Source organism: Fukomys damarensis, unplaced genomic scaffold, assembly GCF_012274545.1.
Source record: "Fukomys damarensis isolate Sample0158 unplaced genomic scaffold, DMR_v1.0_HiC HiC_scaffold_24, whole genome shotgun sequence".
Taxonomy (NCBI): Eukaryota; Metazoa; Chordata; class Mammalia; order Rodentia; family Bathyergidae; genus Fukomys; species Fukomys damarensis.
Window position 1 is genome coordinate 40,934,021 of NW_022900936.1, and position 72,089 is coordinate 41,006,109.

A 72,089-nucleotide genomic window follows, 5' to 3' on the forward strand; every position below is an offset into this window, starting at 1 on the left:
CACGTGATATGGCTTGATTCCTCTTTTTCTCCCATTCCTTTTTCTTCACCCTCAAACACCCTCCCCCTTATTTAGAAAAGCTTAGTTTCCAGTTTTTTCTTCTTTTGTGGATTTTTTCCCTTTTACTCCCTCCCCATTTCAGTTTCCCTTTCCTTTTGAATTGATTCTTCCTATTTAATATTGTCAATTACATATTTTGGTCCTTATTTACCCTTTCAGCTTCTCACACTAGAGAGACTACACAATATTTACACATATGTGCCTGATTGGCTTCACTTAAGGATACAGTCTCAAGTTGCATCCACTTAACTATGAATCTTTCAAGTTTAACTTTCTTTATGGCTAAATAGCACTCAACTGTATAAAATAACACATCTTTTTTTTATCCATTCAATGGTTAATAGGCATTCTGGTTGTTTCCAAGATTTAGCTATTACAAACTGTGCCACTAAACATGGGTAAACACACACACACACACACACACAATTGTAGTATAATGCTTTAATATTGGTAAGTCAATATCATTCAGCAGGAAGTTGTTTTAAAAAATGAAAGACTTAACCCTTCTGTGAGGCCAAAGGCCACCTCCACAGAGCAGTCTCAAGTAGCATTGTCCTTGGTGAACCATAAAGGAAGAATATTTTTACACTACATACAAAACACACTTTTAGGAGACAGAAATACATAATAACAAATGCTCTAGCAAACATTTGCTTTGAATACAGTAAAATTTGGTGACAAGTTCATCCTAAATGATTCTAAGCCACAGTGCCTTTGGATGACTTCATAATAGACACAGCCACCCAAAAGGAGGAGGAACAGAAAGCGTGTAGCAGTCCTGAGCTAATAAAGTCCTAGTATTCAACTGAAGCTTTAAGTACTGGTTATTCCCAGTATTTATTCCAGGTACACAGTTGTGCTCAGTTCCTGGCTCTTCCATCAGTGTTCTTGACATTTTTTTGAGAGATATTTTCTGGAAAAGAAGTATGCTAAGCCTACAGTAAGTAAGTCTTTCAGCCCCCTTCCTAAATAAAGAAATTCAAGCACCAGAACCTTCTTTAAATTTAAATTTTTTAAAAAACTTTTATTCCATGAGAGCAGTGTTTTCACTAGAATGCATCATAAAATACCCTCTCATTTCATAAAACAGCATTTATTTTATACTAAAATAGTCATATCACTAGATCTTTTCAAGATGGCACTCTGATTTCTTTGGGTTTGCTTGAGAATGCTGTGATATTTAAACCATTAATATTCTTAGAAGCCCTTTTTTATAGGACTCCATAATTTCTGTGAAGTTTTGACAAAGATCCAAATAGCCATATTACATTTTCTTCCTGACTGAATCTATTTTTGTTCAAATCTGCCATGTGAAGAAGCAGAAAATATGAAATAATTTAATTATCTCACTTGGTATATCTTTGGATTTTCATAAAACTCTGTACTTCTGCTAACCAACTAAGTCTTCTATTTGAGCTATATCACTAGAAAACTCTTGATCCAGACCCACAAGTTGATTGAATATTTATTTTTATTTGCCATATTATCACAGATGCCATAATTCTGTTATTGTAATAATTTTGTCCCTCTTTCCAAGGTTATATCCCTGCCTGTGCTCTTTTTCTTGGCTTCATTAATAATATTCCTATCATCTTTTTAGCTACAACCAGCTATCTAGTATTAAAGTCAATCATATTTTCAGGCCTTTTAACATAGCAAAATTTTACTTCTAAGTAACAATTTGTATATTGCATGTTTACTATAATGTAATAAACTAATACCAAATGTAAGTCTTTAAAATTACAGTGATTTAAAAATTCCTGTAGATAAATGGATTGGCTGGTCAGTTTTTCAATTACTTTTGGAGCATTAATCTGGAAGTCAACTGTGCTGAAACCTTGGCTGAGAAAGAAGGTTTGCAATGGCCTCACTCATGGATGGCAATTAGGAATGGTTTCAAATTAGACTTTATTGTCCATGGTAATGATTCAGTTTCAATGATGATCTTAAGATTGTATTTCAAAAGAGTAGCAGTTAATTCTGTAACTAAGAAAAAATTTATTCTAACACAAAGAGTTACAATAAGGCAGAAGACTAGGTCAATTTTAAGGAATGGTAACATCACCTCTACAATTGAATTTAGGATTTACAATGAATATGTGAACATATTCAACTTAGACACTATTCTTGTGACATAAAAATTATTTATTAAAAAATTAAATCAATAATTTATACATAGCTTATTTTTGCCAACAAATGCTAATTGAATTTCTTTTACATTTGAGATATGAGATAATAGACTCAAAATTAGAAAAGACAACAAAGTTACTTTCAAGAAACATTAATTATGGAGAGTATTGACCAAATAAAAATGCAAAATAAAGCTAAATATGATAATTTAATAAGTATTGCAAAGAGTATCCTCTTCTAGGATCTAGCATGATTAATCAGTGTTAAGAAAAATAATTTCTTTCAGTCTAGTGCAGGGTTTATGAGACATGGCTGATGGGACAAATTCATCTTGTTACCAAATTTTTTCATGTGGGCTGAGAGTTTAGAATAATATTTACTCTATGATGGAGACCCCTGCAGTTAGGTTCCATTTTACTGCCCAGTATATGGTGCAGGCCTGAAGAAAAACCTAAAAGACAGAACTAACAGGGAAAACAGGAAGCCAGGATGACCAATGCCGGTGCAGCTGACAAAGGCACTGACCAGTCCAAGCCACTGATTTTTATTAGTAATCAATTAGGGTAAAGGCAAGCCATACGCAAGGGCAAAACTACTTGAAGTTGCTATAGAAATTAATGTAAGCAAAGCTCATAAAGGACAAAACAAAGCATTCTTGAATCAGGAAAAGAATAGATGAAGTATATGGTTGTAATAATAACATTATCTTTTTAGTAAGAAGGTATCGGTTTTGGGAATAGAATTTAGGTACAAGTTAGTCTCATCTTGGCAGATAGGTTTTGGCTGTACTCACTTCTATAAACAAGCCAATTGTGGGTTTCACTCTTTACAGTCTGCTTTGGGCATTATCAATATTACGGTCTACTGCAGATGTATTTTTTGAAGATGGTGGTAAAGATTGATGCACAAGAATTAATATAATTTTATATGGATTTTTTACAGGGAAAACTGCTTGAATTCTAATTAAGGATATTGGTCTAAGGCCAAAATCTGTACAAGCTTTATATACTTGCATGAGGAGGTAAAAACTCTGAGTCCAAGGTTCATCATCATCTGCAAAATAGTAGTAGTAACACATTAGTAATAAATTCCATTTTATAGAGTCACTACAGAAATATTTGAATTTATTTGTAAATTTCTTTCAAATGCAGGAGAGATTGATAAATATTCACTCATGATAAATATTTGGCAATGATATAGGCTATTAAGCAGAACATTTGAGCATCAATGAAGCAATCAAAAATATAATTTTACACCTTTTTTTTTTTTTGGTACCGGGGATCGAACTCAGGTCCTTGCACTTACAAGGCAGGCAGCAGAACCACTGAGCTAATCCCTGGCCCAAAAATATAATTTTATAGAAATAATGACTTTTCAGATATCAATATAATTTCTTAAAAATGTTTAGTAAAAATATAAATGAAGTGTAACAAAAATTAAGTTTGTATACATATGAGTGTCTGCATATATGTATTTATATATATAAACATATTGCTATAGAACATTTTTGTGGGTCCTCATATTAACAATCATCTCTTACATTGCCCTATATGCTAGAAAATGTGTTAACTGTGATATCTCTACAAAACTCTTCAAAATAATTGTGAAAAGATTATGTCAGGTCTCATTTTTAAATTCAAATTGTGCATGGAGAAAGATTGCCATAAAATGTTCCTAGGAGTAATAACTGAGGGAATATAGGCAACAGAATTGGGTAGGAAAAGTGGTCGAATTATCCAATGATTGTAACAAAGATCTCCCTCCATAAATGATTGTAAGCAGGAACCAAAATTAAGCTGTGCTCAAAACTGAGGGAAGAGAGCCAGGCTTTTTGATCTTTAGATGAATCAGACATTAAATGGAGCTCATCTTTAAAGGGAGAGATTATTTTGAGCAGGCAACTCCTTTTGGCTGGGACTAATTCCTGGGGGCAGTCACAAATGTCAAATTTTAGCTGGAAAACTCTTAGCACTTTGCTTTCCTCTTGATCATGAAGGGAGAAATATCTGGTATTCCACAACAGCTACTAAACATACAGAATATATAGATCTATTTCAATAATTTCAGGTTGAGAAGATATTCTATAATGTTCTGCTTTGCCTTCTATCTTTCAATAAATGGTACTAAAATAATTGGATAGTTTTATTTAAAAAAAAAAAAACTCTAAGTAACCATATACCATGTATAAGAATTAACTCAAAATTGACCCTAAACTTGAACTGAATTCTTCTGGGTATCTTTCCAAAATAATTAAAAGAATCATATCACAGAGATATATGCACACCTATGTTTATAGCAGCACAGTTTGCAATAGCTAAAATTTGGAAACAGCCCATTTGCCCATCAATTAGAAACTCGATAAAGAAAATGTGGTTTTTCTATAAAATGGAATATTACTCAGCCATAAAGAATGAGAAAGTATGAAGAATGAGAAATTAGATTCATTTATAGGAAAATTGATACATATTGAGTGAAATAAATAAATAAGTGAAATAAATCACACGTGTAACTACTGAATAGTTTCTCTGGTGTGAATAAACTATAATAGTACATAAGATTCTAATGATATAATGGACGATGTGAAATATGAAGAAAGAGGCTAAAGGTGTAGGGAAAGTGGGAAGGGTAGAGGAAAGTAATAAGGGAAAAGGAAAAAATGGAAATTAAGTGTTTGCAAAGGGGGAGGGAGGAGGGGTGAAGGGAGGGCAGGGATAAAGGGAAAAAATGAGAGCCAAGACCTGTCATGTAAAGGTACAAGATCCTAATAAAAAATGTAACTGTACTGTATACCTAGAATGTACCAATAAACTGAATGAGGACAAAAAAAATCTTTTACAAAAGAAATAGAAAGAAATTTTATTCTCCAGAGTTAAGCAAATATTTGTTTTAGAAAACTCATCTTAAAAACATGATTTATAAGCTGGATGTGGTGGCACCATCCTATAATCTCAGCACTCCAGAAGCTGAGGCAGGGAGTGTTTTATGCTACCCTAAGGTATATAGTGAGTATAAGGCCAACCTGGGCTACAAAGCAGAATCCTGTCTCAAAAAAGAAAAAGAAAAAAAAAACCCTAAATCAAAAAAACAAAAACACAACAAAAAATTATATATTCAACCTCATAAAAATATTTCTAAAATATCTGATCAATAGACACTGTTAACAAAAACTGAAAGTTAAAAAACAGAGCACAATTCATGATAGCTAAACCTTGGAAATGGCCTGTATGTCTACTAACATATGAATGAATAAAGAAAATGTGGCATTTACACAGAATAGAGCACCAGTATGCCATAAAGAAAGATAAAATGAGTTATTTGTAAGAAAACTGGTCCACCTTAAGTCCATAAAATTTAATGACAAAAAATCAATGCACAAGCTTAACTATTGCATGGTTTCAGTTATCTTTAGTCACAGTCTCTTTCCTTCATCTTTAAAGCATTAAACCTACTATAAATTGAAAATATTTTAAAAATTCTAGAAAATCTCAAAAACCAGAACTTGAATTCTTTATATGTTGAGTACTACACTGAATCCTCATATGAAACTTTAGTACTCAACTATCCCCTAGATCATTATTTTGAAAAATAAGACCCATTCTTGTCTCAGAGACACCATAATTCCAACCAGCATGAGATCACCAGAGTTGTAGGAGTCTTGAGCCCCCAAAGAGAAGAAAATGTCCTCCAAGTAGGGAAACAGTGCTGCAAAATCATTTGGTGTTTGGAATGATAAAAGGACTTCCCAACGATTCAGTTATGAAGAAATTGGTGGAGATTCTGGCTTGTTTGCTCAGTGAACTTTGCTCTAGCTTGGATGATTCTAAATCATGCTCAGACACACCAAAGAAGTATCATTGTTCCATTGAGTCATCAAAGTTTGTAGCGGGGACAGCAGGAGTAAGCAGGTGGTGGCGAAGGTTTAAAGGTGATGGCAGACACTGTTAACTGGCCCTGTATTGAGCTGTCAGGCCCACTACTACTTATCCCCAAAACCAAGCACTGTGGTGAAGTCATTAACTCAGAATGACATGGTGCAAGGAAGCGGGGGCCGAGTGGCAGATGCTCAGAAATAATCTAGTGAAGCATTCAAAGGGAAGCCCTGTCATGCTGCTGCTGCTGCCAGTTCTAGAAGATGGGAACAGGGACAGTGCAGCACCAATCTTGAAGATAATGCTAGTGTTACATCCACCTGCCATTCCTGGTCGCTCGCTGATGTGCATATTTGTAAAGTTGTTTGCATGGCTGCCAGGTTGCAAGAGAAGCAGCACAGTGAAGCAGATATGCAGGACACTCGTTACCAACTTGTCTGAATGTGATATGATACAACACACTAATAAGCACCAAGTTTCCTGAAGTGTATTTTCTACTTACAAAAGAAAATAGTGATGGCAGAAGGCTAGGATTCACCTGGCTCCGGTTCCCCAATACTTGTAAATGTTTCGTAGGGCTCAGTTGTGAGTGTCCCAGGTGCACCAGAGCTAAGGGATACTCAGCAACACTTTCTAGATTTTATACTCAAGGGTCATGTGAATTGCTGGCTAAACCATGAAAGGACATTGTGTTTCTGTCCGGACTGTTCCTACTAGCTCTTCCTTCTCTGAAGAAGCTGTATTCCTAGGATATTCTGCTGCTAATCACTTAATGTAGACAACCACAAATGGGAAGAGAGGAAACTTGGTTGAAGGCTGCCTGGAACATCTTCCTACGTGCACCAAAAGAGTCACCTTCCTACTCTTGTTTGGGTATTATTTGAGTCTAGAATGGGACTTGGAAACTGGATGAATGATTTCAAGTGCAAAAGAAATGTTGCTGCTGGCAAAGTCTTCAAAGTAAAAATGCTCAGGGGACAGTATCTGCCCTCACAGTCCAAGAATATAGCAAGTCAGTGCCACATGAAGAGAAGCAAAGAATCCTCCATTAACGTTGGCAAGCAATTTAACACTGGATTTTTAAATTTTCTTTTACGTTTTAAAAAACAGGTTCTTGGTATGTAGTTTAGATTGACTTTGAACTCAGTATGTAGCCCAGGCTGGCCTCAAACTTGCTGTGATGGTCCTGCCTCACTCTCCTCATTGGTGGGATATGTAATCCCATGGGCCATTACCCCAGTGCTACACCCCTTTTGTTGCTTTTGAGATAGTTTCACTGACTTTCTTGACAAAAGAGTGAAGAGGTGACTGAATGTCAAGGCTGGGAGTCTGCGCTTAAAACTGACCCATAGACTGGCTATACCTGGAAGCAGCAGCTGAAAAAATGGAATAGAACTACCCAGAAATATCTACTGTATTTGGATAGTGAAGATATCTGAGTATCAAAAAGACACAGGTAAACTTTCCTGTATACCTTATTTCCTGAAGGTTGCAGAAATATTACTTCAGACCCGGTGAAACCTTCATTGGGAAGCACTTCTAATGATGAGAGGATTCAGGCTGTTCAGGAAGCTGGTTGGAATCGATACAGATAAAGTTCCCTGTGGTCATATCAGGTAAGGGCCTTCCTGCTGTACACACTGGTATGTTTCCCATTTGACTGCAAGTGCCCATTTACTGCCCTCAGCAATACTACACCTCTGAGACTGTCTCTGTCTGTCTTCCTGTGTGGATTTCATCATCAGGGCATCACCTTTCTTTGCTGATGACACCACTGTACCCTACTTTCTCAGACTTGCTCTTTCAAGAACATCTGACTGTTTACCTCCTCAGCCACTTCTACCGGGCAGCACCCCTGATAGAAGCTCAAGCTGAGGATTATTTTTATTTTTTCAAAAACAAAATATTGGAAAAGATATTTTTCTCATGCAAACCATTGATTCAAAACTATGAGTACATCTGAAAAAGTGTCATTCGGGCATTTTTCTAATATATATAAATCTGGAATCTATGCTCAGAGATTCTGGCACTGCATTTGGACAAGCCAGAAAAAAGATGAATGTAAATCAATCAATCATCAATCAATCTAAGTAAATATGATGAGTGTTCAGCTGTTAGGACTCCAGCCTAAGTATTTCTTATGAGATCTACCTGCCTGAAATGAACATACTCACAAAACCTGCCATTAGTAACTGTTATATAAAGCTGTAGACTTCACTTTCAAAGAAAATTCAAATAGTTTTGCATTGATGCATAGGACAAGTAAAACGGATTGCAAGTTCATAATCATTTCAGTAATCACTCAGAATATATCTCAAATGACTTCCTTTTGAACTGGCATGAATATTTTAGCTGTTTATCTTAACTACTTTTGAAATTCATTCATGTGAGCTCTAGGAAACCTTTTATTTGAGTTTCCTTACATGTTTCTTACATGATGTATTTTTTAGTTTCCCTCTCCCTGAGATACAATACCTGAAACCCACAACTTAAGGTAAGCTTAATTTCACCAATAATTTCAGGGGGTTTAGTTCGTGGTCAGCTTGCTCCAAGATAGACGCGTCCTGGCAGAAGGGCACAATGGAGGAAACCTGCTGAGTTCATGAAGAACAGGAAGCAGCATGGGGGACTAGTGCTGGAGAGGAAGGGGCCAGGAGTTGTATGCAATACTCAAGGTAACATTGCCATAATCCACAGAGACACACTTAAAACAGTGCTTAAATAATGCCTTAGGCTTTTCATAATCTAGCCAGGTTGACATCATAATTAACAGTAACAGTATGATATTCATACCATTGGATTTAATTGGTGGTGATGAATATATTTATCTTTCCTACAGTTCCATTGTTATTAATCTTCCACAGTTTAGTACTATTAAAATGTGAATTATATATAGATGTATAAATGTCTTTTTAGATGTATTCATTATGTAATTATTTTTGCAAATAATTTTTAACCCATCAATAAATCAATGGACAATATTACTAGTTAGCTAAAATATATTGTGAAAATTCTGTGGATTTAAAATCATGTCTGAGATAAGAAGATATTATAATTCAGCATAAATTTCAAAAATTGCTTGATTTTCCTAGATCCTCATAAAAATTGACTAGCAATCATATAACATTTACAATGGACATTTCTCACTGCTATTAACATTTTTAAATAAACTTATGGGAGATTAAGTTGGAAATACACACTTACATTCAAATAGTATATAATTTGAATCCATTATTCTTCAAAGATTTTCAACTACAATCTGCAATTTCCAGAATTTTTGTGTATTTCTTTACTGTGTGATTTATTATTAGACAGCATCTCAATGACAGAGTTATGATATTATATACTATTAAAGAATTTCAGGAAGCATGGGAAACTGTATGAATGACAGCACATAAAATATGGAGAGGTGAAGCACATCTTTTAAATTATGCATCGAAATGTTGATATCAGCCATTTTTCAATTGTGTAATTATGAATAATGCTTGTATATTTATTTTATTTTATTATTTTTTGTACTGGGGATCAAACTCAGGACAGGCAGTGGCACCACTGAGTTAAATCCCTGGCCCATTTCTGAAGAGTTTTTTAAGTGAGCCTTTTTTGCACTTTAAAAATAAAAAGGGAAGTTTATTTGTGTTTTTATATTAAACATCCAAACATATTATCTAGAGTTGTACAGAAAAAAATTTCTTACACATAGTAACTGCCTCATATCAAGGAAATTTGATCACAGGAAATGTTTCATTGTTACAGTTTAGATCTAAAATGTGCCACAAAGGTCTTATCTGTTCAGGGGGATTAGAAGAGATTTGGTCATACACTTATCAGTGGGGTAATCCACTGATGAGTTCATAAGATAATTTGCTATTAGGAGAGGAGGCCAAGTGAGAAAATTTGGGGCATTAGGCGGTGTGGGGGTGTGACCTGTACTGGGGAGGGTTGTTTTCTTGTCACTGGTTCCTTTCTTTGCTTTTTCGCTGTCCTAGATTGAGGGCTTGGAACCACTGACCACCAAGGACTGAACGCTCTGAAAACATGAGCCCAAATAAATCTCTCTTATTTTAAATTATGGGGAGTAGGTATTTTGTCCAAGTAACAGGAATGTATATAATACATACATAAATCAAAACGCAGTCGTTGCATATTGCATATTTTAAATTTTCCCTTATGGCAAGGGTTGTATTATATTCACATGCCCTATTTATTGTAGACAATGCTATGGATGTTTTTCCTTGATAAAAATGAATGTAATCCATGACATGTGATGCTTTCTGATGAAAATTTTTTGATAGGGACATAAATTGTCATGCTCTTTAATTGCTGTGCAAAACCTTAGAATGATATGATGGATTTGCTTTACTATTTATATTATGAATTATTTAATTTAACAAATAATTTAATTTATTATAATTCATTTATATAATTAATATGATTTCATATGACCCTATAAGTATATAATAATGATTCTATGTGATTCTTTAATTATATATTTTAAAAGCTTGATATTTTTCTTTTGTTTCTGTTGATCTTTTCACCAGCTTGTGGCTGTTCCTTTAACTGGAACACAGAGAAATGTGCCACAGAGTAAGTTTCCTAGCTAAATTTTAAGTATATAAAGAAAAAGCAAGAAATTACTCTTTGTGTTTTATCGTATCATCTTATTCCTGCTATTTATGATAGAAACTCCCATTTACAATCACAGCAAAGTCACCTTTATATTCAGTATCTGTCAATCAATGCATCATTTTAGTACAGATTTTAGTGGTTTATATAGTACCAATAAATCATCATAGGTTGTTTTGAAACTTGTAATACTTAGATGTCAAAAGTGGTTGAATTAAAGTGGAATATATATTGTTTTAGACTAAAGATTATGTATACTGAACATGTTTTACGGTGTTTTCCATTTTGTGGTCCAGTTAAATAACTATATTTGCTTTTATTACTTTTGTCATGCAGAATGCAAAAGGAATCAGAGAAATAGATATTTTAAATAGGTGGGGTGGGAAAGTTATTTGTAGCAATAACGGAGGACTTAAACAGCATATAACAACAGAAAAAAGGAAATATCCCCGGAATTTAAATTAGTAATACATAGTATTACACATGAAAAAGTTATAGAAAACAGCTGCTATTCTAATACATTTGAAGTATAGTTTCTTTCTAAAAAGTAGCTGAGAAAAAATTGTTTTTAGAAATAATATTTGAAAGTATATTTTATTTGAAACAAAGTGAAATAAGCAAGTAATATTTAATTTAAAGAAAATAAATGGGCAAAACAATTTATTTGGTGTGATCAAACCATAAATGAAAATATAATTTTCATCTCTATCTTGTTGCAAAACTTCTGTTCCACTTTTCTTTCCAAAATAATCAGACAAATGGTGATTTTTTTGTTCCTTACTGTTCAAAATCCAGAAATTTTATCATAAATGTTCTGTTTTAATGGCAATTTTATTTCTTTGTTTTTTAGTACCAGGGATCGAACTCAGGACCTTGTGCTTACGAGGCAGGTGGTGGAAGCACTGAGCTAAATCCCCAGTCCCTGGCAATTTTATTTCTTAATTGAAAGTATTATGTATATAAATCAACTTGGAGATTTTTCGTTTCTTTGGTCATGAACGGTTTGCAAATTTGAAAAAAGATAATACATTATATAATTAGTTTTCTTTATAGAAGCCTTACTAATTAATTTCTAAATTTTAGTGAAGTAAAATGCTTTGTGATTCTCCGTTTTCCTTTTTCCTGCACTTTATCCTCTTCTTCCTCCTGTCAAATTTTACTAGAATTTTCAAAAATTTGAAGGAGTAAAAAAAAAAAAATGTGATCCAATGCTATAAGAAGCACATTATGAAATTGATATGTGATGGAAAAATATCTTGAACATTTTGAGTACTCTGGATAAGCAAATTATTCATTAAATTCTCAGACCAAATAATTCCCTAAGCAATCATGAGAACATAGGAAAACATATCATAAATATTTTGACACTGTTTTGTTTTGTATTCATTTCACTCCACAGAGAAACAGTTATTTTTCCTGCTGAAAATTATGAGACATTGGTGAGTTTTTATAAAATTGGAAGACAATAAGGTATACAATTTAAACTCTGCTGAACAATACTTTCTTGGACATGCCAGGCTGCTGAAAACTACACATACATTCAATTAAAGCATTGGATAATAGATCTTTTGTGCTCAGGTAACTAAATAAGCCATTCATTTAAAATATTTATTAGACCTCTTTGTTTTCCTTCTAATGCAGGGTTTTCAAAGAAAATGACAATGTTAATGCTTTCTCTAAATGATATTCTGTTATGACTTATTGTAGAGCTCTGCTTTACTCATCTGCTTATGATAATGATGATGCTGGTAGTCTGAAGGTAATAAAAAGAAATAATAGGAGGCTTACACACATTCCCTTGTGATAATTCTTTTCTCTAGTCTGCAGCATTCATACTTGAGAAAATTCAACCCAGTGCTTATTTTTATGTGGTGACTACTAGCATATTCATTTTAATGTAATCACATTATTTACCATCTGTTCTTTGTTTAGCCAAAATTAATTTTCTATATAGTTCATTTGGACACTTGTGGCAAATAAGCTATTTATTTGTGTCAACTTAATGACTTAACTGCTAGAATTTTAAAAAGAAAATATTTTTCACAGGACAATATATTTTCAGAGAGCCTCTATAGCAATATATTTTTTTAAATTATCCTGCTTTGTTTCATATTTTCTTAAAAGAGGGATTATGTGTATTTTTTTATTTTTCAGGGGACCATCTCAGTTAAGGAGGCTATTCATTGTTCTCAAACAACCAATTTTATGTATACATATACACACACACATATATATATATATATATATCATATCACATATAAATATATATATATATATATCAAGTCAAATTGCATATAACAAAATGTAATTATAATATATTATTTGCTTGTCACTGCTGATGACCTTTAGTTAAAGGCTGCCAGGGTACATTTAGCCAAACATAGTTGGGTTTTGCACTTTCTGCAATAAGGATTTCTTGTCATCTGGGGATGTGTGGGCTTCAGAAGGATTCCCAGTGAGATAGCCCCCAGGGCTTCCTTAAAGGCATGGTGCCTATAGTGAGTTATTGTAGAAGTGGTTCAAACCACTAAGTTTTTTGTTTGTTTGTTTGTTTGTGTTAATGTGTTAGTCGTTATTTGTGTTAATGGCTGAGGAATTTTGCTTTCCTTCTGGTGGAGGAGAGATGGGGCTGGGTTAGGCTACAGTTGGTATATGGTAGCAGGCAATCTAGCAAGCTGGGAAGATAAGTTGTTTTTTCCATTATGGTATTGAATGGGATACTCATAAATCTGGTAAAATATTATTTTGGCTTGTATCTGTGATGGTGTTTCAGAAAGAGATTTACCTCTGAATATATACATGAATAGTGGTGGAAGGATATGAAGGTGTATTGGGCCAAGTTTATTGATATGGACTCATAAAACAGAATGTCTTCATTTAATGATGCAGCTCCTGGAATTAGAAAGCTTAAAATTTATTTGTTAGGTTGACTGAAATATGGACCAAAAGGTGGCCTACTGTGAGCAATCTGATTTTATGTAGAGGAAGGTGACTGAAAGGGTTAGGGTGACTAAAATGTTAGATGGATTTATCATTGAACATATTAACTACAGTAGATGGGTCCAAAATATATCTTTTCCTGCAACGTTTGAAAACATGAATTTAAGAATGGAGTCTTTGCACTTTAGAGCATTGTAGATTGCTGTTCTTTGTACAGCGTACAGCAGACTTCACGGTAGGAATTGCAAGCTCTCAAATGAAAAATCCAAATGAAAAAGGAAGAATTTGATCTCAGAGTGGCAAGAGTCAAGTGCTTACACTCTTCCACCATAAGCACAGTGGGTGTGATAATTACAATATCACAGTGAATAGCAGAATCAAAACAGAAATAAAATTTTGGGGCTGATGGAAATTTATGACTACTGGTTTTTTAAGTATGTTGCTCTGGAAATAAATTAGATAGAAAAGTGGTTAAGATCAGTTGAGGAAAAGTTTAGCTCAAATCATAAAAACAAGGAGTAACAACCCTCTGAGAGGAAAAAAAAGATATTATTCTTAGATGAGCAAGATCATGGGATTTAAGATCCTATAATATGGTAAAGAGAAAGAGAAATAAAATTACATCCTTAGTGTCCAGTGGGGTATAAGAAAAAGGTCAAACAGACTTCTACAAACCAGTGAGAAAGCCCCACAAGATACTAAATCCACCCCTGCTTTCATCTTTGATTTCAGCCTTCAGAAATGTGAAAGAGGAGGATCTGGTGTTTGAGCCATCCAGTGGTTAGTACTTTGTTATCAAAGCCCAAACTATGAAAATAGTCAAATATTTCATCATTTTATTATAAAATCTACAGTCAGCGTATAACATTAAGATTTATGTGACTATTTACATGCTATAGATTAAGTAATTAAGAACATCATTAGTTTCCTTTCGAGGATAATTTATACCACATTATGGACATTAACGTGGTGTTCCAAATGAAGGATCAAATTTCACACAGATTCTTATATAAGTTTTCCAGCCAAAGGATATTTTAAAAATCATCCCAACAGTACACAGGCAAATGTAGGTAGGTGACTTACAAAGGAAAGAGAAAAAGACACATAGGAATAAATAGGAATAAAGTCTACAGAGAACAGAACTACAGATTCATTGTAATCAGTGGATTAAATTTAAAAGAGGTAAAATATAAAAAGAAAGCATTATGTACAAATATGTGGATAAGTATTCATTAATTTAATGTGAACTCTGAGGAAGTGTTTAACCGAATATACAAGATAGTTTCTATTAAGAGTCCTGAACAGTGAGTGGATATCTTACTTCTGTTATGATGGTAAATCAGAAGCAGAGTGCTGAGGATTGTCACTAGGCCTCTACTTAAGTGAAACACAAATGTACACCAAATGTCAATATAAATAGTTTATTATTCACTAGAGATAAAATGCAATTGCTCATTCCATTAGTGTGTTCAGTGTTTTCAACGTTGTCTGCATATGCAAAATTCCCAAGACTAAACTTTAAGTTATAACTTTTAACTTATTTAAGTTATAACTCACTATGGAAACTGCCCAAGAGATCCGCACATTCTAGTAAAGATGTCAATAATCAGAATGGAGAAAAGTGAAAGCAACAGTCTTTTATATTTTGTCAGTTCATCTTATTTCTGATTGTGTTCTGACTGCATTCTGATTGCATATATAAAAGTGCCACCCAAATAACTATTTAATGATAAATATATAATATGCATATATGTAGTCACATGAAAATAATTAGCATTCCATAAAATTAATACAATATTAACCTAGCTAATTCACAAAGTGTCAGTGTAAATATCTACTGGATAATATTTAAGTTCTAAAGCTCATAAATAATTTTATTTGCTCATTTACCAATATGACTTGAAGATGTGTTGTGCCTATTTCATTTAGCATACTCATTAGTGCACCAATTTCTGCTCACATATATATGTAATTTTAATAATTTTTGCCTAAATACAGGAACAGACAACTACAATAGAACATAACAATTAAACATTTTTAAAAAGATATAGATAGACAGATAAATAGATAGATAGATAGATAGATAGATAGATAGATAGATAGATAGATAGATAGATAGATAGATAGATAGATAGATAGATAGATAAAACCAAAACTTTATCTCATATGAGGGAGAAAGAAAAAAAAGTATGGACAGAGAGTTAAACTGGGAAAATAGTATGGTAATGCCACTGCCATACTTGGAAAAGATAAGAAGGTATTTAGATTGTAATGAGTGAAAAACACAGAGAGAGCCCAGAAATTAATGTTTAAAGTGGAAGGGGAATAAGGGAGAGAGGGGAGTAAGGAAATAAGTGAAAGAAAAAATAAGGAGAAAAGAAGGAAAAAATAGAAACAAAGCTTTGAAAACAGAGAGAGATGGAGGGGTTGAAGGAAGGGAAGGGGAATGGGGGAAAATAAGAACCAAGATACAAGTCCAAGTTTCTAATGGTGAATGTTATCATAAAGTATACCTAAAATGTTCCAATAAACTTAATGGGAAATTGAAAAGATCAGGACATCAGAAACCAGACAGCCTAGATGTAGATTTCTGCTATTTAATCAATAATGAATTGAAATCCAATACATTTATCATGTGTCCATTTGCTCCTCTGTAAGAAGTGGACAGTTCTGTGTGATCAGTAGAATCGTAAGACAGACATCGAAGCTCCTGCCCTGGAGTACATATGTTAGGGTGTACTGAATTGTTAATAAGGTCAGATAACACCCATGAATTTATACTGTTGTACAGAAAGGGGTTATTTGCTCATTTCTGAAGTAAACATTTATCTCTACATCATATCATATACTAGAATTGTTATGATCTGTATAGAATATAATACAACAAAAGTAAAGACAAATCAAACAAAACATATTTATGTGGATAAATAGCAAATTAAAGTAATAATATATTTATGCCAAATGAATTAAAATGCAATAATTTAAATTTCTTCTTTTAAAAAATACTAATTTCAAGTGCTGAAAATGGCATAGAAATTTTAATCAATTTCATCTAATGTCATTTTTGCATTATATGTAGATAAATATTTTATAAATTTACTTTCAGAAAAAGCCTACATTAAATAATTATAAAATGAAATAAGACACTGTTATTCACTTAGGAAAGCTGCTCCAAATCTACCATAGTAGTGATTAAATATTGATGTGTTTTTATATTTTCTCATTTAGCCAAAAAAGTCACAGAGCACGAAATGTCAATTAAAAGCATTTTTTCTTTATAAAAAGTTCTTTGTTTAAAAAGTGATCATCATAGAATCTTCTCTTTTTTGTTTTATTCACTTTACTGGTACATTTAATGTATTCAATATAATTACATTCATTGTTGGAAATTTGCACCTTTGCATAATCCATCTTGGCTCTTATTTTCCCCCATTCCCCTGCCTCCCCTTTAACCCCTCTCCCCCTCCTTCCAAATCTACAAACACTTTGTTTCCAGTATTTTCTCACATTGATTCCATCCCCCCTTTCCTTTCTCCTACCCCTCCTGCATCCCTTCTCTTTGTCTCTTTCCTTCCCGTTTCACATTATCTATTATACCTTTTTTTTAAGTGTTGGAAAAATTTACTGAGAGAAAGAAAGCTGCTGTCTAAGAGAAACAGGAGGGAGACTGGAAAGTGGGTTGCCCACTCACCCCACTTCTCCAAGATGTTTTATACATTAAAGCCATGTGGTGAGGTGGGTACAAAGTGGGACAAAACTGTTAAGACCCAATGGAAAATTACAAGGTGGGCATGGCGGGGGCAAAACCATGACCAACCAATAAGATTACAAGTAGTCACCCAGGTAATATTGTTTAAATGGGGGTCAAATGGGGGAACGAGTCACATAGCAAGCATACAAGGATTTTCAGTAAGGGTGAAGGTCAGGGACATTTCCTAGAAAGGCTGGACTAAGACCGTGGCTAACCAGGTTATACTTATTTAAAATATCAATTACTGCTATTTATCCCCAGGGGAAGCACAAGAGTTTAGTAGTTTTTCTAGTTTTACAATTCTGGCCACAGTAAATGTGTCTTTATTGTCCTCCATGTTGGGCCCTTGCTGTGTTGGCTCCTTGAGGGCTGGCTTCTTGAGGGAGGCCCCGTCTAACTAAGATATCTAATTAATTACATATCTGAAATATTCCCCCCTCGGAAAAGTACCCCTAACTGCTGTGAGGGGGCAAAGGGCGAAGAGGTCTCTGGCTGCTTCCAGCTGAAGAGGGTCATAGTGGTGATCAGCAGTTAGAATTATTCTACTTAGGGTCTATCTAAAGGCCTTCAGCAGGTGCTCGGATCTATTATACCTTTTAGTCCTGATTTACACTTTCAGTTTCTCATAATAAACTATTCAGTCTTTACACATGTGTGTCCTATTTTTATCATTTAGGAGTATCACCTCAATGTGCATCCATTTAGCTAAAAATGTCTCTATCATTTTTATGGCTGAGTAATATTCTATTTTATTAAAAAAAACACACATTTATTCTATGTAGTCGCCAGTTGGTGGGCAATTGGGCTGCTCCCAAGTTTTAGCTATTACAAACTGTGTGGCTGTGAACATGGTTTGATTCTTTTAATTCTTTTGGGAAGATGATCAGGAGGGGAATAGCTGGGTCAAATGGGACATCCAGTCTTAGTTCTTTGAGGTATTTCCATACTGCTTTCCAGTGGCTGAACCAGTTTACACTCCCACCAGCAGTGGAGCAGTGCTTCTTTTCTCGTACAGCACCACCAGCATTTGTTATTGGTTGATTTTGTGATAGCAGCCATTCTTTCTGGGGTGAGGTGGAATCTCAGTGTTGTTTTCATTAGCATTTCTCAAGTGACCAGTGATATTGAACATTTTTTGTTCGTATGTTTATTTGGTATTTCTACTTCTTTGTCTGAGAAATGTCTGTTCATTTCAGATGCCCATTTTTGGATTGGGTAGTTAAATTTGAGTGGTCTGATTTCTTAAACTTCTTTATATATTCTAGGTATAGGTCTTGATCTGAAGAAGAGCAGGTGAAAAAAAAATTTCCCACATTATGGGTTGTATCTTCACACTGTTGGTTGTATCTCTTCTTGTGCAGAAGCTTTTAAATAAGATACCCCACTTGTTGTTTGTGCTAGGTCACAGGCAACTGTGGTTTTTGTTCATAAAATATTTTCCAATACCAATGTCTTCAAGAGTTCTACCTAACATTTTTTCCAGCTGGCTTAGTGTTTTTATTTTAATATTTAGATCTTTAATCCATTTTGATTTTAGCTTAATGCATAGTGAGAGATATAGGTCTAGTTTTAATCTCTGGCAAGTTGAAATCCAATTTTCTCAACACCATTTATTAAACAGGCTATCTTTCCTCCAGTGAGGGAGTTTTGCTCCTTTGTCAAAGATGAGGTGCCTGAGTGTTTCTGGAGTTGCTTCTGGATCTTCTAATCTGTTCCACTGGTCCACAGGTCTGTTTATTTGCCAGTACCATGCTGTTTTAATCACAGTAGCTTTGAAGTATAGTTTCAGTTGGGGATTGTGATACCCCCTGCCATGTCTCTGTTGCCTAGAATTCCTTTTGCTCTTCTAGGTCTGTTATAGTTCCAAATGAATTTTTGGATTGATTTCTTAAGATCTGTGAAGTATGCTGTTGGGATTTCAATTGGGATAGCATTGAATCTATATAGCAGTTTTGGAAGTATGGACATTTTGACTATGTTGATTCTTGCTAACCAGCAGCAAGGGGTATCTTTCCTTTTCCTGATATCCTCATCAATCTTTTTTTTTTTTTTTCCAGAGTGGTATTCTTTTCAGAGTGGAGGTCTTTAATTTCTTTCATTAAGTTGATTCCTAGATATTTTAATTTTTTGGGTGCTATTGTGAAAGGAACTTATTGCCCAATTTCTCTCTCATTGAGTCTGTTTTCCATGTACAGAAAAGCTATTGAATTTTGTGTGTTAACCATTTATCCAGCTACTTTACTGAATTTGCTTATTAAGTCTAGAAGACGTTTAGTAGAGTTCTTGGGTTTTTTTTTTTATGTAGAGTATAATGTCATCTGCAAGTAATGACAATTTGACTTCTTCCTTTCCTATCTTTATTCCTTTTATTTCTTTCTCTTGTCTAATTGCTGTGGCTAATGTTTCCATAACTATGTTGAACGAGAGTGGCAATAGTAGACATCCTTGTCTTGTTCCTGATTTTAGCATGAATAATTTCAGTTTTGACCATTTAGTATGACATTGACTACTGGTTTTTCATAGATAACTTTTATCAGATTGAGGTAGAGCCCATCTATTTCAATTTTCTTTAGGGTTTCTATCATGAATGCAGTTTTCATTTTGTTGAATGCTCTTTCTGCATCTATTGATATGATCATAGTTTTTTATCCTTTTATTTCATTTATTAATTTGTGTATATTAATCCATCCCAGCATTTCTGGGATGAACCCCACTTGGTCAGGGTATATATCTTCATGATGACCCTCTGTATTCTCTTCACCAGTATTTTATTGAGGATTTTCACATCTGTGTTCATCAATGAGATTGGCCTATTGTTCTCTTTTTTGTTTGGGTCTTTCTCTGCTTTGGGAATAAAGGTGATGCTTCCAGGAGTGAATTTGGGAATACTGATTCCCTTTCTATAACACGGAAGAGTTTAAACAGGAGTAGCAGTAGTTCCTCTAAATGTCCTGTAGAATTCAGCAGTGAAGCCATCAGAGCCTGGGCTTTTCTTGGTAAGTTTTTAATTAAATGTTAAATTTCACTAATTGGTGTTGAATCATTTAGAATATTTAGGTCATCTTCATTCAACTTTGGTAATTCATATAAATCTAGGAATCTGTCCATTTCTTTTGTACTTTCCATCTCATTGGCATAGAGGTTCCTGAAGTACGTTTTGATGATCCTCTGGATTCTGCTGGGTCTTCTGTAATTTCACCCTTTTTATTCCTAATTGCATAGATTTGTGCCTTTTCTTTCTCTCTCTCTCTCCCTCTCTCTCTCTCTCTCTCTCTGGACAAGGTTGACTAAGGGTTTGTCAATTTTGTTTATTCTTTTGAAAACCAATTCTTGGCTTTCTTGATTTTTTAGTATTGTTCTTTCAGTCTCCATTGCATTGATTTCTGCCCTGATATTTATAATTTCCTTCTTTTTATGAGCTTTGGTTTTGTTTGGCTCTTCTTTTACTAGGAATTTGAGTTGCAGAACCAGGTTGTTTAATTGTGCTTGCTCTGTTTTCAGTGCTATGAATTTCCCTTGTAAAACTGCTTTCATTGTGTCCCATAGATTCCTATATGTTGTATTGTCACTGTCATTTAATTGTAGGAACTGTCTGATTTTTTTCTTATTTATTTGTTTGTTTTGTACTAGGGATGGAACTTGGGATTGTGTGCTTATGAGGCAGGTGGCAGAACCACTGAGCTAAATCCTTGACCCTCTTTGATTTCTACTTTAATTTCCTCCATGATCCATTCATTATTCAGGAGTGTGCTGTTCAGTTTCCATATTTTTGTGAAATTCTTGTTGTTTCTTTTACTATTGATCTTCAATTTCATTGCGCTATTGTGGATAATATACAGGGGATCATTTAAATTATATTGCACTTGCTTAGACATGTTGTATGAATATGTCATTTGTTTTGGAGAATGACCCATGGGTAGCTGAGAAGAATGTGTATTCTCTTTTTTGTGGGGTGGAACCCTCTGTAAACATATGTTCAGTTCATTTGTTCAAAAGTTTGAGTTCTAGTATTTTGTTATTTTCTGTCTAGTTGAGCCATCTATTTGTGACTGTGAGGTATTGAGGTCCTCCATTATGATTGCATTAGTAATTATTTGATTTTTTCATGTCCATTCATATTTGTTTTCTGTAGTTGGGTGCACTAGTGTTTGATGCATATATACTTATGATTGTCATCTCTTCCTCTTGGATCATTCCCTTTACAAGGATGCAGTGTCCTTCTTTGTATGTCTTGATCAATGTTGGTTTGAAATCCACATGATCTGCAAAGAGGATAGCTATTCTTGCTTTTTTCTGTGTTCCTGTCACATTGAGTACTGTTAACTTTCAATCTGGGAGTTTCTTTTTTTTATTAAATGTGTTTTTTCTATGCAGCATATTGTTGGATCTTGCTTCTTGACCCATTCTGCCAATCTAGTGCTTTTTTTTTTTTTTTGGTACCGGGGATTGAACTCAGGATCTTGAGTTTTTGAGGCAGGCAGTGGCATCACTGAGCTAAATCTGCAGCCCTATTGCTTTTCATTGGTAAATTGAGACCATTACCATTGATGGTTATAGCTGATATGTGTTGACTTATCCTTTCATGAGTTTTTCTTTTTGTTGGATTTTCCCTCTTTGCATTTAATTTCTTGTTATGCCTGATAGATTCCTTCTGCTGGGCTTCCTGGGGTTGTTATTCTAATTGCTATTTCCTAGGGTGTTTTAAAAATATTTTTGGAGTTCTGGTTTCATATTCATGAATTTCCTAAGGTGCTCTATGTCATGAAAGTATCTTATTTCTCCATCAGTTTTGAAAGATAGTTTTGCAGGGTATATCAATCTTGGTTGGAGGCTGTGTTAAGAAGTCTGCTGTGATTCTGGTAGGCTTTCCTTTGTATGTGATTTGTTTTTGTTTTTGTTTTTTCTCTGCTTGTAGAATTTTGTTTTGTTGGGTTTCTGGAATCTTAACTATTATATGCCTATGTGTAGGTTTTTTTTTTTTTTATCACATCTATTTGGAGTCCTACATGCCTCACTTAACTGTATGTCAAATTATTTTCCCCTACTTGGGAAGTTTTCTGCCATTACTTCTTTGAACATTTTTTATGTCATCTGCACTCTTTCCTGTTTCTTCATTGACTCCAATCAGTCTTATATTATTTTTTCTTGCATCAGCTAGCAGCTGTTGGATTTTCTCATTGTTCCTTACTATTTTAAAGAAATCTTTATTTTCCTCTTCACTAATTGCAATCCTATCTTCTATATCTGAAATTCTATCTTTGCATTGGCTCATTCTGCTGCATAAACTTTCAGTGGAGTTTTTAATCTTCTGGAAAATTGTTTGCATCTCTTTTATGGATTCCATTTGTTTCTTATGTTGGGATTCCATCATGTTCCTTAGCTCCTTTATTTTTTAAAAGTATGTGTCTACTCTAGATTTATTAATCAAATATTTCACTATTTCTGCTGTTATCTGAGAAATTATTTGTGGCTTCATGTTTTCCAAATCCTCTTTTGTTGCCAGTCCAGGTGGTTGAGTATCAGACTGTTCCTTCTCATTTTCCTTTAGGGTTGCATTAGATGACCTTGAAGTCTAGTGTTGGGACTTGTTTCTGAGTCTTCTCATTTTAACAAATGCAGCATACTGTGCCTTTATTGAGACAACTTTTTGCTCACCTGGTGGACTTCAATTTTCTCCAAGCCAACAAAAGGCCACTGTCCTGCTCACCAATACACCAAATCCTAGTTTCAAACCACCAATGCTATGGTGTTGGCCTCTCACTGAAGCTTGTGCACCTGTGAAACTTTTCCTGAGTGTGTCTTGACTGGGCAGGTTTGCCCCAGCCTCTGGTGTCCAGGCAGATCCCTGGCTGGGTTCTGCTTTCAGCCACACTGGTCTGGATGACACCACTGCTCCTCAGGATCTGTGCACACTCACTGATGCTTGGGGCAGACCTCTGACTGAAGTTTTTGTGCCTCTTCAGCTCTTTCCTCAGTGTGGTTTGGCTGGGCAGGTTTGCACCAGCCCTTGGGGCCAGGGCAGGTTTCTGGCTGGGATCTGCCTGCAGCAGCACTGGTATGGTCCACACCCTATCTTCTTAAAAGACATTTTGCTGTTGCCTTGCCACAGGTGACAGATTAGAATGCCAAAGTACAACATGAAAAGAATCTCCCTAAAATCTTGATGAAGTTAAAATCCAATGACAAAAATTAGCTAAAGGAGAAACAAAGAAAATCAATATGAACAAACAAACAAAATTACCAGGTCTTTTTTCATTACCTTATATTAAAATCTAGACTGTGGACATGACATGAGCTCTCTTTGCCTATTTTCATTTGTGAAAAATCATATCATTTACTACTCCTTAGATACAGTAACCATATAATGATTTTGCTAATTGGTGGGAAAGACTATGGACAATTTTGTTGCAATTATTTCTAAATCGCAGAAATGGAAATGTTGCTTGCACTACAAACTTAAGTGAGTTTCAACAAAATAAACAATGTTTCCAGTTTCTTCAATGTCACTGGTATTATGAGCTGTAAAGCTACCAGTTATAATCCTGGTTTTCAATGAGTTTTAAAAGTTTTAAACAATATGAGAATCTTTTTAATTTACCCCATGATCTCTAGAGGTAATATTTTTAAATTAAATGCATTATTCACTTCCTTACAGATATAATGCACTGAGGTCCCTTTAAATAGTCATTATTATTTCAGTGTAAATAGTACCTGCATATCATGAAAAGCTTGTTTCAATGATTAGCCTTTATTGACAGTAATGACAGTATTATTTTATTAACATGTTGACAGATTCTGACATTGATATTCTGATTATAAACCATTCTAACAAGTAGCTTTTGTAGTTAATGCAATCAGAATAAAATTATAGTTCATAACTATTTAAATTCATAAGTCTGATATTCAAAGTGTATTGGCTATATTTTAAGCATATGTATTAATTATAACTTAAAACTACCATTTAAGTTTGTGTATATTATAATTTTTCCTTTGCTTCTTTGTAAGTATAGGTATGTGAACTAATTCATTCTTAGGATACAAAAGCATGTGTTTCAAAGAAAAATATAACAAAAGCAAAAGAAAGACAACATGAAAAATTATTTGTACTATTTATAGTTTTGTAATAATTATACATCTGTAACATACATCCTTCCAGAGGTTTGCTAATGTATCTTCACAATACAAATTAACATTGTAAATGTTCACCTAAGCATTATAAAAAAGTATATTTTCATCAATTTATAAAAGCCAGGCAGGGAGTCTACTGTGCACTTAATTTTATGTAACAGAAATATTGTTATTAATTCAGTTGTATAAAACAAATATTTCACAATAACTATGAAATCATTAAGTAAATGAGTCACCCACATAAAGGACCCCGGACACTGGAAAACATCTGTAGTCTCTGAGTCTCAGGTAAGTTCTTGGTTTTTCTCTTTTTTCACCATTTTTGATCTTGAGAAATTGACTTCAGTTCTTCAGGTCTTAGTTTTATTGTTTAAAAAGTGTAAGAATGTGTCTATATGACTCTACAATGCATCTAGTTTGAAAGAGTAAACAAGAATATGAAATTAAGAGTGTTGATTAAAAACATGGACATATACAGTCTTATGATATTGTGTGAAGATTTCAATGCATCCTCAAAGTACATAATGTCTTACTAAATCTAGATCGTATTCTAAATTAGCTACCTTTGGATTATGGAATCTCTTTATTTTTGAAACAGGATCTATAAGTTATTTCCTGAACAAAACAGCAACCAGAAAAGTTAAATGTAGAGATGATCATCAGTCCCTTGAAATATTTTCCATAGGAGTTCTCTTATATGGCTACTTGGTTGCATGATCTATTTGCACAGTAGGCATGATATCCTCAAGGCCATTTGTCATCATTTCTTGTAAGTACTTTGCAAAGTAGTTATTGAAAGCTGTGCCCTGGCAGTTAGTACAGATGTATCTATTATGTGATACAAACTTATAGTAATTAAAGAAAAAGAAAGCTAACCTGACTTTTGTTAGATCATCAACTTTTACCAGATACGACAGGTTTTTGCATTATTACATATAAAAGAATAACATATTAGCAATTAAGCACATATCTAAGAAACCACTGTATAATTTAAAAATTGCAAATGCTTTATTAGGAAACAAGTTGATACTTTAAAGGAAACTGCAAAACTTTTCCAATATTTACTTACTTGCAAAAGCCAAGTGATAATTCTTAGTAACAGAAAATACTGTCCAACAGATATATAAAAAAGCAATAATCAGAAAAGTTACTCTTTACAATAACAGGGAGCAGGCAGGACTCAGGAGTATAAAGAAACTGTAGTGAAGATATTTACAACTTTAGAAATAAGTAATGCAATTCATCTGTAGATTTGAAAAAAGTTCTTTGAAATAAGTATGTTTTTTTCTCTTACCATATATATGGATATATTATATATATATAGACAATAACCTTATAATAAAAATTACAGGAATGCATTATTTTTTTAAAGTGCATTTTAAAATACAAGTATTAAATATTTAATTTTTAATTACTGATTAATCCAATAAATTTCAAAATCTATAAATTTATACTTAAACTTATTGTAATTTTTATGTTTGATCTTACTGTGATAATATTAAATGTTCAAATCTGTGACTAAAGTTTATGTGGACTATAGATATTAATATATAATGTAGCCATCCATAACAAATTTTCTTTTTTTAAAATTAATTTTATTGGTACCTTTTAGGTATACAATATAATGACATTCATCATTGGAAATTTGTACCTTTACATAATATATCTTGACTCATATTTTTCCCTATTCCCCTACCCTCCTTTCAACCCCTCTACCCCTCCCTATTTACAAAGGCTTTGTTTTTATATTTTTTTCCTTTTCTCTTGTTAATTTGATTCCTTTCTCTCCTTTACCCTACCTATCTCTCCCACTTCCCCTTCCCCTTTGGACCATTTTTTCATATTTCACATTATCTATTATGCCTTTTAATCTTTATTTACATTTTCAGTTTCTCACACCAGGGAAACTATTTGGTACTTGCATATATGTTTCCTATTCATTTAACTTTAGAGTATCACCTCAATGTGCATCCATTTAGCTATAAATGCCTCTAATTTCTCATTCTTAATGGGTGAATATACTCCATTTTGTAAAAAAAAAAATCAAAACAAAACAACGCACCACATTTTCTTTATCTGGTCTCCCATTGGTGAGCAACTGAGCTATTTCCAAGTTTTAGCTATTACAAACTGCTTCTATGAACATGGGTGCACATATATCACTGTGGTATGACTCTTTTAATTCTTTTGGGAAGATACCCAATAGGGGAATAGTTGGGTCAAATGGAACCTCTAATCCTTGTTATGTGAGGTATCTCCGTACTGATTTCCACAATGGTTGTACCAGCATACACTCCCACCAATAAAGGAAAAGGGGTATTTTTTCCCCACAGCCCCACTAGTATTTGTTATTGGTTGATTTCATGATATCAGCCATTCTTTCTGGGGTAAGGTAAAATCTCAGTTTTGTCTTCATTTACATCTCTTGAATGACCAGTGATGTCGAACCATTTTCATATGTTTATTTGCTATTTCTACTTCTTTGTCTGAGAAATGTCTGTTCATTTCAGATGCCCATTTTTGGATTGGATCTTTAAATTTGTGAGGCCTGATTTTTTAAGTTCTTTATATGTTCTAAATAGTAGATCTTTGTCTGAGGAATAGCTGGTAAATTCTTTTCCCCACATTGTGGATTGTCTCTTCACACTATTTGTGGTTTCTCTTGCAGTGCAGAAGCTTTTTAATAAGATGCCCCACTTGTTGATTCTTTGAGCTAGTTCACTAGCAACTGAGGTTTTGTTCTCAAAGTCTTTTCCTATGCCAATTTCTTCAAGAGTTCTACCTACACCCCGGCCAAGTAGGATTCAATCCAGGGATTCAGGGATGGTTTAATATACACACATCAATAAATGTAATACACTTTATTAATAAAGCAAAGAACAATCATCTAAATAGGTGCAGAAAAATGTTCAACAAAATCCAACACACATTCATAATAAATTGGAATAGATGGGTTATAGAGAATTGGAATAGACATTCTCCATCTCAACTTAATAAAAGCCATCTATTAAAACCCAACAGCCAATGTCATATAAAATGTGGTCAAAAACTAAAATCCTTCACACTAAAATTGGGAACAAGACAATGGTACCCAGTATTACCATTCCTGTTTAATATAGTTTTGTAAACATTAGCCACAACATTTAGACAAGAAAAAGAAATAAAAGGAATAAAGATAGGAAATGAAGAAAATAAATTATCATTATTTGCAGATGTCATGATGCTCTATACAGAAGACCTCAAGAACTCCACCAAAAGTCTTGTAGACTTAATTACTGCAGTCAGAACAGTAACTGAATACAGATCAACACACAAAAATCAATAGCTTTCCTGTACACAAGCAATAGACTGAGGAACTGGAGAAAAAACTCCCTTCATAACAGCATCCATAACAAAATTTTATTGAATGAAATATACCACCTTATTGAATAATTATAATATTATAAAATTAAAGAAATATGCATTAAAGACTCATTATCACTGGATTTAAAAAAACTGCACTTTTAAAAAAAATGTATATTTTTTATTTATAATAAGTAAGAATGAGCTAGCTCAGCAAATCAGAGTTTTCGCCAATGAATAAAAATTCTGTAAGCCTTTGTTTGCCAGGCCTGTCCAATGGCACTGATAAAGAGGTTTGATGATGAGTCTTTCCAGTGTAGCCATAGCAAGTGGCTTTGCTGCTCTAATTCTACTTCACTTTCCTTATTTTCTAGGTCTTTAATGAAAATTTCTGTTTCATTTAGCTATCTAAACCTTTCTTTGCAGGTAAGAGATTCTAGGGAATACCCAAGCTACCAAAGCAATCTTTCTCTTCTTCTACTTGGATGACTTGTGTTTAACAGTTGTGGTGCTGATACATAGGTTAATCTTTGTCCTTGTGCACGCCTTTGGAACTTGAAAGAAGACATGAGATTGTAAGATGTAATTCATTTTTTTTCTGTATGCTTTGAGTAAGGAAATAAAAACTACTACCTTAACCCATGTTGTCTTTACATTGGAATTCACTGTAGAGGCTCTACTTCACTAAACTGTATCATTATTCTTTAGAAACTTCACAGAAGAGTTGGAGAAAGCATGCATAAAAGGCCAGCATTGTAATAAAAGAGAGCATGAAGTTACCTTGAATCATATTTCTTGGCCATCTGTAGTGAACACCATTTAATTTTGTCATCTGTAAACTACTAGTGAATATATATGAAGGAGTAACACAGACACAATTTGATTTACTGGAAACTATTTAAATATCACAAAAGTCAGCTTGAGGCCAATCCTGGTCCAGCCATATCCTTGTTATTTATTTTTTTTCTCTGTAGACAGAAACATCAGCACAATTTTAGAGGTTTTTTAGAAATGCAAAAAATTTTAGGCCCTGCCATATACCTTCTCAATTAAAATCTGTATTTTTTAAACAAAGATACCTATTTAATTCAACTTCCAGAAAAATTTGAGCAGAACTACTCTAGAAATCTTAACTGTGATTGGAAAAATTAATCAAGTCCATCAAGACTTCAGTATCAAAGCTCTCTTGGTAGTACAACTGTATCATTTTTGACTCCCCAAGTTTACAAGTGTATTTCAATCTGAACCATATAAATAAATCTTCATTCTAGAAGGAATTATTCATAACTGCCACTTGTTTTTGTTGTTGTTGTTGTTGTTTTTAAACTAAGCAGCTTTACAAGGAGAAAGAACCCAGAGGTGATGTCTATGGTTTTTTGTCTTATCTTGTCTATAAAACATCTTCATGAATTTAATTGTGCTTCATCCTGAAATTCTAAGTCTTACTCCATTGAGGCATGGCTTTAACATAAATATGAAATCTTTCTACCTTCACATTGAACAGCAATTAAGAATTTTAGTTTACAAATAATGGTGAAAGTCTACATCCCTAGGCTTTTCTAGTAGTATGAATGTTCAATTCACAGATGAAACCATTTTTGCTGTTTGGGGTACTAGGGATCAAATTCAGATCCTTGGGCTTGTGAGGCAGGTGGCCAAACCAGTGAGCTAAATCCCTGGCTCCTTTTGCTGTTTGAAGCTCTAATATCACCCCAAACTTAACCAGTTTATTCTGATCTATGAGAATGTCAGTTTCTACAATCTTTCACTGACATGTCCTAGTTTTTCAGAAGTATTGCCTGTACAAACAAACCCAGAGCTTATCTTACAATAAATTCTACAGTTGCATTAACATCTCAAAAATGAAAATATCTTTGCTAGTGTAAAAGGGGTTGTCTATTTTTAAAAGCATATCTCTAATCTTCGGGAGAATTAATGTTTTAGTAAAATGCATTACTGCATGTTTTTTAAAATCAAGATTCAACTGGCATTTTTGCAAGAAATTAGTTAATCCAATATAAACTTAATTTTCCTATTTGTTCTGATTGCACACCTAGTATTTTTCAAGTATCTATTAATCACATAAATAGAAAATTTTAAATATTTTCTTGAAACATAAATAAAACTAAGTATTGGTTCTATTTTCTATGACAAAATTGTGTACAATTGGAGTGTATACTAAGAGGCTTGGCTTTAAATATTTATACAGTGTAGAATGGCTAAATTGAATGAAGTAATATGTATCATTTAATCTATTTACCTTTTTTTTGTGGTGAGATCATTCTCAGTGATCCTTTTTGTGGTGAGAACATCAGTCTTTTGTGGTGTTAAAATCAATCTCAGTGAGTTTGAGTACACATACTACATTGTTATTAACCCGAGTCACAATCTGGTATGACAGAACTTTATCATCTTGTCTAATTAAAATTTTACTATTTTTGGACAAATATCGCCTCAATCATCTTTGCCTTTCCTGACCCCAGACACTTCACATTTTGTTTCTATTGTTACTAAAGAACTTAACTTGAAGATTATAGAGTCTGAGACTTCAGAAAATTTGTTGTAAAAACATGGAGAAATTTGTATTTCTCAATAATGTACCTATTATGACCATATTCTAGATTATTCAGCGATTTAGCATAAGACTGTATTAGAACTATCAAGCTAGCAATTTTTTATTCTTTGAAAATAAAATGAGTGCTAATTTTCACTAATATAGGACTTATAATTCATTCTGGTCTATCTTCTTTTATGTCTTCTTCATTAACTCATCTATTCAAGAAACAAATATTTCCATGAACACTAAATGCTAGTCACATGGACAGCTAAGTATGTGACAAAAATAAAATACTGAAGTAAACAAACTGCTCCCACCTTTCTAGATATTTTAACATATCATCTAGGAAATGTACCATGAATAATGAATTCAAGAATCCTGGATACTCTGAGAGGAGAAGACAGACACAAACTATGGATGTCAACATGTTTATGACAAAGAAATAATGCTTAAATTGTATAGTGATTTTTCTGATTTTTATTATATTGTCAAAGTTATTTTTTTGTTAACATATGTATATAATACATAATGAATACACTTATCATGGGGTATTGTAACATATCTATACTACATCTTCATCCTATTTTGCTTGCCAATCTTTCTAACATAGGGTTGATTATGTGGGGTGTCATATTTACTTAAAATATTTAATATCCATAATGTGTAAAATTTTGGGGCTCAATTATATTCCATTGCCATACTTATATCATTTCTTATTGCTTTATTATGTGCCAAGCCCATTGGTGAACTGAATGCATAGAGTCAGGGTTTTTAGAAAGTCATTCTGAGAAATAATACATTTTTTAAAATCATCTCAAAGATATATATCATTTTTAAGATAATTCCATAAAGAAATTTTATATGTCTTTCAGTGTGTTAATGTAGTAATGTGTATTTCTTCAGATGTGACCCAACTGAAACTGAGGAAAAGTGGTAAGGATTTGCTAAGATTAGAGGCACTATAATAAGTACTACCTAAAAAATTATTAACTTTGAGTTGTTATTTTGTATGGCAAGAACAAAGGGTAGAAGAACGATTCCAGATGTTTACAGGAGTGAAGAAATGGAGGGGCATGGGTCTAAATTTTAATTTTAGAAAATGATTAAGTTTTTTAGGTCAGACATATAGTTTTGTGACTATAGAAAACAATATTCAACTGTACACATGAAATTTACTAAGACAGCAGATCCAAAATGTTTTCCAGAAAAAAAAGTAAATCTGTGAGTGGATACATACATTAATTAGCTTGGTTATGGTGATTATTTCAGTGAATACCTTTATCAAATCATGAAGGGTCAACTGAAATGAATTAAATAAATAAATAAATAAGTAGATAAACAGATAAATAAAACCCTTTAACATGAAAAAGAAATTGTCCCTATCCATTGATAATACCCACAGATATTTGTGAACATGGTTCAAGGCCTTTCACCCTGAGTCAATAGGGTTTCTCCAAGAACTTTCTAAGTTTATAGTGATTTCTTCAAGATAAAGCACAGCTATAAAGATTTGTGTTCTATATTTCTACAGTTAAAAATTAACCAACAATGCCATATGTCTTTGCCACTTACTCAAAGGCACTAACACTATCAAACTCCAACCTTGGAATGTTCTTCTACACATCTTCTGGCTGACTTCCATCCATCCTTCAAAATTCAACCCTCCTAATCTTTGAGACAGCACCATTTTCTCCACTCCTGCCTTGACTCAGTAATTTGATTTTGATGTATCCTCCCGTCTCCCATCACACTATGTGAATATTTGTGCTTAAGAACTTATAAAATTTGATCATGATGTTTAACATAGTGCTTGCCTTCACAGCTAAGGTGTAGGTGACAAGAGCAGGATTGCTGTATTTCCAGTGTCTGCTAGAGTATTCTACTCAGTTAAGTGCTCTACAGCTATTTCTTGAGTGAAGAAAGGAAAGAATAATAATGTTATAGCATGCTGCAGTTCAATTATAGTTATTTCCCATATTTTGAGATAACATGAAGCATTCACCATTTTTCTAAATTACAGTAGTCATGAAGCTGGGGCTATAGTGCAGTAGAGAAAGAAAAGACTCAAGGCAAAAAAAAAAAAAAAGGTAATACTCATAGCCAAATTCCAGTTAGCTGCTAGTTAATCAGTATTTCATATTCATATGCAATTCTAAAATCATACACTGACATTTTTGAAAGATAGTAGGAATAGTTCTTATAACCTCAAGCTTACTTTTCATTTATAAGATTAGCCTCATTTAGAGCTGAGGTATAAGTCAGTGTTAGGTCACTTGCCTAATATGTGCAAGGATCTAGGTTCAAACCTCAGCATCACACAATTTGTATTGCCTGATTAAAGAATATATATATATATATATATATATATATATATATATATATATATATTTCTGCAATAGTCAAGTTCTAACACAAAGAAATACTCAACTGTTCATATTTTGAGATGAAGGAGTGAAATACATTATTCTTATTTGAATTATATAAAGCTGTAAAAGTAAACTACATTTTGTCTTCTCTAACACCAATTTATATTTTCTTTGTAAAAGGAAATTTACAGTAAATGTACCTATGATACTGAAACTTTAAGAAATAACCAGGAAACACGTCCATAAAAGATATCACAATTTAACAAAAAACATAATTTTCAAAATCAGAAATAAATTTATTTTTTATAGGATTTCAGGTTTGCTACACTTGATCTTAGACAAAAGGCTGAGAAGTGATAAGACTTCAGGTTTAAAAAAAATAAACAAAGTGAAACCCTGTAATGTTAACAAGATTATGTACCATTTTGTCATTTTGTATTAAACACAATTTTGCAACCTTCATATTGTATTTACTCCAAAACAATGAATCCTCATTCACCTTATTAAAACTGTTTAATATTAATATAACATGATACATTTGCTACTGAGCTACGTTTTGCAAGTAAAAATGGTAACAACTGGTCACCAAAGCATTGAACAGGCATTGGTATTGGCATGAAGAACAGAAATGAGTCATAACAGATATAAATTCTGATTCAGTATATATTTCTACTTTTATCCAGTAGATTTATTTAAAATTTTAATCAAAATGAATGCAATGTAATATTCATGGTTTATATGTTTGAGTTCTAAACATGCAGCTTGCTTCTCTATTAAAGCATTTTGTAAATGTTGACTATGACTCTGCATAATATTTTTGTAGATAAGGTAGATTTATTTTCAAAAATGGTTTTATTTTCAGCAACTTCTCTATGCTAGGGAATTTCACCTGTAGGATTGTTGTGTGTTTAATATTTATCTAATCAAATATAAAAACACTTTTCATTACCCAGTACAGTTGTATTAAGGTAACAAGAAATCAAAGAGAAAGACACCATATTATTGAAATTATTAGAATAAATTCACTCAATATCAAGTGCTACTTTGGAATATAAAATCCTTCATCATTTCCTTACTGTATCATAAGCTAATCTGTGCAGGCGTTTGTATATCTTGAAAACTAAAGACTGGCATGCATTTATGTACACAAATTTCCAGTTTCACAAAATTTGCTTTAGCCTTAGATACAAATATTTTATTATAAAGCATCCCACAATTTCAAAAATTGATGTTTGAATCCTATTCATGAAACTGTATATATACATTTTTTTCTTACATAGGAAAATTTTATAATTGACCTTTATACTCGATCTATTCCAGTGCCAATGAAAATTGGGGTCTGCAGTAGGCCCCTCACACACGTTTTCCTATGGCTGTCACTTGGTATTCATTGAACTCACATAGCCATAGGTAGAAATTCTGCTATAAAAACATGTTTGTATTTTGTGTAATCATTTGTGATGTGTACTATTATTAGACAGAAGCAAATGGTTGATATTTTTTTCAATGTTTTATATGAAGTTAATAAATTCACAAGGACATTTTGAAGTATATGCTAAAGTTACAGGAAATATATATGACTTTAAAACATCCAATTTAGCCTTCAGAAGGCTATAAAGTTGGGATGGCAATTCAAAAATTTTAAGTGCTATTTTAGATTGATTAGATTAAGAAGTACTAGGCAATTTGTGATAAATGTTAAAAGAAGCCCATCAGTAGTTTCCACGAAGTTACACATTATAATCTCAGTAACTACAAAAATTACTGCAATGTTCTATTAAAATAATAATTAATGATTCTAGAGGTGAATTCTATTTTAATAATTAAGAGAGGTCATATAGAATAAATACAAACACTTTGCTGCATGCTGCCAGTAGTACTTCCTAAGAATCTATGGATCAGTCTGGTTACTTTTTTCTCATTTCTCTGTGTCTTATTAGACACTACTCCTGATATTATTGACACTACAATTAGACAAATCTTTAATTATTTCCTATTATTTTATTTCCTAGACAGAAAACAAAATTAAACATAACAAATCATACATCATAACAATAAATATCTTAGTGAGATTCATTCCAAGTATCTTCTGCATTGATGCATTACTTTATAGATTATCCTCTTTATGTCCTGCCTAGATTATTTACTTTTTAATTTTTCTTTGCAATTAATAACCACATATATTATATTTCAATGATTATTTAAATGTTCAATTATATTCTTATGATTAAATAAAAACACTATATTTATTTTCCTATTTACTGCAGGATTCTTATAAAACTAAATTCTCTACAGTATTCTAATAGTAGGAGGTGAGAGGTGCTGTAGTACAAAAGTTTGAATGGTAGAATTGCTGTCAAAATGTAAATCTTTGCTCCAGTCATTTCTTTTTATTTGATTGTGATCAACTTTCTATCCTTTTTTCATACCTCAGTTTCTTCAAATGCTAAGTGGTATTGACCATTTTAGTATTTAACATAGGCTTCTGTGAAAAATAAATGAGATTTCAAAGTGCTCACCTCTGGGTAGTATAAAGTTATTACTCAATAAGAGTTAGCCTTCTTATTCGTACTTGCTGACTTATCGATATCTGAGAGTTACATTAATAACTCTGGGAAACATTTAAATATTTAAAGTCTAAAATGTGTAGACCATATAAAATTGGCAGCCACCAGGAAATAAGGAAAGTTGCATCAGCTATATCTTAGACGTCTTCTTTCTTTCTGCAGAAATAAAGCAACAGAAGGGAAAGGCATTGCTCATGCCTGTTGGATGAATGTCTCTGCTTTCATTAAACCTGGCCAGCACCTTTAGAACTTAGATTTATGGAGTTCATGCCATTTTTATGTGAAGGGGATAGGTCCATCTGGCATAAATCAATTCAGTCAGTCACCTTTGCTGATTGACTCATTATAAATATCACCACAAGCCAAAGGTACATGGCAAAGAATAAATGAAAGCCATTTATGAAAGCTGGGTAGAGTAAGAAGCTGACTGGAAAAGCTGCCCAGAATTTTATACCTGATTGTAAATGCATCACAAGTATGGTCCAAACATATCCCATATGATATAATGTATTATTTTCCATTACATATTTTCATTAATGGATATAGGGCTCTAGTCAGTGATAAAACCTTTTTTGTGGGGTGTAACTTTCATTATTTTTGTCCTGGGCCATTTCATAAATAAATAATAATGAAGTAAAGCAAAAGTATGTTTAAATCCTCAAATATGCAATTTTTGGCCCTTACCTACTGGTAAAGAATTATAAACTTGAAATTAAAGTCCAAATAGGAAGATAGTTTACTTGCCATATTTTTAAAATCAGCATTTTTATGTAGAGTACAACACACTTTCTCTATCTCTATATCTATCTCTAATATTACATGTACATTATATATATGTGTGTGTGTGTGTGTGTGTGTGTGTGTGTGTATATAATGCCATATACATATCTATATATGATCTAGGTGCTTGTACTGGGTCTTAAAAGTTTGCTTAAACTACATGAAGTTACTCTTTGATTATAAACATTTACTGGGTGAGTATTATATATCATAGTTTGTGTTAGACCTACCAATTTAAAAAATAAAGGTGCAGTCTCTGTCACAAATATAGACATGTAAAGGAACAAATGCTAATTATTTTAATCAGTGTGAAGATAGAAGTATACATATTGGAATGATAGTTTAAGGACTTCTATGTTTTAACATTTTCCTTTTGTTATACATTTGACTAACATGTTAATCATGTTTTTAAAATTTATTGACTATTTTTTTTTCATAAAACCCTTCTCAGTAGTCTTACTGAATGTTCCACTTTTCATGAAATGGCATTTTTACGACTATCTTTTGTCAGAACTATAATGCTATATTTCAGTTAAAACTAAAATTATGAGCACAGCCTTCTTTAGCTAATGACAACCTAGAACATAGCCAAAATTAATATACAGTATTCTTTTAAGTAATAGAAATATTGCATAATATGGCTTCATACATAGTTTTAGAAAGTAAAAAATGTTGGTAATTTGTATCAGCACATGGATTGGCTCTTAAAACCATATAGAACTTGGTGTTCTGGAGAAGAATAAGAAGCAAAAGAGAGAGTATCAGTAAATAATTTTAGAAGATGGAAAGATTAGTTGACAAAGAGGTTAAAAATATAAGATCTGGTAAAATATGTAAACCAATTCTGCATGTATCCAATTCATGTTTTTCCAGATAAAGCTGCTTTCAGTTGTTAAGTGTGGGATTAGTGTGTTGAAATAAACTATACCATAGTAAAAAAAAAAAAAAGAATATAAGATCTGTTAATCATACATTAGTGTGGTAGTGACAGAAGGTATTGTAGTAAAGTGAAACTATTCTAGAAAATAGTACAAATTTGTAAAGTACATCTCTGTATAGCAAGGATGGTGAAGTTGTTGGTTGGTAGCTATTAAAGTAGTACACTATGAAGAAATCAAAGATAGAGACATAAATTCTTAATTTAAGACTAAACAAGAATATTGGGAATAAAAACCCTCACAATAATAGTTTTCCTGGTTCAAGGGGATAATCAATATTGAATGTTTTCAGAAGAAATGACTTTTGGTTTTTTTAATAGGAGAGAGAGAGAGAGAGGGAGAGGGAGGGAGGGAGGGAGTTGAACAATGTCTAGTAGCATGCCTTACTACATGGTGTCCAGAAATCCCTTTAGAGAAAATTTGACTTCTGGTTACAATTTCAGATAAATCCAAATTCTTTAAAGCACAATTGGCAAAATAAATCTTTGAAGAAAGAAAGTGTGCCAGTTCATCTTAATTGTTAGATTAAGAAGCTTCTGGAAAGGTGACTGTTCGTGGGGCCAACAAACTCATCCACTGATGATCATAATTAAACGTGCTGTTAGGCAATGGGATTTAGTTGGTGCTGAGTCCCTGGCACATGCCTTTGGGTATTTCTCACTGGAGCTTTCTCCCTGTGCTCTGCTTCCCTGATGCCAAAATAGGGAGCAACTTCATCCACCATGCCTTTCTATTATGATGTTCCTACCCTGAAGCCAGCTAGCCATAGCCTGAACAATCTGAAAACATGAGCCACATTGATTAGAGGGAGAAATCATAAAATTTAAGTAAAAATTTTCAACTAGTCCAGTATTTAATATGCTACATTCATTTAACTATAGTTTGAAGTCTGCTATAATAGGTATAATTTTTAATGATTAAATGAAGAATTTTAGAGAGAATGAATATAAAATCTTTATCTTCAGATAATTTATATTTCAATCTGCCAGACATGAAAATGCCAAAAAATTACAGGCTTCATTCCATTGTTCATGTCTAAAATAATTTTTGTCTATTATATTTTTAAAAATTATGTATCAAAACATGTGACTCGAGTAAATGCATTCAATATAGTAATATTCAATTGAAAATGAAATCTAAGTTCCTTGATTTCATGTGAAATTATATACCTATGTAATTATATACATGCATATATACACATATAAATACATTTTTAAATTAATTTTATTGATACATTCAAGGAATACTATGTAATAACATTCATCATTGGAAATTTGTACCTTTATATAATCCATCTTGGTTCTTATTTTTTCCCATTTCCCTGCCCTCCCTTCAACCCCTGCACTCCTCCCTATCTACAAAGACTTTGTTTCCATCTGTTCTTTTTCTCATGTTAATTCCATTCCCATCTTTCTTTTCTTCTACCCCTCCAACTTCCCCTTTGCACATTTTCTTCCTATTTCATATTATCTATTATACCTTTTAGTCCTTATTTACACTTTCAGTTTCTCACACTAGAGAAATCATTTGGTATTTATACATATGCGTCCTGTTTATTTAACTTAATAGTATTTCCTCAATGTGCATCCATTTAGGTATAAATGTCTCTAGTTTCTCATTCTTTCTGGCTATGTAGTACTCCATTTTTTTCTTTATCCAGTCTCCTGTTGATGAGCAATTGAGCTGCTTCCAAGTTTTAACTATCACAAATTGTGCTGCTATGAACATGGACCCACATATATCACTGTGGTATGATTTTTTTTTTAATTCTTTGGGGAAGATATTCAGCAGGGGGATTGCTCGGTAAAAATGGGGCCTCCAATCCTAGTTTTTTGAGGTATTGCCACACTGATTTCCACAGTGGTTGCATGAGTCTTTACTGCCACCAGTAGTGGAGCAGGGTTCCTCCTTCCCCACAGCCCCACCATCATTTGCTATTGGTTAATTCCATGATAGCAGCCATTCTGTCAGAGGTGAGGTGAAATCTCAGTGTTGTTTTCATTTGCTTTTCTCAAATGACTGGTGATATAGAACATTTGTCACATTGATTTGCTATTTCTACTTCTCTGTCTGAGAAACTCAAGAAAAGACCTAGAATAGCAAAAGCAATTCTGAGCAATAAAGACAAGGTGGGGTGGGTATCAGAAATCCCCAACTTGAGACTATACGTCAAAGTTACTGTGATTAAAAACAGCATGGTAATGGCAAAGAAATAGACCCAAGAACCAATGGAACAGATTAGAAGATGCACAAACAATTCCAGACACATTCAGCCACCTAATTTTAGACAAAGGAGCCAAACACCCTCAATTGAAGAAAAATAGCCTTTTTAGTAAATGGTGCTGGAAAAACTGGGTTTCATCTTGCCAAAGATTAAAACTAGACCTATACCACTCACTATGCACTAAACTAAAATCAAAATGGATTAAAGATCTAAATGTTAAAACAGAAACACTAAATTAACTGGAAGAACTCTTGAAGCATCAGTGTAGGAAAAGATTTTACGAACAAAACCTCAGCTGCCCTTGCACTAGCACAAACAACAAATGGGATGCCTTCTTACTAAAAAGCTTCCACACAGCAAGAGAAACAACCAATAGTGTGATGATACAACCCAAACTGGGAAAAGCTTTTCACGAGCTCTTCCTCACACAAAAGTCTACTATCTAGAATGTATAAAGTACTTAAAAAAATCAGACCTCCAAATTTAAAGACCCAATCCAAAAATGGGCATCTGAAATACACATATGAATACATTTAAAAGATTAAAGGAGGTGCTACATACTCTAATAAATTAAAATATTTTAGATCTGTCATTATATATTTATAGTTATCTATCTATCTCTCTATCTATCTATATCAGATCCTCCAAAATCAAATTGAATAGTTCATTTTCCCCATATAGACTCCATTCTGTCTTACATTTTTATACAATTTGTTTTGGTTTCATTATATTGTTTCAATGTCTGCTTTGCTCCACACTTTAATCTTAATTGTTTTTCAGTGGTCAGCAGAAATGCTAGTTGTTCTGTACTATCTCAGTTTTCAGCCTATAATATCCTTTTCTAACTCTGAATATACAATCCTCTTGAACTCCTGTTTAATAGGAAGTAAATTGTGGAAAAAAACCATAATTTTACCATAATATAAATTTCATATTAGCAGGAACAGTGTATTTTTTGACTACTCCCTACTGGGAACAACAACCAAAAAACAAAGTTAGATCAAGAGTGTCTCACCAAAGCCTCCTACCTCGTGGGGGACTTGTGGAAGGTGATTAGAGACTAAAACACGGGCTATGAACTCATCAGTGTCAGTGGAATTATGCACTGGTGAGTTCAGCATCTGAGGAGTGTGCTTTTGGAATGTGGGGCTTCCCTTGGTGATTCACCAGGGGAGTGATTTAAAATAGTAACTGTATATTTTCCTCCCTGGCATCTTCCTTCTTGGTGTGCTTAATGGAGGCCATGATGTGAGTCACTTTCCTCTGTGGCAGGCCTTCCATCATGGTGATTCCACTTTGAAGTATGCCAACCAACAGTTGAGGTATCTAAAACCCCGAGCCAAAATAAATGTCTCCTCCTTTAAGATGATGCTGTCAGGTATTGTGTCAATGAAAGAAGTGACTAAGACATAGTAATAACATTAAGGATTGTTTTATATTTAGAGTTCTATATAAGTTATTAATCTAGATGGGGGTTTGGCTCAGTGGTACCTCCGCCCTGCTCCCAAGAGCCTGAGATTGATTCCCGGTACCAAAAAAAAAAAAAAAAAAAAAAAAAAAAAAAATACACAGTGAAGTTAAGGCAATGTAAATATACAATAAAAAGAACACATGTCTTTATATCATTACATATTTAATTTTAAATATAAAATAAAATCTCTAGGTTATTGATGATATGCAATACAAGACTATCAATTAAGGAATAAATGCTTTGACAAATTTAGCATGTAAAAGAGGAAAGAACAAATCACTTTGAATGCTAAGTATCTATTTATTTGGAAACAAATTACTTTTAAGAATTGTTTTAATCAAAAGTATATGTAAAGGACTACGAGAGATACCATATACTCTTTACAAATTGAAATACTTTGAAATCTGTAATTGAGAAGAAATTATATGCATCTATAAGTACATGAATATATACAAATATATATATTGTATATTTACATTACTTAAAATAAAATGTGTTTTCTATAACCTTCACACTATAAGACATTTCTTTAGTTTTTGTGAGTTAAAAAGTTGTGAGCAGCATCTGAAAAGTTGGCAATCCATGGGAAAAAACATTCTATTGGACAATACAAACTATTTTAATATAGTTCTCTCTTTATCTAGTGATTCAGAGACATTTGATAAACTAAAATTCATGCACATTATTAATATTTTGATTTATAGAACACATCTACTTTCCAGTTCCCCAGACACATGTATAATGAGAACAACAATTTAATTAAGGTAACATTTCAAATTCAAGAATCAAGTTGGTGCTCCTTACATTAATAAATTCTTGTTAAATATATGCAATATATCAATTTCTGAAGGTCTACAAAGACAGAATTTTAAATGAATTGTAAGTAGCAGGGCCTAGAGTGAAATACATCATTGTCTTCAAGAACATCATGACATTCTCATGTATGAAGTTCCTTCCACTCTCAGGTAAGTAGTATTAGAACTTGAACACCCTATAATATACTACCAGTCACCCTCACTGGAAACAAAGTAGAGACATGATTATAAATCAGTGTTTAAATTGCTTATTTTTCCCTTATGTTTTAGCTGTAAAATATCACAATTCATATATAATCTATTGCTAATGTTGGTTTGGAAGATTGATTAGCATTGATGAAACACTTTGAGATTCAGGGATTATGATTTCAAACAAAACATTTATGTGACGTTTAGAGAATGTGAATTAGACTCAAGAAAATTAGAATTAAACAATTATTATAAATGTTCCAATGAGTTCTCCAGATAATGAAAATGTAAACAGCCTAAAACACATCCTACCCACAGAGATATTAAATAATGCTTGAAATCTCTGGGACATATAACCACAATGCATGTAACAAATAACTATTTGTTACACAATTGAAGTTAATTTAAATGCAAAGGTAGAGTTCCTGCTGCACAGAAAACATAAGATTTATTTAAAATTGTTTTTAAAAACTTGGTGTGGCTTTAAAGGAGAAAAATGAAAATCTTTCAGAATAGTATTCTACATCATCATTATGTGGGGCCACTTAAATCAGAAAATCTTACATTTTCTCATATAAATTATGATAGCACTAATATATAATAAATAATGCATACTATATACAATATGTAATAAATACTCTACAATGTGCTTATATAATAAGTAAATGCTTTAAAATATGGAAGGTTTACTATATTATGGCTTTACTTAATCAAATATTAAATCAGATACTAAAAAAACTAACTCAAACTTTTAGTAATAATATCCTTACAAGATGTAATTAATCCAAAGTAAATACATACTTTTACAGCTATAGTTAAAACTGATAGAGGTAACTATTAGATTTCTTTACATCTTCTAAGAAGTGAAAAGGGGTCCTAACATTTACAGTGACATATTCTTCCATTATAAAAAATATGAGTCATCAAACTTGGAAAAGGTATCAAGAAATATTGTAAACATATTACTAAGTCAAAGAGGCCAATCAAAAAAGAAGTACTTTTGTATGATCCCAAATATAAATCATTCTGTAGAAGGTAAACTTTTGAGGGGTATTGAGGGGTAGAAGAAATGAATAAGTAAGAGTACAGAGAATTTTTTAGAGCAGTGAGACAATTCTGTGTATTGTAATGGTGGATACATATAAATACATATTTATCTATACATATACAAGTACAATAATGACTGCTAAGGTAACCTTTGAATGTTGAATGAAAATTGCATATAACTGTTGGTCCACTGTATGAACCACTGTGATGAATGCTCCATCCCAATGTGAAACAAATGGTGGAAAAAATGCATGAATAAAGCGAGGGAATGTGTAGGAACTCTCTCCTCTCTATTCAATTATTTTTTAACTTTTATTAGCACATGTTTTCAGTACATAATCAGTGCATTTCTTAGGTGGAGTTAGTACATTTACATTATACATCTTAATTGCTTCTTACAAGCCCTTTCCCTCCATTCCTCCCTTCCTCTGTCTCTTAATCTCCTTTTTCTTGAGGAAGAACTGTTTCTGTACTTCCTATTGTCTTTTATTTTGCTCTTGTCAATTTTGTTGTGAATTTAAAACTTCTTTTTTAAAAAATACATTAGTATATATTTATGATGCATAATGAATATGCTTATCATGAGGTACATAGAATTATATAAACTGGCCCCCTTTAAAAAATATCTATATTTAAACAAGGCAAATTATAATATTGTTTATAATTAGATTTAAAAGATACATCACAGGAAAATGACAGTGTCACCAGAATGGTATAATACAAATCCCATGTAGATTTGTTGATTGTTATTCTTCTAGCTTTCTAATTTAAGGAATGGACATAGATCGTAGGCATTTTTTATTTAAGCATCATGATTTTCATAGGATTAAAATATCAATTAATGTAAAATAACAGTGACCAATGTTTTGAAATGGTAGAAGGAAAGAAATGACTTCATAGGTTCCTCTTCAGCAAAAGTTATTCCAAATGAATTGCAAAGGAAATTTTATAATTTGGAAAATTGTACATGGAAAAATATGCTTAGTTCATAAAAGTAGTCATTCTTACCTAAAGGAATATTGGAAGAACATCATCTCGCAATGAAAATAAATTAAAAGAGTAGGGACTTTTGGTCAGAAGAGAAGAGGATTATTAATGTATTAGCACATTAACACAGTAATATAACTTAATGAATTTTCAGACCTTGTATTCATATATCTTACACAATTATAATAAAGATTTACTTTCATCAATATAATGAACTGAGCTACTTTAAGGCAAGACTCTACAGTGAGCTGATTTGAAAGAAAAAAATCTAACCTTAATTTGTCTATTAATTCTGTCAAAAATAAATTAAATATAAGTAAATGATGTATGTGTATGTTTCTGTGTGTGTACATATGTGTTTAGCATTCGTCTAGGAAGATGTGATAAAATGAGGTAAATCATTCAGTTTCTATGTTGGTCAATCTTTCTATCAACCTATCTGACAAATAGCAATAAAATGCAATATAAAGGATATCCAAACATAGAGTAAGAATAATGTATATTATTTATGTTTTCATTTTTAGTATATATTTGTAGTACATAATATTTATGTTCATAGTGAGAAGTTTGTATATAAAGCATACTAATTCTTTTTATGCCCCTTCCCCTCCTTTTGCCTCCTTTTTCCAAATCTTTATTCCCTTCCCATTTGTTAAAGATCTATTTCTGTTTCCTATTATCTGTCATTTATTTTGCTCTTAAAATGATATAAACCTTAATTTTGTTATTTTTAGTAATTTTTAAAATTAGCACGTTTGCACTACATGACTATGTTCCCCCAAGGAGCTGCTACAAAGTCACAGATACCCAATATCTCAATGCTTTATTATTAATTGATTATTAGCCAGAATTCCATCTGCATGGTTCCTTTACAGTGGCATGCAAATGAATATTTGATTAAATAATATTGTGATAAGTTGAATTGGTCACAAGACCCTCTGAATCTATAACTAATTTAAATGGCAAAGGGACTTTGTAGCATGATTAAGTAAAGAAGAGATTTTGGTGGATTTTCTGGGTAAGTCCAATTTATTAACAAGATTTCTTATAAGGGAAAAAAATTAGATCTGGAGTTATTGCTCAGTGGTTGAGCAACTGCCGAGATGCACTGAGGCCATGGGGTCAATCTCCAGGACCACAAGCGTAAATAATAATAATAATAATAATAAGGCAGAGAGTCAGAGTCAAAAAATAATAAAAAATGTCACTGTGATAGCTTCAAAGAATCATTAACCAATATATGCAAATGCAGAATCTGAAAATGTAAGAAAATTATCTCCTAAAATCTCTAGATGTAATAACAACTTCTAAGTACCTTAATTTTATCCCAGTGAAACCCAGTTCTGCCCTCTGATTTCCTCTACTATAAAATAATGTGAATATCATTTTAAGACTCAAAATCTATGATAATTTGTTACAACATGATAGAAATCTAATACCAACATCTTTAGAACTCTGATTCTATAGTCAGGCTATTTTAATTCATTGGCATTGGCCAATTATCATTTCTCTGGAGAAAATTCAATAAAAAAACATCAAAACAACTCTCTTTTCACAATAGCAATGGGTTCCTGACACTCTATTAAATACAACTACAACTACAACATGAAAGGTTTCAATTAATTTCACATGATTTCTATCTTCATGTTAAAAAATGTGCATATCAGGGATTTTAATTAACAATTTGTAAATGAAGGATACATTTTAAAACCAGCATCATGACATTCTAAATCTTAGCAGTTTTTTTCATGCAGAATGCCCCTAGTTGCTTTCCTACTTAAAGAAAAACAAAACATTTTTGGTGGCTTCATTAAGAATTTTAAAATATGCCCTTAGGTATTAGACAAAAGCATGTATATCCCTTGTCTATATGAATCAAATATTTAACATGTCTATTTTTAAAAAGTAAATTCACTTATATTTGTTGTTCTCATTGTGCTTTTACATACACCAGACTTTAGAGCTGACTGCAGCTGTATTAGTTGAGGATCGGTGTAATGAATAGATTGTCCAATTCCTGATAACATCACAGTGAAACAACATTCATTTTTTTTTAACTCCACAGACAAAAGTATTGAGGCTTGCTTTGTAAAAATATTATCCAGACAGGATCTGGTCTTTTCAGGAGAGAAACGTTGTGCTGGATAAATATGAGGACGCCTCATCCCCGGACTCCCCCTCTTCTAGATACTGGCCACCAGGAGTCCTTCTTTAAGTCCTGGTAACAGCTCTTTCCACTTGCTCATTGATTCTTAGGGCTGGTAAAAGCCCCTCACTGTTGCTTGCATGGAGTTATTGGATTGTTACTTGCTTGACTCATATAACTCTGTCTATAAATATTTTAATAATCTTGTCATTATACTCTTTGTTGAATGTTTTTCGGAATCCTTACTAAGTTTACTAAAAACATGATATCTGTGTTAAAATCATCATGTGTTAGTGCAAGGAACCTTTTTTCAAATTTGGCTATCAAGCAACATATACTATTTGGAAGGAGAAGGAGGAGGAAGAGAAGGAGAAGAAGAGAAAAAAGAAAAGAAAGAAACTCATTGTTTGACTTGGGAACAACTAAGCATTATCATAATATGCAACTTTATCCTGAAAAGAAGTGAGGATGACACTGATCAATATAACCGTAACCTCATAAAAAAGGGCTGAGGATTGAACTCAGTGGTTCCACCACCTGACTGCAAGAGCAAGGTCCTGAGTTTCATCCCTGGTTAAAAAAAAAATCTGGTGTAAGTTTTGTGCTAAAAATTGCATCTAATTTACTATTAATTTGCCTAACAACCCAGGAAATTGGAAATAGTCAACTATATAATAGGAAAGCCTGATATAGTTTGTAAATGTTGTTGAAAGCACACTAACAATATTAATTTCAATATTCTAGTGTAATTTCTAGACATTCCATTTTTGCTGATAAATGTGAAATGAATTACATATGAAAAAGAATTTCACATTGTTAAAATAATTTGCTAGAATGATCATAAGAATAAAATGTTAAAAGAAACAAATTTAAAATGTTTCCATTAATTGTGTTAAATCATAATTTAAAAGCTAAAATTTGAGAGGTCATACATCATGGGTAAAGTAACTGATATTGTTGCTCTTGTTAAGTTTAAGAAATATTCACTTAAGCCATATTTCTGATTGAGCAAATTTCTGATTGACTATTATGTGCAATCATAGCTATTTCCCAAGAAATTGAAACAAAGTGGATGTGAGTTAATTTCACATAGAAAAGGGGTACTTGTAATGAAAATATGTAAAATTCTATAAAGCATTGACTCAATGTCAGAGAAGGACATGGAAATGTAAAATTGTTCTCTAGAAATAAGTGCTATTGACATTATTACTGCTTTGAGTGCAGACAAATATAAATATAGAGACAGTTGAATAATATACTTAATTACTGACTTTTGTCATGTATTTTCAAAATTGTAGTTAAACTCTGTTCAATATTATTTCCTAAAAAGACTTAGAGTTTTTGATGTTTTGATTTTTATATGATTCACCAAAAATTGATAATAATTTCTTGTAAAAAATAACAGAAGACATTATTTTTAAGAAATTCAAGGACAAGGAAGAATTTTTCTTTAAAGTTTATTGTTGGAAAGGAGCCTAGAATTTTCTAAATATAATATGTGCAAGAAAATAAGCATGATTTCAAATGTAAAATGGAATTTATCCTGTATAAAATGAAAATTCAGTTTCTTGTAAAACTACTATTCTATTTTTAAAATTATTTGTATAGAAGCATAAATATAAATTGTATTGAGTGAATTAAAGTGCTAATGTGTCTATATATTTGACTGTTTAATATCTTGAAAAATAAATATATGAAAAGGATCAAATCTCTGAAAATTGTAGTTAGGGATTCTACACAACTAATGTTTTACTTCAGGGCAGAATATGTAAAAATTTACATTAAATACATTATTTTTATTTAATTTCTAGCATCGAATAGAAAGTTTTACTGTGAGACTTCTGTATCTTATATTCATAGTCACCTGGTTTTAAAAATGGGTAATTTTGATTTTTAAAAACTGTTTATTTTACATACTTTTAATTAACTCAAAAAAGGCTTTGCTATTCTAATGAAAATACACCAGTGAATTGCATTCATATTTTTCAGGATATATATTTACATATAGTATATCACTTATTAGGCAACAAGGAACATAATATACCTACAGTATTGCACTTGAATCATGGTAACACTGAGCTACAAATTAAAGGACTTTGGGGAAAGAAATTTATTTTTCACCCAGCTAGAGACTAGAAGTTCTAGGTCAAAGAGATGGAAAGAGAGGTGTCCTTCTGCGAACTTTCAGGAAGAATATTTTCCCTGAATGTTTGCTATGTTCTGGAAATACACCAGCCATCTTTAACGTCCCTTGTCTTATAGATGCATCACCTTATTATTTACCTTCAGATTCAAGTTATATTTTCCTTTTCTTCTTGTATTTGTGTCCAAGTGTCCCCCATCACGCCCACGCTTTGGTATCTATGTTCGAATCCTGGACTTAGCTCTTGCAGACAGTTGGCGAAACTACTGAGCTGAATCCCGGGCCCTGAAATGTCCCCTTTTTATAAGGATAAAGTTATATTGGTTCAGTATCATCCTGACTGCCTCATTTTAACTCGATCATCTGCAAAATCTGATTTTCAAATAAGGTCACATTCACAATTACTATGGTTTCCTACTTCGAATTTTGTGAGCAGAAAATTCCACTCAGTGATATCCAAATGATTAACCATAAACATTATCCATAGAACGGTGTGAAAATTATAAAATATTTCAGTATCATTTATTGCATTTACAATCTGAGTTATAGATCTATATGTAAAATGAGCAAATAAAAAGTATAGGAGGACTGAAAGTTTTTTTGAAAGTTGAGAGGGAAACGTGGTAGCTGCTCTTTGACTCTGTAAATTCATTAACTTGTATTTATTTAACGATGAAGTGGATACGAGAGCACCTGATTTATTCTATTGCTATAACAATTAAATGCATGAAGTATATAAAGATTTTAGTAATATGCCTCATAAAATACAGTATTTTCCTGTCATAAATGTTATAATTAAAAATGTCATAACAGTTTTGAATTAAGGCAAGTCTAGGATTTGTGACAAATGACATAAGATGGTTAGTTGTGTTAGTAGTTATATAACCAATACAAATTACTATTTCACCTCTCTACTTTTGACATAGCTTTGCTTTTAAGCACAGTGACTTAGGGCATGCTTATAAGTTAGCAAGGTTTCTTTATAAATCATGGAGGGCATATTCTCCTTGAAAACTGCTACTTATATATGCAGCTAGTTTATTTGGATCACATAAATTTTTAGTCTAACTGGAAGAAGAATGAAATATTACTAGAAATGAGAAGGAAAAATGACTTTTATGCATGAAAGAATAGAATTCAACGTAATGCTGTATTCAATATTGTGTTTAAATTGATTTTACTAATGCTTTGAGAAAATATTGAAAATCCTACAGTAAACAAATGATTATTGCATCAATTTCTTATTATAACTGCATGTTTTTATTCATTTTAATTTTATTCTATTCAGATGTATTATCTAATTAAGGATATACTCAGATTGTTTCTTTAAGAGTGCCACATAAAGGTTTAAATCAGTTCTAGAATTACAATAGGCCAGGATAGATTTAAATTTTAAATTCAATTTCAACATGGTTACAGACTGTAATAAAAGCATTAAGGGACTGCTCTGACACTAGTGATATTTTATTATTTATCATGGAATTTAAATAATGTGCAGCACATCATAAACATAAGCAACTTACAGAAACTATATTATGGGCCTGGGCATCATTCATTAGAATAGGTGTATGATTTGCCTTGCATGGTGACAGTTTGTGCCATGCTGTGAAATTCTAAAATTTATTTACTTCTAACCACCAAGGTCACTCCTAGTCTTCACAATGTTCACTCTTTTCAAACACTCTACCTGTATATAATATGAGTATTTGGCCCAAATTCTCTGCTATATTTGCTTTGCAAACTCCCCTTGTGTTGATGTTTCATACAATATTGGTCTCAAGTTCAATGAATCCACTCTGGATCTAGGTCATTTCCTCAATTTCATAAAGGCACAGTAGTAAGTTAAGGCAACAGGCCTCAACCCAAATGTGATTCTACCTTTGTACTTAACAGTCTGGATACTAGCATATTTGTATTCTAGAGTTGATTGTACTTTGGAAGGAACAATTAAACATGTTGAGGCTAAAACATATGACTATAATTGATCTTTCATTCATATGCAATTTCATAAATTGCTGCACTTAGAGCTTATCAAAATTGGTGACCCTTCTTACCATCATTTTCTAAAGAAAGTCAAATTAATAATTTGAGGGATGCTTATAGAGCATCACTCTAGGAAAAAAAAAAAGAAATAACTACTGCAAAGATTATTCTACCAGGAAGTTGTGAGAGTAAAACTTAAAATAGTTCTACAATTTTCTTGAGTACTTTGCATATCTCCATTAAGGATTTTTCTGAATAAACTGTTCACTCTTTCATTTGAACCTTCCATATTCCATAATTCACACCGATCTCATTAATCTTTGAATTAGTTAAGGTGAATTAATTTTCCCATGTGACATTATAAGCACATTCTCATTTTACTTCTTTGTGATTAAAATTAGATCACCTTAATTAGAGTTTGGGGAATCCAAATTTTGTTTTTATTTACCTATTGGATGACTAGCTACAATTATTTGCAGATTTCAAAAGTTTAAACCTCAGAGAGCTTGTACTCCTTGTAAGAAAATGAAAATATTTGTCTACGGAATTAGAGAGTGGAGCCAAAAATGTATTAGGATGCCAAAGACTTAAATATGGTGGAAATTTTTGTGCATTTTAAGATATGATAAAGATGTAGTTGATTCTACCAAAAGACTAAGGCAAAGGTGAAAAAAAAAACAAGATTTATGCAGGACAAGAAAATAAAAATGCAATGATGATATAAGATCTAAAATATCTAGCAATTTGCAATGAATAATATTGAATAAACATAACTAGCATCTGATCTAATCAATTCAATCAGTTACTAATTTAATCAGCTTTTTCTTAAGAAGAGGGAAGACTTGCAAAGCATACACACATCAAGATGATTATTATTCTTTGGAAGGTTATAAATTTTTGTATATGTTATTGGTAAATCGATATCATCTTCATCATTCTTTGAGCACTTCCTTAATGTCTAGGACAAGATGGTTTCCCATAAGTACATATATTATTTTTTGAAAATTAAAATTAAATAAAATATATGGCCAAGACTTGTTTGAAATATTTGATTAGATGTGTTATGTTATATATTGCATGCTCAGGTCAATGCACTCAAATTTACATTCTGTAATATGTAAGACATGACTTGTTAGATATGACAATTTAGTCTCTGAGGATGGAACACACAGAAAAATGATATAAAAGACAATTGTATTTAAAGTATAATTGTATTTAACATAATAACTAGAGTAAGAATTTCACTTTGGAAAGAAGATGACTATGTTTCTTGTTGTATTATATTTGGTCACTTAAAAATAATGACAAATGTGGCCAAAGCTGAGGTTTAAATAAAATACCCTTTAATTAAAATTTTCAAAGCAAGCTCTTCCACTTGTGTACACCAACGTACAAGGGATGATTGAAAACTATGGTGAAAGTTTGCATATTTTAACATTACAGTAAAAGATACATTGCCATTAATCCTCCCCAAAATAGTTCCCTTTATTTTCTAAACTATTGCCCCATCATATTTGCCTCATTCTGAAGCAGTTTTGGGAGTCTGCTTCCATGAGTGGCTTTAAAATACATAATAAACAAATAAATAAAGTGGATGCTACTTCCAATGCCATCCAAAGGGAAGGTGTGCTTGCACAAACAGTATAGTATATGGTCAGCCGTGTTATCTGAGACAGTGAGACTCTGACTCTTCCGTGCAGTCAAAATTACTATGAAAGATAAAAAGTTTTGAATTGATCTGCATCACTGGGGCAGTCAAAATCCTAAAAGAGGACTCCCACGGCTTCAAACATGGCAAGAGTGATGCTTGAAGTGATTGCATCACATTTGAATTTGATTTGCAGTCAAAATCCTAAAAGAGGACTCCCACGGCTTCAAACATGGCAAGAGTGATGCTTGAAGTGAGAGGGAATGTGTATGTATATCTGTATTTATTTATTTGTACCAGGGATCAAACTTGGGTCCTTCCAATCCCGGGCCTGGGAGAGTGTTTATTTGGAGAGGATTAGTGGCAATATGTCTTTTACTGTAACTTTACAAAATTTTAATGTTCACTGTAATTTTAGTCACACTTCATATATAAGTGCACACATACATATCTGAAACAAAAATGTGTATGTTGCAATAGCATTAACATGAACATATTTAAAATATACAACTCTATAATATATATGTTCACATATAGTATATAGTTCAACTAAATCACAGCAGGTTGGTTTAAATATTTTCAATTTCCTGCCTTCCAATCCTTGTGTAATATTTATTAAAGAAACTATTATAAACAATGAAGTCCACTGTTTTTTACCAGCAAGGGTTGTGGAGAAAGCTTAAATGTTGATAAAATGCAGAAATCATCTTTCTTAATTGGGCACATCACAGATGAAGTAGGATTAATAGGCTATTAGCCTCTGTGTTTATTAGAGTGCTCTGACATTTCATCTATCATATTTGAATTGCATCAGGGAGGTGAAAACTGCACATCTCCTTGAATTTATCTTGTGATATAATATAAGAAAGAAAGTTGCTATCTTGTTCATTAACTTACAAAAAAGTTTCTATAAATAGAAACTGTAATAAATGTGAAGATCATTTATCATGCTTTAATGAACCTGAATGGCAGGCAATACCTTCTCTACTTCCAGATAGCAATAATGCTTTGAAGTTTGATAAAGGAAAATATTTTATTAATGTTTATTTTTTAAATGTGGTTCATAGGTTAAGGCGATAGGTTAGCAGATATGTAATACACCTTGTATGAAAAATTAGTAAAATTTAAAGGAAACTGATTTAAGGTTTAGATGATTTTTATGTTGTCTTAATTCTGCAACTCAAATTTTTAAAAAAATGTCAGTGTACTCAGAATCAATGAGGCAAAACAGAAGGATATTAGCTTTTATCTGTGGCAAATATTTAAAATTTTTTATTTTAATTATTTATTAATTTAATATTTCTTAAGTATTTAAATGTTCTGAGATAAATTATAAGTATATTTTTATGTACTGCAAAGAAGGCAATGCACAATGTGAAATGGGATCAGAGCTTGCTGAAATTTAGGCCATTTGATCAGGAAATGACATCTCAAAGGGAGATTATGACTGAACAGAAACCTCGACTGAAAGATGGAGTTAGGCATTAAAACCTAAGACTTTTATGAGGAATATTAGCAAATGAAAAGCCATGGATAACAGCACAGTTTCCTTTTCTTGTGGTCAGGAATAAAGAACCTCATATGGAGAAAATGGGAAGAATTTAAAGAAGTGTCTTATATTTTATTGCCAGAAAAAAAATCTATTAGATTTTAGTTAGAAATATCTCCCTTTGTGTACTAAATAACTTTAAATGACAAAGTGAATACAAAGGAAGATATCATATATAAAAAGATACCACATATAGAACTATAGACTGTTGTACAATTGCTTAATTTAAATAACCTTATCATATGAGCAAAAATTAAAGTTGGATTTAGTGCAAAATACTAATAAATGAAATTTGCCTCATAAAATGCAATTTATTTCATTTTTAAAAGTCTTAACAGAAGAAATGTAGTATATATTATTTTATTGGTTTTAATAATAGTATAATAATTAAAGAGTGGAAATAAAACTTTTGTAAATGGGAAGGGGACCAAGATTGGGAAAGTGCAGGAAGGGCTGGGAGGGGTAGAGAATGAAAAAAAAAAAAAAAGAGAATGAATATATCTTGCTTAACCATGCCAACTAACTATGAATATAATCTTTATGAACTACAAGATAATTATCATGTTACCCTTTTAATATCCTTTAGGTAGTTGTATTTATGGATATTTTAACTCCTCCAATTTCTTAATTTTAGTTCATACACAATCATATTAATTACATTAATATCAAGATTATGAGAACTTATGGTATATTAAAATTATGAGAAGTGTATCCACTTTTGAATACAGCTTATTTTCTTGACTTGTTGCAATAAGAATGAATACAGACCACGGGAATCAAGTGGTTTCCTAATAAAAGGATCTTTTCATATTTATCATAGGAATTGGTTTTGTGTTAGAGAATTTTTTTAGAAGTGTTAAGGAAGTGGAGCTCGTTCTACGCTGGATTATATCAGAGGTATAGATAACAGTAGAGTAGGATTTCTCTATTTCTTATTATTAAATAGGGAAGAACAATATGAGACTACAGCTGCTATTGACAGAGCAATATGTGTATATATATATATCATATTTATCATAGGAATTGGTTTTGTGTTAGAGAATTTTTTTAGAAGTGTTAAGGAAGTGGAGCTCGTTCTACGCTGGATTATATCAGAGGTATAGATAACAGTAGAGTAGGATTTCTCTATTTCTTATTATTAAATAGGGAAGAACAATATGAGACTACAGCTGCTATTGACAGAGCAATATGTGTATATATATATATATATACCAAATTAATACATGAGTGGAGAGTAATCTGTTTTTGTTCATTGACTTCACAGCAGGGACTTGTGTAAAAATATAAAATTATTTATAAAGTGTGGTATGGTATAACTGTGAGTGCCACAGAAGTTTGTAAAACAGACTAGCAGCAAGATAAATAAAAAACTTCTTTCTCTTTATTGATCTACTTACAAGAGTCATACAAATTTTAAAATACAATAATTTTTGGGTTTGTTGATTCTTTTTCCTCAGCAATGAGTAATTCTGTGAAATGTTTTGCACCTTAATTTGTACTTACCAGTTTTTCTAGAAATAATAATTTCATACAATATATTTTATATAAATAGTGGCCCTGTTACATATATTTTTCTACCATTTATTTTCAACCATTTCCCAAATTTATACTTGAGATACAAATTTTTAAGCAGCACATGTTTACTTTTAACTAGTCTGATATATTAATTCTATAATGCAAGTTGGTAGCCCATTTTTATTTAGGCTAGCGTAAGGTGTATATAAGGTTTAATCTTTCAGTTCACATTGCTTTTAATTTGTGCCACTTAGGCTTTGTTTCATTTTCTTTCCTAAGTCTATTTGATTATTCAAATATTTGATTATTATCCAAATCATCAATTCATATATGATTTATTTAAGACTGTTGCAGAATGAGCTGTAGTATGGTCATTAGCAGCTCATTTTCTGTCCTTACACACTCTCCACAGCTCTAGCTGAGTGGCCTATTCTGTAGCTTGGCTGGACTATACAATTTGAAAGTCACACTATGCCTGATGCCATCCTCAGTTTTCAGAGTATTGGAAAATTATACTGTCTCTTGAATTTCATATGAAGCTACTGAGTAGGAAATCCTAGAGAAAATTATAATTTAAATTTTTTAAAACTTTAGGATAAATAGTTGGTAACTAGAGGTAGTCTTGTTTTAGCACAGTAATTAGCAAGACACAAATGTGGGGGAAAATCCTTAAAAAGGAAAGTTTTTCTGCTATGTAATTTTAATAATATACTTGAAAATCAGTCTGAGCTATAGAAAAGTGCCCTATATTCGGTGGCAGATACAACCAGAGTAATTTTATATGTATAAACAGAACTCAATATTGAATTATCCTTGAATATCAAATTATTAATATAATTGTTTGGAATAAATTATTAAATATTTTACTATGATATTGAAAAGTAAGTAAGACACTACATGGAAATGCTGAATTATTTGTACAAATGAATCACTCAAATATTTTAACTATGACATTTTCATTAATTTATAAAGTATAATGGCTATCGTACAACATGATTAAGTACCTAGATTCAGTAATAGACTCAGTTAAACTAATAATTTGATAACTGCTAGTACATCTTCAAAACAGGTTGAATACATTTGATAAAGTTAGTACTACTTGGTTACTAACTAAAAGTATATATTATCTTTACACACAGCATTTTCTTCATAATATTTCTAGCGTTACTTACCCTAATTCACATGACACACAATAATTATAATGGTTAAAGTTTTGTTGTCTAACTTGTCCTTTCTTCATTTCAACTTGATACTTTAATATAAATATTAGAATATGTAATGCACAGTAGTAATTATTGTTACTACTATGTAATTTTAACAAAAGAAAAAAGCTTCTTTATGGTTTTTGTTTTTTTGTTTGGTTGGTTGGTTGGTTGTTTTTTTGAGACAGGGTCTCACAATGTAGTTGAGACTGACCCGGAATTCACTGTGTAGTCCAGGCTTGTCTTGAACTCACAATGATCCTCCTGCGTCAGCCTCCTGAGTACTGGGATTACAGGTTTGCGCCACCATACCCAGCTATGTTTTGTTAGGGTCTGCATAAAGCCTAATATGAAGAATGAGTTCTATAATCAGGTTTTTATTTTTGCTTACATTTTATGTGTAGAAGATAGGTAGTCTGAATTTGCAACTTTGGGACACTTGGAAAGATATAAAAGTTTCTGATGCAGAAGTCTGGTCCTTCCAATCCAAGGGTACAAAATTATTGATATGCATAATTCTAATTTTATCATAAAGTTAATTATTAAATTATTTCAATTATGATAGAAAGTAATGAAATAGTAATTACATTTTCTGTGTGTTTAAAAATATTTATTTATTCATGTTTTACTATGGAAGTAGTATACAATTTTTAAACATGCCCAATAGCATGTTTTATTTTTCTGCCTCCATGTAATATCAAGCATTGTAAAACTGGGTCTCTTTTTAGCAATTTATAAATTTTGGCCTTATGTTAACAATTTGTTATTATTTGATAAAGTTGCCTATTTTATAGATATTAAATATAATCTTCACATGACAATTGACTGAGTTGTTTGAAATCTCATGTAAGTATCAATTTTTCAGTCACAGAGTTTGATGTGAAAAATATAATTTCATTTTTTGTATTTAATCTAGTTTTATAACTTGAACATTTTTTTCTTCTTAGATTTGTATTTAAATCAGTAACTTTCAGAAAAACTTATTTAGTCTTAAACTAATGCAGTGATTGCCAAGCCATCTCAGGTTTATAACTGAATCATAATCAGGATACAATGTAAATTTTCTTTCTTTTTTCTGCTTCCTGAACATAAATGTATTCCCCAGTAATAATTTTAAGCATTTAAGTCACTTCAGATGTCAAGATTAATAAAATATTCACAGATATTAATTTTCTAAAAATAGTATTTGAGAAAGGAAACAAACAACAAAAAATAGGTAGAAAATAAAATTTAGAAGGCATTCTAACTTTAATAAATAAATGCAAATATTGTGAAAAGGAGAATGGAATCTATTTTGGTTAATGGTACAAGATAACACTTTTGACAAGATATAATGAATACAGAAATATTAAATATAACACCATATTTTCATAAATGCTTTAATGGTCAGTTACACTGGAAAAAGTAAAAGCAAAGTAGTAAATTTGTTTTAAGTCAGATTCAGGGATTCTATTTTAAACTCTTAATATTCATTTAATCATTAGATTTGTTTTGTAGTTTGGATATATTTTGTTTTACAAGTAACAAAATCATGCTGCCTGGTTATTAGCTTGATCTAGGAATAGTTAAAATAGAAAATATGAAAAATAAGCATGGTTTTAACTTGCAGCTCTTCAGTAGAAGATGAAAAAATAGTGCTTATGGAGGCAATTAATCAATTAAATTTGGTGTACTAATTAAGATCATCCCATATGCTAGTAAGACAATGCCAAAAACATTGTGTCAGACAAAAGCATAGTTATTTTCTCACATAGAATGAAATCCAGAGATGGGTAACATAAGGGGATATGTCATTAATAGTATCATGATTCTAACAGTAAAAACTTTAAATTTTTGCAAAATGTAAAACAAAGTATTATTTTTGCACATCAAATGTTTATAAAAACATTTAATATTTAGTTTGGGTTATTATGTAATATTCACAGCACCATATTTTTACTCATTCCTCAAAATTTCTCCAACTACAGTGATTTCCTTTACACTGGTTAGGAATTTTTTACTTTTGGTTGCTTGGGCTAAGCAATATGGACTTATTTTATTTTTTCTGACATATTATCTCTAATATGTACATTTTACTTCCATATGCTTCTCATTTTTAATTTTTGTTTTTGTTTTTGTTTTTATTTAGAGACAGGGTCTCCCTATGTACCCTAGCCTGGAACTCGCAGTGATCTTTATGCCTGCCTCAACCGCCAGCCTTCTCAGATCATAGGTGCATGCAAACATACCTGGCTTATATTTTATTTCATAAATTTCATAATATATGCAAATTCCAACCACTTTTCTGATGTCTTCAAGGTCAACATCCTGGCTGAAACCATTCTTAAATTTGACAATATGATTTTTACTTTTTCATTCTTACTTCCTTCTAGCTTATTATCAATGTAGCAGCCTTAATAATTCTTTAAAAATGAAAATTAAATGTGTCTGTGATTACTTTTCTGAATTTGTGATTTGGCACTATTCTGTCAATCTCAATCTTCTGTCCTTGCAATTTCTTTAACAGCCCTTGTATAGTTTCAATAACCATGCTGCTTATTTAAAATCGTCTTTCTTCAGATAGCCTATGGCTTACTCCCTATGTTTTAAATTTAATCTCAAGTTTTAATTATCCAGTGAGTTCTTATTTTAGATTTCTTGATTGAATTATAACATGCTATGATGAATCGAATATTTGTGACCCTCTCCCCAAAATTTATATGTTGAAATCCTAACTTCTGATGTGATATCATAGGATGAAGCAGCCATGAGCAGGACTAGCTCTCTACAAAAGGTTCTTAAGAGAGTTCTCTAGTCCTCTTCTCTCACATAAGGATACAAGGAGAAGAAGTCAATAGCCTGAAATCGAGAAGAAGGGTAAACTTGACCATTTGACATTCTGATTTTAGAAGCAGTGAGAAACAAGGGTCTTTTGCTAAGTTGGCAAATCTCTCTTGTTTTATTGTAGCAGCTTTCCACTTACTTATTTTTCTTTTTCACATATATATCTATCCAATACCATAACATTATTTTTCCAATTTTGTGTATGTCTGCCATACTGTACTTAAGCTTTATGAGGGTAGTCTTTTTTAATAATATAATCTCAGTAATATAATATTTCTTATCATATGATGGATCTTAATCAGTTCATGATGAAATCATAATAAATTCAGCTATTATTAAATGCCATAGCTGGAAATGAATGTCAGATGCCTAGCAGACACTTCACAGTTAATGTTGAAAAGAGAGGAGAAAGTTCAAGAAAAAATTGGGGTCTAAGTATTTTACTGCAGAGATGGTGTTCCCCATAACCATAAGCAATAGTGTATCTTGTTAACCAGAGATAAACGTATACAATGTACTTTAATCTCTAAAGTTAGAGATGGCTCCATGACTTCTGAAAATTTTATTTAAAATATACGTAGAATGAAATAAATTAGTATTATTATGAGACAGATATACACATATGCATGATATAATATTACTTATATAACTTTATTTTCATTTCCTATAATTAAAAAGGAGTATAAATTAGTAATATATAAATCTGTTTTCAAATTTACAAGTCTATCTGTACCATTACTAAAGCCAAACCAATCATTTTCTCCTTTCTTGGACTAATGAAATTCTGGTCTCTTTAGTCGATTTTTAAATTAATTTTATTGGTACATTTTAGGTGTATAATATAATGGCATTCATCATTGGCAATTTTCACCCTTACATAATCTATCTTGGTTCTTTTTTTTTTCCCCCATTTGCCTGCTCTCCCTTCAACCCTTCCATTGATACTATGTAATAAATATGTTCTATGATCTTTTCAAAATCTACAATTTTGTGGGTTTGAAATGCTAAGAGAAAATTTCAGTACTAGGTGTTTTGTCTTTTCCTTGCGCTAATTTAAAAATGAACTAAACAGGGCCAGGGATTTAGCTCAGCGGTTCGTTGGCCTGCCTTGCAAGTGCAAGGACCTGAGTTCAATCCCAGGTACCAATAAATAAATAAATAAACAAACAAACAAAAAACGTTTTAAAAAAATAAAAATGAACTAAACAGATTTTCTTTTCTAAGAAAAACTGTAGAATCATAGATTTTAGACTATATAATTATAGAGTCACTTTCTAAAGAAATTTCTGTAATGAACTCTGTAGATGGAGTATATTTTCTAGCCAATATTTACTTTTCATTTTAAAAAATTAAATACAGAACTATGTAACAACTTCATCTGATTTGTTTACTAATTGTGGGAAATGTTTAAAAAGTATTGGAAATTTCTATAATATTTTCAAGTATTAATAGGTAGAGATGTTTTATGTGTGATTGTGAAACCTACTATCTAATGCTGTGCAATTCATTTCAATATTGTATAAATCTTAATGCCTATTCCCCATAGGCTGAAAAAGAATTTCATAATTTCATTTTTGTAATTAATTTTGTTGCTGGTATTATGCATAGCCACTGTTATAATTTAGAAGTTTAATTGGAAATAGCTTTTGAAATTCAAACTACACATAAGCTTAATAAAATCATAGTTTGTGTTGAAATTATTAAAATAATGTTTTTCTCTATATTTCTTAGTATTGATATATATTTCTTAATATTGAAAATTTTTGTTTCATATTGTTGTTTCAAAAACATATGTGCTTCTGCCATAATCTTTTCATAATACCCGATATGGCCGGGGATTTGGCTCAGTGGTTCCGCCACCTGCCTCATAATACCCGATAAAATTTTATTCATCATTTATTCATACTTAATTGTGCCTATGAGCTTTTTATAGTAGTTTTTCTCAGTGAAGAAATTATTACATAAATTTTTTGAAAGAATTGATTGTTTTTTGAAATTTCAATATAAAACTGAATGATAATTTTTCTAAAACCTATTCAGTAACCAAAACACAGTGTTTTGTTGCAGTTAATTGTCCAACACAACTCTATGACTAGACTTAAAGAGTATATTCACAGATTATTGAATGTAGGCTTTATAATTTTGAAATTGGCATTTAAATATTATGAGATAATACCATAACTATCTTTATTTTATATTATAGTTTGTTTTATATTTTTGGTGTATGTAATTCAATTAATGGGTGTCATTTTTGGTGTATGTAATTCAATGAGTGTATGTAATTTGGTGTTTGTAATTAATGAGTGATATTTTTGGTGTATGCAATTCAATTAATCGTTGTTGCTCAATTATTAAAGGAGCATTAAAGAATATATGTCATGATAAATGGCTAACATACATTTTGGGGGATGAGACTGTTGAACATAAACATGTACATGTAACCATGTTTTGTGGTTTGGGGATATTATACTAATGAATAAAATTGTTTGAGAAAAGTATTCATTTTAATATGCTTCGATATCTTTTAACAATTTTGAAAAATACTTCCTAAATCAATCTTTATTAAACTTTTTAACTAAAGTAGTAATGGCACCTTTGTTTGAGCATATATCGTTAATTGCCTTTCTAGACTCCTTTTTCTTTGCATTTTCTGAAGTTTCTGCTTTTCAGAGGATAAATTTTAGTAATTTATATTTTACCTGAAAATCATTTATGTTCTTTAGATTGAAAATATATGAGATAGTTACATGCAATATTTTCTTACAATGTCAGTGATAGTAATAGTTATTTAATTTTCATTTGAGTATTTATTTTTCATTGATCTTTTTAATAAATATTTTTACACAACATATAGCATTACTTCAAAGTAATATGATATATATATATATAACTTTACAAAACAAGAATTACTAGAATTTTGCATAAAATAGGTGTATTAGAAACTGTGATAGCAGACTGTTTAAATGTATTTACACTCTATTATTCAACAGTTAATCATTTTCTTTTCATCTCCCTTCCATGGAACTTTTCTATTTCTAGTTCCAAGGGAAACACTTTGAGATAAAAACTCATAAACTTAAAAGAAATTGACCACTAAGTCTTTTGATTCCTGGTTTTAATAATTTCCTTTGTTCATATTCCTCAAAGGCATGGGATACTTTTTCTCTATATTTTTATGTTTCATAATTTAAATATTACTGTTAATAAGTCAGTGAAATTTGATATTAAAAATCAATAACTAGCAGTTAAATAATTATTTAAGCAGATTATAAAATGTTTGTTTTGGGACATACATAATTTTATCTCAAATAATTTCAGAATTTCTTACAAATTATACTTAGAAATTCAGACAAAGGGAAATGTTATATTAAATAATTTTATGCTTTTCTTAGAGTAAGTCTTGGATAACAGTTTCCTTAAAACTTGGCAAACAATTTTACATTTGCATACATTTTCCTTTTTTCTATATAACTATAACTTTATGTGTAATCAATCAGATGCAATTCAATGGTACAATTCAAATAAAAATTATGATCAGATCTGCTTAAAACTTATTTTTATATATTAAAAAGTAATAGAATCTTCCATAACAGGGCTTTTGAGATGAATTTTGAAAGATTGAAAAGATAATTTAATTGAAGGCACTTAGATATTTTTAAAGGTCTAAAACATTGTTATATATTTGGATATTAATCTGAATTACACTGGGATAGGCTCTGTAATGAAAAACAGTGGTTAAAGCTTTGGAGTGACATTTTGGCAATAAATCTCATTACATTCTGCATATCTGAAATAGTGGGTAACAATTGCATGTGAGAGAGTGTAATACAAAACTTCAGATGTTCCAAAGACCTTATATTTGTGAAGTCAGTTAATATATAACTAAATTTATAACTTTGCTAATTTTAGTATCTCAAGGATGTGAACTAAATGAACAAAATGTAATTATTTCCAGATCAGTGAAAGAAAAGAGACAGCTAAATTTTCTTCAATGAAAAGAAGCTAAAAATAAGATTAAAATAAATTAAATTTTGAAATACATTGGTAAGAGTATATTCATTTCATTGAATAATTATAAAATATGAATAAAATCAATTAGTTAAATAGATTTCCAGATAAGAAAATGACTCATCTAGTCATATGTTGGTTATAAAAATTGTACTGATAATATATTATCAAAAAAGGTGAAAGAAATGGAGAACTTTATTTATACAAATCAGATATTTGATCAGAAATTGGCAAACTATCTCTAAAGAGAGATTTGGAAAATGTTTTGGTTTATATAGATTTAAGTCTGTGTTGTGATTTTTCAACACTGTTGTTGTTGAATGAAAACAAACATGGATAATACTTAAAGGAACTCATATGGCTGTCTTCAAATGCAACAGGGATCAGGAAATAGGACAAATTATATGAACTAAATGACCCTATATAAGTGACAAAATAGATTAAAAGAAAGTCAGGCCGTGAGTGGAGCTCAGCAGCACAGAGCCTGTGGGCACTCAGCACTCAGGCATAGATGCTGAGTCTGATCCTGAGTACAAAATAAGAGTGTTAGTATTTTTTACTCCAAATCAGAAAATTACTTAACAAAAAATATTAGGTAAAAGATTTGGACAGACACTCCACCAAAGAAAATACAGGTGTCCCCTGACTTGCCTTGAATCAACATACAGTTTTTTCATTGATTTTTTTTTAACTTTATGATGGTAGAAAGTCTCCCTGTAAAACCATTCTGCTTTTCACTTTTTGTATGGTATTCAAAAAATTAACTGAATGTTTCAATACTTTTCTAAAACCTAAAGTCTGTGTATATGTAACACATGGATTTCCTTGATAGATGTTAATGCAATCTAAGTATGCTTAAGATGTGCTAATATATTCATACTATTTGGTAAATTAAATATATCAAATGAAGTATCGATTGTGACATTTTCAATTTACAAGGGATTTGAAGAATATAGTTCCATTATAATCCAAGGAATAACAACCACATTAAAAAAATTGCACAATTCCATTAGTGTTAAGGCAAATGGAAAATAAGACCACTAAAACCATGTCAAGCACCACTAGAACTGCTAAAATGAAAAAGATTGACTATTGAAAGCATTAGAGAGAGAGTGCAAAAAACTGAAACTTTCATATGTCATTAGTGGTAAAGTAAAATATTTCAACTACTCGCAATTTTTTTTTGCTTCAAAATATAAGCATCTTTATAGTATTTTGAAAATCCCAGTCCTTTGTTTTTTTTCTCTTTTCTTGACAATGCTTACTCTTCTCTGACATGTTTCAGTGTTGTCTGAGACCTAATTATGATATTATCAGAAAATTATCCTTAAGAAATTGTGTCACATTTTGTATTTAAAATACAACATGTAATGCTAAATGTAAAAATGTGTTTAGCTTTCTCGGCCTTAATATTACTTCCTATATCTAGTTTGTAAATATTTGACTTTTTTGATAGCCCCTGTATACCAAAGTAGGTAAAGTGGACTCCTGTCCATTGCACTTACACACTTACACACACAAGTGCACATGCACCGGCGCACACCATTCTCTCAGGTTTCCTATTCATAATTCTATTCTACTGTTCAATTACTGTCTCAAGGAATATTACAGGAAACAATTTTGATTCCCATATTTTCTCACATGCATACCAAATCAGTTAGGTCTGATTAGTTTTACTATATTCCTGTTACATATACTAGGCAATCAACAATTATTTGTGATATTATTTGTAATAGTGCAACAGACTTTTTAAAATCTCAGGACTGTGGGTGAACACTGCACCAAGTTAGGTGCTCGTGTATAAGGCCTATATATGGCCATTTTATATAACGACTTTGAACTGAATTATAACCTGCTGATTTGCTCCCTGATTCAGATCTGTCAGTGTCAGTGTCAAGTGCATCACATGAGCCAATTCATGGACATAACAGTTTGAATATGTTCTCTCCAACTCAGGTGTTGAAAATAGTTCCCCATGTAGTGGTTTAAAATGTGAGGACTTAGCTGGGCATGGTGGCACACATGTAATTCCAGCACTCTGGAAGATTCAGGTAAGGGGATTGAATTTCGAAGCCATCCTGGACAATATAGTGAATTTTGGAGACCTTGTCTCAAATTTTTTAAAAATAATAAAAATCCAGTGGAGGGGATGTAGCTCAGTGTGAATGCTCTGGGTTCAATCCCCATGTGAATAAAAGAAAGGGAAGAAAGAGGAAGAAACAGAAGGAAGGAAGGAAGCAAAGAAAGAAAGAAAGAAAGAAAGAAAGAAAGAAAGAAAGAAAGAAAGAAAGAAAGAAAGAAAGAAAGAAAGAAAGAAAGAAAGAAAGAAAGAAAGAAAGAAAGAAAGAAAGAAAGAAAGAAAGAAGGAGGAAGGGAGGAAAGAAAATTTGAGGTCTTTAGGAGGTGATTAGATCATGAAAGATTCTTCCTTCGTGAATAGGATAAAAGGCCTCTGTGAAAGGGCTTGATTGAGGGTGTTCATCCTTTTGCTCTTCTGCCTCTGCTGCGCAAAGACAAGTTTTTGTACTGTCTGAAGGATATAAAATTCAAAGCTTCAGTTTGAAAGCCTAGGCCAGATCCTCACCAAAAAAGGAGTTTGCTGGCAACTTGTTCTCAGACTTCCCAGCTTTTAAAATTGGAACAGATGAATTTCTACTGTCTGTAACATATCCCATATCAGGTATTCTGTCATAGCAACACAAAATGGACTTGGATCATATATAACATCTGATCTATTTAAATGGTCTCTAACATGTAATTAACTGACCACACTTTAATCATATAATACTTTTCCATGCCCACTATGCCTAATTACATTGGCCTTATTACAAGTTTATTTATTTTATTTTATTTTTCTTTTTATTGAGTTTATTGGTACATTTTAGGTATACAGTACAGTTACATTCATTACTGGGATCTTGTACCTCTACATGACAGGTCTTGGTTCTCATTTTTTCCCCTTGTCCCTGCCTTCCCTTCACCCCCTACTCCCCTCCCCATTTACAAACACTTTATTTCCAGTTTAAAACTGGCCAGATTTGCTAGTACTAATTTGAAGATTTTCCTTTGTTATTTCTTCCGCTAGCAGTACTCCTCTTTCCTCCATTTGTGTGTCTCACATCCTTAGTTCTTCCATATCTTACACAAATGTTGCTCCCACTTACTTTTCTTTCCTTTATTTTATAATGAAAATATTATCCCATTGAAGCTTCAGAAGGAATGTTTTTGTTGTTGTTTTTGTTTTCTGTACAGAGACTTGACAGTTGTCTGGTACATGTGAACTGATTAAAATATTAATTATATATACATTTTTATTTCAAATACCTATGCACATATGAAGGATATAAAAATTTTATTCACCATGAGTTTGATATCTATAGGTAATTGTGAAAAAAGAAGAGACAATTAAAAGGAATAAGATTAGTTATATGAAATTTATTAAAATGAGAAACCATAAAATATGTAGTAAGTAAGGAAAAAATGCATTCAGTAGAGTGATAAGAAGGATGGAATCACATAGCCACACCTCTGTGAAATTCATTAATTTTATGTGTGAGGAAAACTAAGCTTCACAGTTTCACTACCTTGTAAATTTTAGACATATAACTAGGGACATAATGAAAACAGACTTTCTTGTTTTGATTCTTGTGACTGAAATTTAAAATGTTCAACCTCAAATGTTTCTATAATTATTTACTGATTGCTATCGCCTAGATTTAAAATACAAATAAGAAATTATTTTTTATTTTATCACACACTGTGGTGATCATAGATAAAATTTATGTACTAAATACATGGTTTTGCAATGACAAAAGATTGAGAAAATACATATATCTAAACTGATTTAAATATTTTGCAATGTAAAGCTGTATTACCTATTACATGATAGTCCATTAATATGTATAATTCTTATGTTTTTATATATCATTTTAGTTTTTAAATTTTAAAAATATTTACAGGTTTTGAAAAGACAGAATATTAAATTATGAGCCTCCTCATGATATAAATGATGCATGCCAGTACCATTCTAACTGCTCTGGTACTGAGTGCTTTCCTTCTCTGTGTACGTGTGAGGGAGGAGGATGGAGATCAACTACCAAATTCTAGATTTCTGTCTTTTTAATATTAACTTTGTATTTTCCTTGAAAAATACACAAAAAATTTGTATATATTTAAATGTATGTACTCATAATAGAAATACACAGAAATAATTGTTTGAAACAATTCTTTTACAATTGAAAAATTATTCTTTGTAACAATATTGGGCTATTGGTATAATTTTGTCAACTTCATTTTCTCTGAGTGTTACAACAATATAAAATAATTTCCATTCAAGTATCAATTCGATGTTTTAACCTTACTAAAAGAATTTATCGTCCACATTATCTAAGTGACTGGGTCGTAATTCAATTTTCTAAACAAAAATGGTTTTATTGTGTATTGAAAGGGTTAAGATATCTTCTCAAAAGAGTAGCTTACTCCCAGAGAATAACGTATTGAGTCTATTAACTTCAAGTAGATTACAAATGAACAAAAGAAATTGACCTGCCATCTTTGAAATATACTCTAATTTGCTTTCTTCAAGCAAGAAACATGAAATAGATTTGCATATGAATTATGAAACTCAAATTTTCCACATTTAATCACTTGTTATTAAGCACCTACTATGTGAAACACATGAGAGTTCCATTGGAGAATACAGCTATGTACAACACATTATCACACCCTGGATGATTTACACAATTGGTTTTATTCTAAGGTATCAGGAAGTTTATATATTATAAAAAATAAATAGACAATTCCTAAAGTAAAAGAAGAAGAGACAATACCAAAAGCATTGAAGTAAGTCTACTTGAAAACAAAAAAGAACAAAACACACTTAATATGCTAATAACTTTGATATTTTTGAAATTATTATATATACATTAATTCACAATCATTTAAATATATGTATACTAAGGTGAAGTATTGAACTATTCATTTCCTAATCATATAAAATATTTTGACAAATAATTTAGTATCTTTTTTTCCTGAAATTTTACAAATCATAAATAAGACAGGCAAATTTTGAAAGGTTAAATATGTATAGACTTTAAAACACTTTTTAAAGAACAGTTTTGCAAAAAGTACAGGAAAGTATAAATAATTAGCATATACTCATTGTTCTCAACACATTCATAGACTTCTGTATTATCAACCTGTTCTACCTGAATTATACAACGTTTACAGGTGATTAAACTGTGTCAAAATCATTATTACCCAAATTCCTTAGTTTACATTAGGATTGCTCTTTATTTATTTATTTATTTTAAATTTTTTTTTTGATACCAGGGATTGAACTTGGGTCCTTGCACTTGCAAGACAGGCCACCAAACCACTGAGCTAAATCCCCGGCCCTAGATTTACTCTTGGTGTTGTTCTTGCTATAGGTTTGGGTAAATGTATAACAACATGCGTTAAGCAGTGCTGTACCTTCCCAAGCATCTGAACTTCCCTGAAAGTCCTCTGAGCTCAGGCTATTCAGTATTCCTACCACAACCACAACCTGTGACAAGAACCAAGCCTACTTTTGCCTTTTTCAGAATATCACAAGCCTGAGATCATACATACTATAGCCTTTTCATTTGCCATCTTTTACTTAATATTAATTTAATAATATTAAATTGATAATTTTTATAATTTAAATGTAATAATTTAAATCTCCTTTATATGGTTTTTTCTTGGCTAGATTGATCATTTCTTTTAGCAATAGAATTTTTCCTTGTCAGGATGTAACAGATTGTTACAGTTAATTTTTAGTGTCAACTTGACTAAATCATGGAATACCTAGAGAAGTTGCGGGGCATGACCCTATTGGCATGTCCAGACTCTCTCCTCTCTCTCTCTCCCCCCCTTCCTCCCTCCCTCCCCTCTCCCTCTCTGCTCTCTGTTCCTTTATTTCCTCCATCCTCTCTCACAGTTGGGACCCTTTCCTCCTGTGGCTCTTGCACTTTGAAATTCAAGGTCTCTGGCTTTGAAATCACAATACTTACCTAGTGTCTCTTTCCTCAGGTTTTTCAGGCCTTTTAACTTGATCTGAAACTAATTTCATCAGTAGCTTCTTGTTCCCTAGGCTTCAAACTTTGTCTGAATCATGTTACTGATATTTGAGAATATCCAGCTTTTTATTAACCCACTATAGGAGTTTTAGCCTGTACAAGAGCTTGATACAATCTGGACAATAAATCTTCTATCTTATTGATGTCTTTTGGGAGAATCCTACTAATAACACAGGGTTCATTAATCCAACTACTGCAGAACATCTCGATTGCTCCCAAGTTTTGTCCATTATGAACAAATTCTTTTTCACAATCTACTTCTTTATTGCTATAATATAAAATGTGATTGATTTGTAGGTATTTGTAGGCTAATCTCCTTCAACCACACTATAACTAATTTGTTTTGGGAATTTGTTGCTGTTCATCCTTTGGATTTCCACATGGATATTCTACCATTGATAGTTTTATTTCATACTATCCTAACTGCACACCTTTTATTTTCTTCTTTTTATTGCATTATATAGGCTTCCATTATCACATAGAAATATGGATATCCTACCATTGATAGTTTTATTTCATACTATCCTTAACTGCACACCTTTTATTTTCTTCTTTTTATTGCATTATATAGGCTTCCATTATCACATAGAAAGGCAGCGGTGTGCTTCATATGGTATAGCATTCCTTTAATCCCAACACGCTGGGAAGCTGAAGAAATCAAATTTTGAGCTCTTTATGGGCAACTTACCAAGATCCCGTTTAACAATAAAAAATAAAAGGAACTGAAGAGGTAGTTCCATGTGAAGGCCCTCAGTTTGATTCTCAGCTGTAATAAACAAAAACAAAACTAAATATTGATTAAAAAGAAAGTACTGATGATAGGGCATATATAGCTGAGTTTAGGCAAAAGCTTCAAGTTTTTAAATATAAAGTATGTTGTTAACTATAGCTTTTAGTAGATATTCTTTAGTAAAGTGAAGAAATTCTATTGCACTTCTAATTTACTGAAAGTTTTTTTTAATAATTAATGAATGCTGAATTTTGTGAAATGATTCTTTTACATCTCCTGATTTTTAATGCTGAACATTTTCCTCTGTTAGTTTCACTGAAGCTCCCAAATGGTGATACGCTACACTTTTACTTTTATTTAGTATGAAAATGTTCCTATGTTTGGCCTGATACAGTGGTGCCCCAGTATTCAGGAAGCTGAGGCAGGACATTCATTGTGAGTTGGAGGCCAGCCTAGGGAATGTAGTGATTCAAGGCCAGCTTGCACTACAAAAGTGAGACCATGTCTCAAGAAAACCATTAAAAATGTTTCTATATTTACCCTGACATATGTGACATTTAAGTGTGCTGCTTAATTTCCAAGTTTTGATATTTTCTGACTATTTTCTGCTATTTAATTTTCTGTTATTTTGAGTCTATTACTATTTTGAATGAACCATGGTTTATTAGATCAATTAAGAATATGAAGAATAATATTTTATTTTATATTCATTTATTGCTTCTTGATTCTCTAACCTGCTTTTAAGAGCTCTGAGTTTCTGATGGCTTTGTTTTTCCTTAACATTAAAAAAACAGCTTCACAGGGTGGTACATTTTGTTTTTAACCCCTTTATCTCTCCGTCTTTTCCTTTTCTCTCCATCTACCTCTCTTTTCTTTCCTATCTTTCACAGCCCTGGGTTTTGAAGTCTTATACAGTTAAGAAGTGTTCTTTTCGAGGCTTCAAGATGTTTTCTTCATCTTTTCTCTGAAATTTGAAAATGATAGGTATATATGTAGGGTTTGTTTGGTGAGTCAGAGATGGCGAATTTTGTCCTGTGTGGCATTCTCTCATCTTCAGAGATCTGTAACTGTGATGTTTATCGACACTAATTTGGAGAGATTCTCAGTGATTGTTTTGAATGTTTCCTTTGCTGTTCAGCTTTGGTGTTCCCATTGCATGTAATTACACATATTTTACTTGTATGATAATTCTTGGACATTCTGTTTTGTTTTCTGATTTTTTTTTTAAATTCTTTGTTCTCTTGCATTTCTATTGGATATTTTCTATCGGTGTATCCTCACACTGAATAGATCCTTTCTTCAGCCACATGCAGACTTCCAATCAATCTATCAAAAATGTCAGTTTTGTGCTTCTATAAAAGTTTCTTGGGCTGAGTATTTTATAGTGAATAGAAATTTACTTTTTTACTTTTCTAAAGACTGAGAAATCCAGTATCAATGTGACAATATTTGGCAAGGCCTTTCTGGCAATTTTGGCTCAAGGCAAAAGACAAATGGAAATCAAACGCATTCTTCTTTTTTTTCTCTCTCTCTCATTGAGCTTATTGGTACATTTTAGGTATACAGTACAGTTGCATTCATTGTTGGGATCTTGTACCTTTACATGACAGGTCTTGGTTCTCATTTTTCCCCTTGTCCCTGCCCTCCCTTCACCCCCTCCTCCCTTCCCTATTCACAGATACTTTATTTCCATTTTTTCATTTTCTCACATTTTTTTCTCTTCCCTTATTTCCTTTCCCCTATCCTTCCCACTTCCCCTACACCTTTAGCCCTTTTATTCCTATTTCACATTGTCAAGTATACCATTAGAATCTTATGTACTATTATAGTTTTTCATACCAGAGAAGCTATTCAGTATTCACACGTGTGACATTTTTTCACTTACACGTGTGACTTATTTTTTTCATATCCTCAATATGCACAAATTTTTCTATGAATGAGTCTTAATTTATCATTCTTTATGGCTGAGTAGTATTACATTTTATAGAAAAAATACATCCTTGCCATAATTTACTTCTAGTTTTGTTTTCTTTGTGTTTGTTATACTGTAATAAATATCATAAACTATGACTATAAACAGAAATTGATTTAGTACACCATTAGAATCTTATGTACTATTATAGTTTTTCATATCAGAGAAGCAATTCAGTATTCACACGTGTGACATTTTTTCACTTACACATGTGTGACTTATTTTTTTCATATCCTCAATATGCACAAATTTTTCTATGAATGAGTCTTAATTTTTCATTCTTTATGGCTGAGTAGTATTACATTTTATAGAAAAAATACATCCTTTCCATAATTTATTTCTAGTTTTGTTTTCTTTGTGTTTGTTATACTGTAATAAATATCATAAACTATGACTATAAACAGAAATTGATTTCTACTAGTTCTGGAGACTGGGAATATCTGATATTCACTGTGAAAATCCACTCGAGCTCCTGGGGATGAAAC